Source organism: Micromys minutus (genome assembly GCF_963924665.1).
Source record: "Micromys minutus genome assembly, chromosome: 22".
In the NCBI taxonomy this organism is placed as follows: Eukaryota; Metazoa; Chordata; class Mammalia; order Rodentia; family Muridae; genus Micromys; species Micromys minutus.
Genome location: NC_137957.1, coordinates 43,567,725 through 43,639,813, shown reverse-complemented (window position 1 = coordinate 43,639,813; position 72,089 = coordinate 43,567,725).

Sequence of the window (72,089 nt, the reverse complement as noted above, 5' to 3'; positions counted from 1 at the left end):
ACAAAACTTCAAAAACTCATTGTTCTGGGTCAACCCCCTGGGTATCATGAAATGGGTGAAATTGAATCTTATTGCTAACTAAAACTTTTCCCTACCACATTGGCTCATCATTTTTTTATATCTACTTATTTTTTATGTGTTTGTATGTGTGCCTACACTTGCCACTGAACTTCTGTGGACGTCTTAGAATAATTTAGGAGATTTGGTTCATTCACTCTAATGTATGGGTCCAGGGGATCAAATATAGGTCTTCAGGCTTAGTGGCAGGAGCCATCTTTGCTGGTCCTCAAGTGTATAGCCTTGAAGGTTCAAATAAAGATAAGTATATAGCTTAGATTTATCATTCAAATAAAAATTTTGAACTATGATTTGTAGGCAAGGAAGTTTGAATTTATAAAACAATATGATTGGAAGCTAGGAGGAATCTGAATTGTTTTCTCATGTTAGATGATGGCCAACAATCCCAGAGACAGGCGAGTAATGTGAACATAAAAAAGCAGATTATGTGTAAACTCCTAGAGTTCTAGTTTCAGTTGTTTGCTAGTATGTTATAATGACAAAAAGAGAGCAATTTTAAATGTTAGCAAAACTGAAGACATATTATCTAAGGTCTCAGATGTTTTATATCCTCTAGAAATGTTTGAAGACCTGGGAAGAGAGTTTAACTGTAACATTTTTATTAATACTTAACTAACTGTCTATAAAGCAGAACATCAACCAGTCAATGTTGATTCAACTAGTTAGTGGCTGTTATATTTAATTTGAAATGGGAAATGTGGTTGAACTTAACATTGATGCACTCAGTAGATTTGATGTGCTTACTAAAAAAAAAAAAAAAAAAAAAAAGAAAGAAAGAAAAAGAGAAGGTGTCTGGTATCACACCCAAAATGGCAGTACCAAACCTCTCTGGTAGACATACTGAGTCATGGAGTTGCCACTTACAAGCACTGAACAATGTGCTCATTGTCTAGACAAAACAGTCATAGCCAAGAAAGCCAAGTAGTTGTCTAAATTCCCACAGCTACACAGAATCCTGCCACCCAGAATCCCAGTCTTGGTGATAATTGTCATCTCTTGGCTCCTGCCTAAGAGTTTGTACCCAGTGTGTGGAAAGGCTCTGAGCCATTTTAATCTGACTCATCAGGATATAGTTAAAGTGTAGGCTCACACTCTGTACCACAACTGTACCCAGGACTCTGCACTCTGCCCTGCTCACTGCTGCCTATTGTTTTACTTCTTTCCAGTGTCTTAGGTATTTATATATTCTACTCTAGTCCACTCAGCTAGTCGGTTTGTCTTTAGTCAACTTGCAGATTGGATTGAGTGAACCTGTTGGCACCACGTGGACATAATAAATGCAATAATGGGTTCTTTCAAACAGCAACAGCCGCAACAACAACAATGTCCCAAATAAAAACTGACAAGAGGTTATTTCCCAAACAATGCAATTGGCTCAAACATTCCAGAAATATCTTGGAAGAAGAGCCTGGGACCTGATGGTTGATGGCAGGAGTCATCTTGAAAGCCGGGGGAAATGAAGGTTAGGGATAGAAAAGCTGACTTGGTGAGAGCTCAGCATAACTGCTGTGGTCACCCAAGCTCCCATTATCTCTGATCCTTTGCCCTTTTTTTTTTTTTCTGTCTTTAATTCTCAGACAATGTATATATAGACTTATGGAATGTCCTAAATATGTCAATGCCCAGAACTCTCCTAGGTACTGAGGAGTCTACACTGAGCAGTTAGACTGAATCCTTGACTTATATGATTCTACAGTCTAACTAAGAAATAGAAAAACTAGGTGTTAATCTTATCTCCTTGAGCTACAAATTATATGACTTTGGACAACCCACTGTATGCCCCTAGTTTTTATTTATTTATTTAGTTTCTTAGAAGTTATTTAACTTCTACTTTAGCATAGTCTAGAAGTCACAGCCTTAAACAATTTGTGAGTTACCATCTACAGTAATAGATATGTCATTGGTACTGTTTCTATCTACCTACCAGTAAACTATTGTTTATTTGGTTCTGGGCCATGCCAAATCAATGAAAATTGGACCCACCCAAATTGGCCCCACATGGCCCCACTCAAGGACCCCTGGGGCCAATGACATCAATTGTTTTTGAAGTTTGCTTTCCAAATTAGTTTTCATATGCTCTGGCTATGTGAAATGGTCACATGAATGTGCTAGCTCCAACAAAACCCTTGGGGAGCTCTGTAGCCCACTGAAGCCTCCTTCAAGGGACAGAGAGGAATGGCAGCAGATTTCTCCCCCTCAGAGATATTTCAGCCCCATTTAAAAAAAAAGGAAAAAAAAATCATCCCAAGTCTAAAGTGTCATTTCTAAAATTGCTCTAGGTTGAAAGCTAGTGTAATGAAAGGCTGGAGGAAAGAGGGAGTGTTAACCGGGGAATAGATGGCCTGCTTTGCTAGATACCTTTCAGCAACGACACCTGTGAATATTAGGAGAAAGTTTCCTTTCTTTCCATCAAAAGTTTAGCCAAGTCTATCAAACTCTGCTGAGGCATCTCCCTCCAAACATTTAGGCTGAATTTGGTTTCCTCAATTATGAAATTAGCTCAGAAAGCATACTTTAGAGGATCTACACACATCGACTTGTTAAATACATATTTAGCCTCTAGAATAGTATTTGACATCATTACGAACCTCGGGATTGGAGGAATGGCTCAGCACTTATGAGCACTCCCTGGTTTTGCAGAGGGCCTGGTTGGCTCCCAACACCCACGTAGTGGGTCACAACTGTATGCAGCTCCAGTTCCAGAAGATCTGATGTCCCCTTCTGGCTTCCACAGGCTTCTGTATGCATGTGACACATGCACATAAACTCAGGCAGGCACAAATACAAACACATATACAAAAACCTTGAACCACAAAAAGTAATTTCATCATAGTAATTCTAATTACAGAAGGAGTGATAAAAACACACAGTGGTTACAGAGAGAGAGAGACAGAGAGACAGAGAGAGACAAAGACAGAGACAGAGACAGATATAATTATGTCAGGTAAGAGTAGAGGAAGAAAGGGATGGAGGGAAAAATTCCAAAAGGATGCTCTTCATAGCAACTGTAAACAGAGATGATTGAACAACTGAGATACTGTTTGCCAGTTACAGGAAAGGAGGGGAATGACCAAGGCAGATATCTGAGAAAAGACCATTCCCCATCAAGGAAGCAGCTGGACCGAGTGTCCACCGAGGCTGGCAGCTATGTTTCCCACACACATTATGAATACTCACTGAATTAGTGGACACAGGTGTTTCCCCTGACATCTGAGAAAATTGGATTTTCTCAGTGTTAAGCTATGGTTCCAGGACCACCCAACAAGCAAAGCAGTAGAGCTGAAAGATGAGACCCTCTCATGATTTTATTCTGATGGCATACTGTTCCAATTGTTATTCATTTCAGGAGGGATCAGGAGCTCCCGCAGTTGACTGATATCTGATCTCTGCTTCCTTGAATCTCAGAGTCATTCCTCTAGCCCTATACAAGTATGGGATCTCTGAGTTCTATAATTTAATGCAAATCCTACCAGACAGTTTGGTGTCAGTGGCCCAATTCTAGGGAAAAAAAAGGAGAACTCAAGTATTTCTATACCCGGAAGCATTTGCAAGGATTGAACTCTTTCTTAATGTATAGTGGTATGGGTTAGGACATCCTGCCTTAGACATCCAGCCGCTACTGAACTCATTTCTGTCTTTGTGGGGAGGACTAGAGTTTGGGTGAGGGGTGTCAGTGTGTCCTCTCTGAAAAAGAAAATGTGCAGAACGGAGAGGCAGCCATTCCCCAGAGCTGGCCACAACCTCCTTAGCAACAACAGCCTGTGTACACACTCACACGCAAACACTGCACCAAAACAAGCAGAGGTCACTGTCTGTGGGCACTTCCAAGAATGATCTCAATTTTTCATAAAACAATGTTTATAAATTAGATGGAGCCCCAGAGCTGTCCGGGAATAGAAATAACCATTTTACGAGGCTTCCTGCCATTACATTATTGCTTGTTTGCTTGGAATGAGCAAAATACAGTGTGCAGCCGATCTCTTCCAGAGCCAAGCAAAGATCTCCTTACAAAGCCCCCAGGCAAGTGAGCCTCAGTTGAGACGTGTCCTTGGTACCAACAGGGATATTCATTCTGGCTGCTTTGACTGGAATCATCCTAGCTCTAGGTTCTGTTTCCCCTTTCCCCTTCCTTCCCAGCCCCTCACACATTCCTGGTTTAGCACAAGTAAAAATGAAGTGATTTTACTTGTTGAGTTAAGTGAACCTACTAGAGGACTGAATCAGCATGAAGAATGAATAGTCTGACCTGAGGCAGATCTGTATATCCTTTTACGTTCCTTGCTACATGGGAGGCTTTACTATGCATTCAAGGACACTGAAGGCATGGCTGTATTTCTTTACCCTGCTCCCCCCTGCTCCCTACTTAAGGCTTTTCCTTATTTCCTCAGGGCCATTTATGCTTCTTGCTGTAGCCCATGGCAAAGGATGATTTCAGCCTTCATCCTATAACACTCTCTCTTTACAACCACAATTAGCCCCCACACCATCTCAGTTCCCCATTGTATATCACCGACATGGAGATAAACAAGCCGCACCTCATTGAGCTCTCTCAGAGCAGAGCCTGAGGCAGGGCTCCAACAGTGGGTGGCTAATTTGAAGAAAGAACAGGGGACTGGAAAACAGCAAATAAAAAGTCAGAAACCAAGCCATTCCCTGCTGTGGACCACCTGACTTTAGTTACACATAAAAACTCTGAACAAGCAAGGATGATGTCCTTTGGGAGTCGCCTCACCCAGAAGCACCAAAACCCCAGGTAATAGAGATCGTCATACACCACCCTGCCAATTGTTGGTTGATGGTGTTAGTCTCTGGCCTGTCTAGGCTTTCTTGCACATGTGCAGATAGCAGGTGGTCCATGGAGAAGCTCTCAGGCAGAAGAATGTATATGCTTGGGGTTGTGGGAATAACGAAGGCACATCTACAGAAGCTGTGGGGCTGATGGGATGTGCCTAGAGAACGGACTGCTACCCAAACTCTTATGGAGCTGGGCAAATGACTGCAATATCGACAGATTAGCACTGTGGTGGTGTGTGACCTTCTGGGTGTGTAAGCTTCTGGGTGTGTAAGCTTCTGGGGCAAAGTCTTAACCCAAACAAATGCTTCTTTAATCAGGACATAAGAAGAGTACAGATTTTTTGGGAGGAAAAGAGGCAACTGGGGCCCCTTAAAATAGGGCCAATATATGTGAACTTTTCTTGAGATTCTGAGTGAGGGAAGGGTCAGTTTCACAAGAGAGTGGTAATAGGATCTGGATTTTCTCTATGAGAGAAGTCTACCAGCAGCTGAGTAGCCTCCATCAAAACTGTCCTGTTGTGGGACGAGAATGCTCTTTAGGTACAAAAGATCCTTTATTTCTCTGTGGAGCACATCCCCTAATTAAATGCGTATGTTCTCTTAGCCTCTTCTTTGCTCACAAACTTTATGAAATAATGTAAGCTCTGTTAACACTAGAAGGAAACCTCACAGGCCTCTTTCTTCAAGCTTGTCACTGTTGTTCAGCAGAGTTGACCCTAAAGTCCAAGATGGAGAAGTCTGTGGCCCAATATCTCATAGAACTTGAGATGTATTGATTGCATTGGGCGGGTCAGCTAACTACCCATAATTATTCAAAAGTCTTTCAAGCAAAAGGGGGTATAAAGCCGAGAAACAAATTTTCCAAAACCATTGAAAAGGCTCAAGAGGAAACCAGAATGAAGACCACCAGTCTTTACATTGTATTTGCAAAGTCATAAAACTTTTGGGCTCTCCAGCATGTGAAATTCAGTTATCAGCATGGACCTGGTGAAGGTGAGTTTTAGGAGACTACTGCAGAACCTCATAGTTGCATGGCATCTCATTCTGTGCCTTTGAGAGTAAAAGGCGTTGCTCTCTTCCACCTTCCATCTACTGTGTGAGCGTACCTTACTGGCAGATTGCAGACTGAATTGCAATCTATGTTACATTTGGATATTGCTGGAGGCAAGAAATCGAGGACACTTGGTTGGCTGGATTGAAAATAGAACAGATAGCCACAAACTAAACACAACAATACTAACCAATATGATAATCCTCACTTCATGGGCACAGAGTATCTGGAAAAGAAGGGGATGTTACAGTTTGCATTTTATGGATGCAATTAAAGGTCATAGCCAAAAGCAACTAGGGGAGGAAAAGGTGTATTTAACCTTACATCTTATAGGACGTCCTGAAGGGCAGAAATTTAAGTCAGAAGCCAGAAGGGAGGAGATGAAGCAGAGGCCAGGGAGAAGTGCTTACTTACTGTGCCCTGCATGACTGAATCCCCAAAGAATATCTAGGAAGCGTGTACAAAGACCAGTACTCCCAGGATTAAAAAAAATCCTTCATCCTACCAGAAACATGGTTCTAGAGACTTAATTTACCTTATTCTCCACCATATTTGTCATTCTTAGTGTTCTTTCTGCCCTATGACCCTCAGCCTGCAATGCCCTACATATTATGTACTAGCAATGCTCAGATAAACACTGGGATCTTCATGGAACAAGTGGCTACAAATAGAAAAACTGGATGTTTTCCTTTTCATAAGAGACTCCTGCTGGTGCCTCATGCAAAAGTATATACTTGAATTTGTATGACTCATTAATATCCATAGCTTTAAGGTAAATCGATCTGGGTTATGCCTTTTATGTAAGGCTGATGCACAGTTTTGACAAGTTATTTTTGTTTCTCCAACTCTAGGGGGATTACTGGTAGGCTATGATATTTCTCTTCCCAGTTGTGACGTTCCAGTATTTTGATCCTAAACATGTTATCTTAATTAGAAATTGCAACACTGGCCTGAACCCTGAAACATGGCAATGTTTCCCTTGATCTTTCCAACACTGTAAGGAAGATTCGACTTAGTTCGTGCTTTCCTGATTTTTTTCTCTCTTAACTGGAGTTTTGAGGTTCTCAAGGTCATGATGGTGTTTGGTTAAAAATTATTATAAACCACATTGGCCAGCGCAATGGTATGTTTTCTATGATAAGCCATGTCCCAGACTATGTTTTATGTCAGACTTGAGAAATGACAGTGGCTCTGTTTCTTTCAGATATCCAATGGTCTGCCAATGATTCTCCCGAGTCAAAGTCTTCTAGTGCAAACACTCACGTTCCCAACTCTTCTTCACTAAACATTCACGCTCTTCTTCACTAATCATAACTTATCAAGTGTCCTTTGTTCCTAGGGTCCTCTTTATACCTATTGTATGACCAATTTTATTGCACAATCACACACCTAATTTAAAAACTGAGTTAATTTAAAATATGAGGCTTACTAGAAGTATTGCTATTGCCATTATGACTCATGTAACAATACCTAATTACTGATGACAATGGCAGTATTTTAGCCTTTGAATCTATGGTCTTTAAATTATTTCCTCTTTGATGTTTCTAAAAGACAGAAGCAAGCCTTAGAACAGCTAGAAGATTTGCTCAGGATTATGGAGCTGATCAGTGACAGAGCAAGAAACAAAACCTTTACAACCTGGCTTCTAGTCCATGCTGTACTCATTTCTTACTGTTGAGAAGAAAACCCCAGAGAAGTCTCACCGTGGAGGTGACTGCCAAGGATGCATGCACCAGGCAGAAGAGCAGTTTCCCTTGTGCCTCCCATTGGGAAATCAACTTAAAGTTCTTAAGAAGAAAACTCTTATCCAAGAAGACCGTGCAGCTGTTTGATAGAATGATCTGACCAGAGGATTTGGGAGCTTTACTAATAAACCTTTAACTCTAACTGTATCAGTCTGGTTTCCTGCCAGTTAAACACACACACACACACACACACACACACACCCACACACACACACACATCAAAGGTCCTCATCTTTGCAACAGTGGATACTTCAGAGCCTTTGGAGATGTTTTTCATAAGATGAACAGTACAGACTTATATACTAATAAGGTTGAAGAGGGGTTGCCAGATTGGGATTGATTTTTGGCAACATGGAGATAAAAGAGAGAGGAGCCAAACACCCACAGAAGCGGATTGGCTTTTAATTGGAACCCTGAAGGGCAGCAGCCCCTCTATGGGTGTGGACACCATGTTCCTGGGTGCAGGAGGCTTGAGGATTTATAGGGCAGAACAGGGAACTTTGAGGTGGAAGATTCCATACCCAGATCTGTCCCCTTGCAGTCTGGACCTTGTAAATATCAGGTTGTGTGTTGAGCCCCTGGATCTTAACATTATCCTGAAGATGTTCCCAGAGTGTCAATTTTCCTGTTCAGAGTTTCTCAACTCTCCCGAGGCTTTGGGGTTACTGGCTCTTTAGAGATAATAAGGTGGCAAAGAGACACATGTACACAATACATTTGGATCTCTCTGCATCTCCAACTTCTTATGTGTTTGTTCCAACTTCTCTTCCCCAAATTAATGTCCTCTTGAGGGGTGCAGTCCCATGTGGGTGTTGGAAACTTACCCTACACTCCTCAAGAAACTTGACTCTCCCTCTCCCAACAGATACCAACTGCTAATAGCTCTCTAGCACTGAAAGGCGGATTCAGTAACCACTCCTCTAATCAACACTGATGCTGACTGGCTAGATCTAGTGTAGGAGAATTGTCAGACGCAGAGGTGGAGAGGACTGCTTTAAAACAGGGTTTCTGTACTCATGAACTCACTCGGCTGTGGTTTTCTGCATAAAACCTACACAGGGAGTTTTTTTTTTTTTTTTTTTTTTTTTTTTTTTTTTTTTTTATGAAATGCAGACCAAATGTCTTGGGCAAAAGGTCTTTTCTCCCTAATACATTTACAGTCAGACATAAATATCATTGATACAACCTCGGGTGTGATAGATGAAAGACAAGCATGAAAACATGGAGTACTTTTGTTTACTTATTCATTTATTCTGAGCTGATCTGGGCACATACTGATCCCTTGGTGCATTCTACACCCATTTAGAAAACCATCTTCAGGTGATGGTCCTTGTTGGACAGTCGCCAAATACTAAGATGGTCAAGACCAAATGCTTCCTCTAAAATAACTTAATCTAATGTGAAAATCAGAAAACCAGACAATAGTCCTTCAACTGCATCCAGAGACAACACAGCCTTCCATGAAAGCAGATGTACAGGATGAGGGGTGGGTGGAGAAGTTCCTTTCTCATCTAGATGATGGCCCAAGGATGCTTCAAAACGGCCTGTGCAGCATTCAGGAGGCATTGGAGATGTGAACTCACATCTTGTGTACTTGACTTGTGTGAGCTCCTTGAAATGCCAGGAATTATTCTCATTAGGAAGAAAGAGTCACAGAGAGTCTTAGAAGCTTGTTCAGGGATGCACATATGATAAATAGGAACCTAGAATTTGATCCTAGAGAATAGAGTTGGGCTACTCCCTTTGACCCCTTGAAAGAGAGCATGGGTATCTTGGGAAACACTGCATGGTAGGTTCAGTCTGGCAGCTATCCAGGGCTGGCTGAGAGGATGCTGAAGGAATGGGGAGGTGTGAGCCAAGGCCTAGAGCCTCCTGTGGTCTGATTCAGGAATGGTTCTAAGAACATGAGCCTTTCTTGTCTCTTCTTTAGCCCAAGTCAGTGACTCCACCGTTCCCTTTGGCTGCTTCCTAGAATCCACTGCCCAAATTTCCCCAGAGTCATATACCTAAGAAACTATAGAGATCCCAGGAAATTACTCATCTCCCCCATTTCACAGTTGTGCTGATTCCAGACATTTTCCAGAATTTTCTTGGCCAGCTTTTAAACCTTATTTCCATGCAGTTGTTTGGTTGTTATGGGCCTCTTTCCTCTAAGTACCACATGATGACAAGGACGGCCCCCAAACTGAACTGCAGTCATCTGGGAGCTCTGGTGTTGACCCCTTCTAGCTCACTATGGGGTTTTGGTACCTATTATTTTAAGGAAAAGTACTTCAATAAAAAGCGGCACAAAGAGTCATTTGCACCCAATCAATGAACAGAAACTGTTGACCCCTGTGGTTGAATTAAGGGAAAGCTGGAAGAAACTGAGGAGGAGGGCAATCCTGTGGGAGGACCAGCAGTCTTAATGAACCTGGACCCCCGAGATCTCTCAGACCCTGGATCACCAACCAGGCAACATACACCATATAACACGAGGCTCCCAACACATACAGCAGAGGACTGCCAGGTCTGGGTTCAGTCAGAGAAGGTGTATCTAACCCTCAAGATCTGGAGGCTCCAGGGAGTTTAGAGGTGGGGTGGGAGGGGTGGGGACACCCTCATGGAGACAGGGGGTAGGGTGGAGATATGGGAAGTGGAACAGGAGGGGAGTAAAATCTGGAGTGTACAAAAAATAATAAAAGAAAATATCTTAAAATTATATTATGGGACCATAGTCAATATGTGTCCATTAGATTAAAATGTCCCCCCACCAAAAAAAATCATGGTACAAATTTTAAAAGATCAGTTATTCATCCTCTTGAGTCTGTTATTCTATTTGATCAGAGTCAAAATGTATGCTGGAGAAATTCTTTGAAAAAGATTATGATTTAGTTGGAAAAACAACTTATTCTGTGAATAAGTGTGAGTGTCCAGGGAGATTCAGGTGGGGACACATAGTTTTTACTCAAATTCTGCTACTAACTAACCGTGGGACAATAACCTTACTCTTTATGATTTGTGTCTGTAATGGATCAGACTCTGATCTCTCATGGCCCTGGCTCTCTGATTCCACACATCGACACCCTGCTGCTGACAGAGACAGATAGCACCATGAATCTCATTTTTTTTACTCAGGGCTGAGTTCTACAAAGAGGAGGAGTCAGTAAATGTCATAGATTGTGCTGGTCATTTTCTCTGTGACACAGCTACTCAACTTTGTCCTTGTAGAGTGAAAGGAGGCTTAGAAGATACATGAATAGATGTGACTGTATGCCAATAGCTATCACTCATAAACAAAGGCAATGAGAAAGGTTTGACCAGCAGTTTCTGACCTATGATTTACACCAGGGATATGAAACTGCTTTCATTTGCAACCCCTCTATATATGACAAGACATTTTTCTGTGACCTTGGCTACAAAGATACTTTTATATATACCTCAAACATTTAATGAAAACAAATCACAATTATTTTTAAATGAATGATTATGTTTTAACATGTATTAAGGATGAACTGTTCTGCATATTAATGGCATAGATGTTTTTATGCTTTCTCATTTTATATAAAGAACCAAGTCTTAGCTGAAGAGTTGATACTGCAGGATAAAGAGGATCTTCCACACTTTTCAGAATTAAGTGACATTTTGGTTTCATAATTCTGAATGCTGTAGCTTTGCATAAATGTCTAGTATAAGATGGAAGAGTCATGTTAGAGAGCCATTTATGAAACTGCAGGAAATTCTTAAGCTCATGGTCAAAATTATTGAATAATATGAAACTCAGGTCAGCAACTCAAACAGCATTTTAAAAAAATCAATTATGCTAATAACGCGATGCAGTCTAAAACCACACTAACTTGGTATGCACAGGCTGAGAGATGCTGTAGGAAGATATTAAAAGTCTTTGTTTTCTGTAATTACTCCATCACTGTATGCTTCTATAGCAATGCCTAACTCATGGTCAGCTCAGCTCTGATCCCAAGTCTTTCCTGCAGCTTTGTGTTGACAAACAGTTACAGCATGACATGTCCGTCTTCTGTGTTCAGGACCGTGTCACAACAGTTACATGTTTTAACTATTATACCCTGGCCACAAGCCTTCACAACCCCAAAGAAGGTATTTTCCATGGAGAAATATTTTTATAGACACTAGACAAACTTCTCCACCCACACAATTTTTTTTTTTTTTAAAAACAGACCAGACCAAAGCAGGAAGCGTCTTCCCGATAATCCAAGAATCCTTTCATCAGACATCTGAAAGGCTCCCAATGCTGGGTGGTTACAGATTAGCCCTAGAATTCTGTTGAATATGATTTCAAGGAAGAGACAGATGGAGAAATGGATGTGTCCCCTGTGACACACGATAACAGGACATGAGAATTTGTGAGATTCACTCATTTGACCACAGTGATTAGTACTGACAATGAACCAGGCTGGGGTCTAGGTTCTATTCTCAAGAAGAGAGAGTCAAGGGATCCGAAAACAAACATGCAAATGCAGTAATTGTAGTCATGGATGCTATGTAGAAATGAAAAGGCACTAGAAAATTACTGGTGGAGGAGATTTCAAGTTCAGACTGGGAGGTGACATTGGAGTGTGGACTTGTCACAAGTCATTCAGGTGAAGCTACAGTGGGAGTCAGGACAGCATTGGTGGGAGCTGGCATGCCACCAAATGAAGTACAAATGAATCGACCTGGAATTTGGGTTCTCTCAGTGTGCAAAGTACAGACAGAATCTAATTGGGGTTATTCTCAAAAGACAGGCCATATTCTCCAGTAGGAGGACACTTGGATACTGCAGTTTGCTGGGGGTGGAGGTGGTGGGAGATGGAACAGAAGCAGTTGCTGTTGCATTGGGAACGTGATATGTATCCTTTGGAGCACACATTAAACACCAAAGAAAAATTAGTGACATCAGTCTGACCAAAGAGCTTTCTGACATTAGAGAACATCAGGGAATTTTATCCTGTTTGTGAGGAAACAAGAGAGAACAATACACTTGGGAAAAAATGGAAGGTCAGACGCACCTTGACCAAGTGGCCTTCTGCCCAGTCCTCTTAGGTAACCCCAGTGAACCCTTTCTCCAGGCTCTGCAAACCAGGAGGTCATTCTTCACGATGCTCTGTTTGGTTGAGACAACTTGGAAACTGATGAGAGTTTAGCCTTGTGTCCCAAGGCACAGAGGACTTCACGACTATTATCCCTGAGCAATCTTGTAGAAATCGTCTGCAACTCATTCTACAGGCAAGAGCTCAGAGAGGGGGAAGCTCCTTGCCTAAGACCATACAATCCAGGTTTTTGTCTCTTTACTCCTCCATCCCCAATATCCCCTCAAACCATTTGTCATTCAAACTGTAGGTTAGCTGTGTAAAGTGGCTCTTAGCATTTTTCTCGCATGGTAGGCACAAGCTAGGTTTTTGACGGATATCTTGGACTGTTCCAAGATAAAGCACCATGAGGAAGAGAAGTCATTCCGTAGTATGTAGGCTAGTTGATATTCAATCTTCCTTTTCTGGACGCCAGAAAGCACATTGCTATGCAAATGGATATAGGATATCATAAATGAATTATCCTTGGATATTATTAATGTGTCTTGATTAATTTATAAATGTGTTGTTTTTAATTTCTCTCCTGCAGATGGACACATTGAGTTGTACAATGGAGCTATGGAATTGAGGAGCAAATGTGTGAAAGGCACATTTCAAAAACAAAATGTGTGTTTGCATGCTTCACGCTAACCCTACACCCAAGGGAATATCCTGAAAGACATTAGTGCGCATGCGTTTGCATGCTTCTCAATAACTCTTATACCTAAGGGAATGTCCTACTGAACATGAGTTGGGCTTATATGTTCGTGTCTCAAATTATTTCTTTCTTCCATTGCATAATCACTCAAATTCTTCTGTCTCTAACCTTTGGTCTTGATAAAATCTTACCTCCTACCACTAGAGGGCACTACACAGAGCCGCTTGACTTGGCTTTTTCCAAAATGTCCCTTTCTTTTCCACAGACATGGAGAAAATAGAATTTTCTTATTTCCTGAAGAAGAAATAAACCTCAAGTGGATCTTTATTATGCAAATTTCCCCTGGTTTTCCCTGGTGATACTTAAACCAAATGTTTATTCATCTGAGATAGGACACCAGTCATAGACCAAAAGAAATGATTTTACCTATGTCTAGCTTGGTGAACCCAAGAGTTTACTGAAGCAATTTTCAGGAGCTTGTGTGGCTTGGAGAAATTTTCAGGAGCTTGTGTGGCTTGGAGCACTTGCATCACTGAAAATATCAGTGTAGGTAATCGTGAATGATTATCCTCACAACTGCCTGACTAGCAGATCCATGTATGAAAACCTGGGTCACAGCTATTGTAACTCTTGTAACTTTCTGAGCTCTAAAAGTGCTTTAGCTCTGTGAATCTTAGTAGTGCTGCTTAATTACTTAGTGGGGAATTTTATAATTCAAAAGAAACAGAGACACAAGTAACCTAATGGCCTCAAAAACCTGAGCTAAGAGCTCCCATTTGATCCAATAATCTGTGTCTATCAAAAGAGAAATGAGATAGCTATATCAAAGACACACACACACACACACACACACACACACACACACACACACACACACACCTCAGTCTATAGAAATAATTACCGTATGAAGAGATGAAATTTCTTTTGACTTTGATTTGGCCAGGTTACTTCTAAGCTTTTATTGAATTAGCATTCTGTTTCCTATAAGTGTGAACAAATTTATCATCAGCAGAAGTGACAGTGCAGACCTAGCCTGTGTGAATCTCTCTTGCTTTCCAGGGGTTTCCTTTTCTTAAAATGAAGATGTAATGACATTGTTTTTCCCACATTTTCCTTCAACACTCTCCTAAATACTGCTCCAAACCTCTCCCAAATCCATGGCCTCCTCTTATTTAAGCAGTAGTGTGAATTATACACACAAATGAAGAACTACATTTACACAGCCTGCTGAGTCTTCTCAGTGTTATCCACAGGCATATTTCTAGGACTGACCAGTTGATAACCTCAGGGGCTCATCCCTAGGGAAGACTAATTCTCTCTCTCAGTACTGGTTAGTTGGTTAGTTGCTTGTTAGGTTTTTTTTATTTGTTTGTTTGTTTTTGTTTTTTTTAATCCTGGAGTAGAGCCCTGTAAGATTTCCCACAACTGCTTTGGGATGGCAACTGATATTGGAAATTCTCAGGTCTTTTTAAGGCAACCGTGTTGTTGGGCCTTCATGGCTGTGGATTCCCCATCATTGTTAGAATTCAGTCTCACAGCAGAATTCTGGATCCACTAGATCTTAAATCATTCTTCCTCTTTTTACATAAACTTATGTATGTTGTATGTAATTTTCGGTAAGTATTAAAATGATTTCTTATGACCCTTTCAAACATCCTTTAGGTTATTTGTTGCTCTTGCCTCTTCTCTTCCCAGTTAAAGCGTCCTCCCAAATTTCCCCATCTTTGCCTTTCTTGAGCTCCACCCTCTCCCATCCCACCTAGGGGGTTTCATTATTATACATGACTCCCAGCCTCAGTATGAATTGCCTTCTTATCCTCCATGGTGTCTTTTGGGAAACTCCTGTTCCAATGAACTAGTAATCAGAATTACAGGGGAAGGAAAACTGGCACAACATTGTTTGGAATACAGAAAAAGGCCTTATGATATCTTACCATTCCCCTCCCATCTGTTGATTACTCTACACACGCTATGATTACATTACAGCATGCTTTCCTGTTTTGTTTTTGCATTTGGTATCCACCAATTATGCACATCTAGGATACTTAGTCCTGGTGGATATCCCATGTGTTACTGGCTACCCACCCTTCACTCAAAAATTTCAATGTGCAAAGTAAATGCAAATTTATTCTTTCTCCTATAATTAATTCTGATAATGGGGGATACAATAGCTTTAGTGTTCACTAATTTAAAACTGTAGTCAGATTTGATCACTCTACGACCTTTTAGACAGCCCTTGGGATCTCAGAGGTTTGGGTCTACTGATCGATCACTTTCTTGATTTTTCTGTACAACAGCATCAAGATGTCCAGGAGATAAGATGGCTCATGTGACTTTTGAAAGCAGAGAAGAATGATATCACTTGGGGAAATGGTTTCTTCTGGCCTTACTGCTCTGGAGGGTCTCCTTTCTCATTGTCTGTCAGTAGGGCAAGTGGCTGGTCTCTTATGCTAAGCACTCTTCTACCTAGGCAGTGTTCCTCGGGAGGACTGTTTATTCTCTTTAAGGCACGGGCCTCTGCTTGTAATCTTGGTGAGAACATCATTGTCTGCTGCAAGATCAAAAAACCCACCAAAGTGGATCATGCCATCCATTTGACTGAGCTACAAATCCCAGAATGTGGGGGAAAATGTTTCTGTGTATCTGCCAGATGGTAGAAGAGACATGTGTTTGAAGGAGCAATGGTGCAAGGTTCTCTTTCCTTTTCGTCTCTCTCAGTTCATTAGGAACTGTTCAAGTGCAAGGGAAGAGCATACTTGAGTTGTCAGTCTTCTGTTTCTGGGACTCACGTGGTTCTCAGGACTTCTGGCTGGGACTAAATCACATCAAGAGCATTCCTGGGTTCTGCAGCTTGCAGACAGAAAGGTACAGGACTTTAGGGGCAGTTATAATTATGAGATTCAATTTTTGCAATATCTCTTAAGATATTTATCTCCTGTTGATGCTCTCACTCTGGAGAACCTTACTTTTACATGTACCATCTTTAAAAGGACACTACATGCCCGGTGGCTTTTACATTTAAATTTTCTATGGTACTAGAAGGAAATGCACCTCGATTCAGCCTTAACACACTACTTGGCTAAGCCTGGGTCTCAGAATGGTACAGGAAAGACTGACCTGGTAACTTCTTGGAGCATCAAAGAAGAGGACAGGCGATTTTAACCCCAAGGTTAATTTGTTTTTCTAATAGACTCTCTATTACAAAGATGAAGACCCCCCCCCAAAAAAAACAAAGTAAATAGCTGTGGTCTGCTTGATTTCTTTTTTATTTTCCTATTCTCTTGAGTTTGAGTCCAGTTGTATGGGAAGAGGAATACAACTTTTATTTTCTATTCTGTTACATTGTATCCTATTACCATGCATGGAGACACTATGTTACACAAAGGAAGATGCATTCCAAAACCCATAGATGCTACAGGTTTCCTAGGAAGTGCCAAACTGAAATGGATATAACAGGATCAAAAATCCTTGTTCTGAATAAAAGTTCCAGTTTTAGTCCTTATTTCTTCCACTGAAAAGCTATTTTATATGAATAGTGCCCTAATGTTTAACTGTAGGGTGCTTCATTGTAGCCCTCTTCCCTCACCAAGTAGGTGCCAAGTTCAAGAAGACAGAAGGTCACACATGTAGGAAGCAGAAGAATTAAAATAAAGAACATGACTTTTGTTGGACATAGGATCTCACCAGGGAGCCAGCCTGTCCCGGAACGTCCTATGTGACAGTACACCAGCTATCCTGCCACAGCCTTCTAAGGACTAAAATTATAGGTTTGACCCATCCTGTTAGTTAAGTGCATAAAAAAGTAACCATATATCTCTCATTATAATAAAGATAATCTTGAATCTGCCTACAAGATTTTACTGCTTAGCAGTTATCAAATGCCTTTTGACTAGTTTAAATGCTTTTAAATAGTTTCTATTGCTGTGTGATGTGGCTGTATCACACTGGGGGGACACAACACAGTTGGTAGTGTAGCTTCATGGGCTGCTAAGGTTTCTCAAGTCATGATGCAAACTTCTTAATAATAAATATTTTTATTGGGGTATGGGAGATGTCTGTGTCAGTAAAATACTTACCATGCAAACATGAATACCTGAGTTTGACACCCCAGAACCTGCGTATAAAGCTGAGCATGGTGGTATATATACACTCCTAATTCCAGCCATTGGGAGATGGATCCATGGAATTTACTGGCCGGTCAGCCTAGCCTAATTGTCATGCCACTAGTCTCAGAGAGAGCCTCTGTCTCAAAAACGAGATGGGTAACTCCTGAGGTTAACCTGTGGCCTACATGCAAACCTAACATGAATATGCATTCACTCACACATTCACTCACACGGAACATGTCTATGACCTTCCTAAAGCAGAGAGGGGGCTGGCGAGTACTTGAGTCTCCCATACCTTAGACAGAATCCAAGGATAGCACTTTTATGTCAACAGCAACTGATGACTAAAGAGTCGGATAAATGAACTTAAAGGCTGGCTAATGCTGAGTACTGTAAGAGTTTCTTCCCTCCCACTAAATTATTCACATCTTGTATTCCTCTTAACCCTTGGAAATTTGTTTTAATGATAACATTTTATTTTAATCAAAGTGTCTAGTTGAGACTTTTTTATTTTTGTTATAGTTTATCAAGAGTGTTCTAATACAGATGTAAGCCATCTTCTCATTTCAAGAATGGAAGAAAACCTCCTGAGATCTTCTTATGAAAGGTAGAACAGTTTCTCTCATTCAAATTGACCTTATAGTAAACGTGCTTAACCATATAGTAAACGTGCTTTAAAGCTGATTCAGATCCAGAGTTCACTCCAGGAACTGTTGGGTGGAAACTGCATTGTTGGGTCTGAATTTTATAATCTAGGTGTTTGCTGAGAGCTCCTTCGGGATAGCCTTTTAATATTGGTACTTTCAGAGTTGCCAATGCCTCTGATAGTCTTTGCAGTTTCTGTGTCTTCCTGGTCATCCCACAATGAATTGAGAAAGAGGGTCAGTTTTGGTGCTCTTGACTATGGATTTGATTTCATACAACTCCACAAAGACAGACTTCATTGTCTGGATTTTTCAAGTCACACTTCCTACCTTCTTCCTCAGATAGAATTCCTACCCTGTCTTTGGGCAGTCTGTTGGGCAGACGTAGATAAAAATCTATTAGCTGTCTGGAACTGCACTGGATTCTCCTCTCTTGTAAGCTTTCTTGGTTACTGAGAAGGAGCAGAACTGGGCATGGCCAGACCTATGAGGACTTGTGTTGGGCCAATAGACTTCCTGTATTCTAAAAATACCTGAGATCTTGGCTGTCTGTAGAAAATGGACATTTTTCTTTCAAGACCATTGAATATAGGATCGATGGCTTCTTTATGTCCAGCTACCTGCTTTAGCAACTGCAAGAGTGTATTTTATTCACCAGATAGATGCAATGTCCTGCTCTGGTAATGGGCAGAGACTGATGTATAATCCAACAAGAAGTGTGCTTTTATTATCTATTTCCCTTTATAAATATTGGGATACTTGAATAAACAGTTTTTGAATGTTAGCTCTGTGCTACCATGGGCCAGAATCTTGTTACACTTTCAGACGTTACTAAGAACTGAGAGGCGTTTTCTACTTTTATGTAATTTTTAATTAGTGTTTATTGTGAAAACAAAAATTTACAAACTTAGAAATTATAAATCTGTTAAATTTAAACTAAAACACACACAACACGTGTTCATGTAAATATACCAATGTTATCAAATACCTTTATTTTTTAAAAAAGAATAAGTAGAGTGATATTTGATGGTTTGTGAATTTCTTTGTTATCTGCTTTCATCTGATATATGGTTCTCAAGCGTTGCCTTCAGTCGGCCATGATTCAAATGTGGGTTGACTCCTCTAAAGGAAAATCTGCCCTCTTGTGGTTACAGCCTTGGAAAGGGGGAAGCCTTTCTATTATCTTTTCAGTAACTGTGCTTAATGCCCCCATCGTTAAAAATATCCGTTGAAAAGTAAGTTCTTTAAAGACACATTTTTGAAGAGGAATTTGAAACCATAGCCGTCAAAATTTCATGTGCTGTTATATGAAAACCCATTCATCTACTCCAAAACATGAAATGAACCTTTCAACCAAGCATAATTATGTATACTTGCTCTCAATTCCCTGGGAAGACATTGATTGAGTGAGTTACTCACAAGAGCTAGATATTGACACATTATATTATTTTATAAGTACCAGATCCAAAGAAACCATACATTTGTTGATAATACTATTAATATCAGAGAAATCTCTAAGCTATGATGGAAGCTACAGGGTTTTCAAAATTTTGTTCTTCATTGAAAACTTTGCATTTTATTATGAGTACCTACACAGTCAGTGTTTTGTCTGAGATCATCAATGTTTTGTTGTTGTTGTTGTTGTTTACTTTTTCTTGATTCTCTGTGAGTTTCACTTTATGCACCTCAGTTCTGCTCATCTCCCTGTCTTCTCATATCTACCCTTCACCCTTGCAACATCTCTCAAAATAAAATGTGCAAAACAACAACAGCAACAGCAACAACAACAACAATGAAGCATAGAAAACATCTCCTCATGGAAGCTGTAGTACCTCACAGTGTGTCCCATAGCGTATCCCTCTGTCTACACTTCTTCACTTACAAATGTTCTTTGCCATGAGTCATTGGTCTGTTTGGAGATCTCTGGCTTCTACTGCACCATCAATATTAGATCCTCACTGGGACTCTTCCTGGATATTCCAACTACCCTCTCCACCTCAGTGCCTTGGCATTCCCCTACACTGGGAAAACGCACCTTCACTGGACCAAAGGCCCCTTCTCCCATTGATACCAGACAATGCCATCCTCTGCTGCATATGCACCTGGAGCCTTGTGTCTCTCCATGCAAGCATATTGGTTGGTATTTTAGTCCATGGGAGTTGTGGAGTGTTTGGTTGGTTGGTAATGTTGTTCTTCCCATGAGGTTGCAACCCCTTTCAGCTCCTTCAGTTCTTTCTCTAGCTCCTTCAGTGGGGTCCCTGTGTTCTGTCTGATGGTAAGCTGAAAGCATCCTCAACTGTATCTGTATGACTCTGGCAGAGCTTCTGATGAGGCATCCATATCAGGTTCCTGCCAGTAAGCACTGCTTGGCATCAGCAATAGTGCTTAGGTTTGGTGGCTGCATATGGGGTGGATTGCTGGGTAAGGAAATCTCTGAATAATCTTTTCTTCAATCCCTGCTCTCCTATTTGTTCCTGTATTTCCTCCCATGAGTGTTTTGTTCTCCCTTCTAAGAAGGACTGAGGCATCCATTTTTTGGCTTTCTTTCTTCCTTCCTTTCTTCCTTCCTTCCTTCCTTTCTTTCTTTCTTTTTTTCTTTTTCTTTTTTTTTGAGCTTCATAAGACTTGTTAATTGTTTCTTGTGTATTCAGAGCTTTTTGGGGCAAGTGTTCACTTATCAGTGAGTGCATACTGTGTGGGCTCTTTTGTGACTGGGTTACCTCACAGTAGTCACAAATGATATGAAATACTTTGGTGTGATCCTAACTAAGCAAGTGAAAGATCTGTATGAATGAAACTTCAAGTCTCTGAAGAAGAAAATTGAAAAAGATCTCAGAAGATGAAAAGATCTCCCATGCTCATGGATTGGAAGGATCAACATAGTAAAAATGGCCATCTTGCCAAAAAGAAATCTACAGATTTAATGCAATCACAATCAAAATTCCAACTCAATTCTTTACAGAGTTAGAAAGAGCAATTTGCAAATTCATTTGGAATAACAAAAAAACCCAGGATAGTGAAAACTATTCTCAACAATAAAAGAACTTCTGGGTGAATCACCATTCCTGAACTCTAGCAGTATTACAGATAAATCATGATAAAACTGCCTGGTATTGGTACAGAGACAGGCAGGTAGACCCAGAAATGAACCCACATATCCATGGTCAGTTGATCTTTGACAAAAGAGCTAAAAATACTTAATGGAAAAAGAACAGCATCTTCAACAAATGGTGCTGGTTCAACTGTCAGTCAGCATGCAGAAGAATGAAAACAGAACCTTTCTTATCTCTTTGTACCAAGCTCAAGTACAAGTGGATCAAAGACCTCCACATAAAACCAGGTACACTGAAACTATTAGATGAGAAAGTAGGGAAGAGCTTAGAACACATAGGCACAGGGGAAATTTTCCTGAACAGAATGCCAATGGCTTCTGCTCTAAGATTAAGAATCAACAAATGGGACCTCATAAAATAGCAAAATTTCTGTAAGGCTAAGGACACTGTCAAGAAGACCAAACTGCAGCCAACAGATTGGGACAGGATCTTTACCAATCCTACATCGGATATAGGGCTAGTACCCAATGTATACAAAGAACTCAAGAAGTTAGACTCCAGAGAGTTAATTAATCATATTAAAAAATAGAATACAGAGCTAAATAAAGAATTCTCAACTGAGGAATACTGAATGTCTGAGAAGCACCTAAAGAAATGCTCAACATACCTAGTCATCAGGGAAATGCAAATCAAAACAACCCTGAGATTCCACCTCACAACCAGTCAGAATGGCTAAGATCAAAAACTCAGGTGACAGCAGATGCTGGTGAAGATGTGGAGAAAGATGAACACTTCTCCATAGTTGGTGAGATTGCAAGCTTGTGCAACCACTCTGGAAATCAGTATTGTGGTTCCTCAGAAAATTGGACATAGTACTACCTGAAGACCCAGCTATTCCATTTCTGGGCATTTACCCAAAAGTTGCTTCAGCATATAACAAGGACACATGCTCTACCATGTTCATAGCAGCCTTATTTATAATAGCCAGAAGCTGGAAAGAACCCAGACATCCTTCAGCAGAGGAATGGATACAGAACATGTGGTACATTTATTTACACAATGGAGTACTACTCAGCTATTAGAAACAATGACTTTATGAAATTCCATCTCTCTTCTTAATGCTCAAATTTTTTCATTTCTTTCTATCTCATATCACCATCTCATACTAGAATATGTGGTGGCTCCCCCAGCAGGCTGGCCACATAGCTGGTGGGCCCTGGGTCACTTCTTCCATCATGCTGAGTGGTGTGGAGGTAAGCATATGTCTACTCTGCCTGTACCATGTGTTGGAGGGCAGGTCTGTGGGTGGCATGGTAGTCTACAAGTATCTCTCTTCCTCCTTCTGTGCTGTGCTGCCTGGATTTAATTTGATTTCGATTTTATGAGTCTGAAGCATAAGACATCTTTGGTCACCAAGCCTGGTGTCAAGTTAGAATGAACAAAGCTCTGACCCTATTTGATATAAGTAAGCCACTACATGACAAGGTGTTTCTTTGCCCATTATCAGGGGGTTGACATCAGTTTTTGAGACAATTCTGGACCTTCGTATATCTTAAGAAGCCATCATTAATTATTCAGTGTTCTGCCATACAATGGTGGCATCTAATGGAAGATTCCTGAGTTTCAGCTGGGAAGTCAAGCAACCAAACTACAAGTTTTCTTCAAGATAACCATACTCTTCTGTATGTGGTGGTGGTACCATCATGAATGACTCCTGATTCATCATAGAAAATCATGAAAGGTCGTATACTCAGAGATCACAGATGATGATGTTCACTGCAATGTCAGGGACATTCTTAATGAAAGTACTTTGCTTTCCTCTTCTTTAGGAACACAAAGATGAATGACTATATGTAGATTTGTGCCCACTCCACACTACCATTCACAGTCTAGCACCACCAGATATCTCTGCCAGAGATATAAATTCTTGTCCTGTCTGAGCAGAGAAAGGACTGCCTGACTTCATCATCAATGTACAGCCTCTGGCAAGTATAAGTTTTGGCATTTCTTAATAGTACAACTCCTGTCAAGTTACTCAGAATCATAATGTTGTGTAACCAGCCTATGAGGCAGAGCTTTGAATACACATCTACTGGGTGGTGGGAGGTATCTGGGAGACTATAGAGACCAACCCCTGAAGAGGTCAAAGGTGAGCTGTGATTATGTCCTAACAAGCGAGTCAACTGATCTGAGAGACTTTAGTAACATCCAGAATCTTAACAAGGTGATGGAATTTGTACTAACAATTCTGTAGATGTGAGCCACTTGAGGAAGGGGATCAGAGAAAGGCATTTTCCTTTGGCAGAGTGACGTTTCAAGGACCAACTGTGACCCACTAGCAGCTTACAGATGAAAAGAGGAAGTCTTGGTCTTATGGTAAGCATCACACATCCACTGTACATAGTCTTTCTTGCTTCTTGTTTAATGGTCCATGAACTTGATTTTAAAAAGTCAGAATGGCTAAAAAATGAGAATGGTTGAACAATGATATGCAGTGCAGGGCGTTGCTCCCAGTTATACATACAAAAATGCACGGCTATAAGGAATTTACATGACTATAGTGTTTTGGCCACTCGTTCTTTCTGATATTACAAATCTGTGATTTATGTGTACATTTGTACACAGATTATGCATGTACATTGATAAAGTTTTATTATAGCAATTGATCCTTAGAGATGCTGGGCTTTGTAAGCTAGCATTATTTAATGAGTCATCAGTGAGATATTCTGGCATAATTTCTTATGGTGCAAACATCTTACTTAGTTTTTTTATAGATGACCTCATGGCTAACCTTCTCTATATATACCTGAAACATACTATCACAGCTTCCTCTCTAAAGACTGCTTTTTATGAACCCCTGAGTCATGTTCTTTTACTTGCAGTTAAGCAATTACTCAGTTTTCACAAGTGGTCACTCTTGTGTTTAACTCATACTGTCTTGTAGATGAATAGCTAAGTTAGAAATTTATTAGAGGTTGAATAAAGTATTCTTCATCACACTTTTAATGGTAGTTGTTAAGCCATCTTATAGAACCTCTTCAAACTTCTAGTTACCTAATAAACATTGTAATCTTTAAGAAAAGCATGTAGCCTAAAGTTATATGTTCCCCAGAAAGCATGCTATTCTCCCATAATGATCAAAATGCTGCACAACTCACTTTGAGACCATTAAGTGACACTCGATTGTGGAGCTTCTACATGTCTTAAAGGTCACATTACATCAAATTCACCCATTTATGTCTCTAGTCTTATGTTATAGATGTAAAAACAAAGTCACATCCAAGTTTAGCACAGTGAAGTAATCCTGTTTCCAGGAAAGGAATTCTGGGGAGAGAGATCTTATATCCTAGATTAATCACCATCCCAGCCTTCAGGCCCATACCATCAAACTTGTCATCACCCCACATTCTAGGCAAATCCCACTCTCCTGTGGCTTCTAGGCCATATGGAAGAACAAAAAAGTCAATATCAATTTATTTTCTTGGCTTCTCTCAACCCACTAGGCAGAAGTTTAAATTCCATTTCAAGATGTGAATTGTAAAAACAAATTTTATTCCAACCCGACTCTAATCAATTCTCGTGTCTTGAGAAAAGGCTTTGCTGTTGGCAATGGAAAACCTAGGCAAGAAGGCTGAAACTCAGTGAGGAAAAGGCCTGGAATGAGAAGCTTTGGATTGAAGGATGGATAAGGGGTGACAGAGTTCAAGGCAAAGCAGCTCATACATGAGAGAAAGGGAGGTACCACCTTGACTTCAGTTCTCATCAGTGACATCTATGTTGACAGCCCTTCCTTTTCTCATTAGAGTATGGAACTTTATTGCCATGGATGAACAGCTTGTGTTAAACTTGGCAACAGTAAGTGTGCATTGCATGCTCAGGGTTTGCTTACATGTAAGGAGATAGACTTACAGATGTTTAATTTTTTTTTTTTGGTTTACATCCTATTAAATTAGTCATGGAAGGTTGTTCTATTCTAAAGACGACATGGCAGAGAGCGTGCTCGATGAGAGGTGGGCAGCTGCAGTCTTGCTTTTGCCACATCATCTCCTCTACGCCCTGGTCTCCTCTTCCTCCCAAGTATAGGCTGAGACAGATAGGCGCCTTGGCTTCTGAGTGCTAGCCTCAAAGGTTTCTTTGGTACCACACTGTTCTTATATTTTAAAACATCAGCTCTTCCATCACTGACATGGCAAATAGCTCCACTAACTGACAAATTAGATTACAAGATGTTTAAAAGATTCTGCACAGTAAAGAGGAAAAATGTCATTAGAGTGAGAAGCCCCAAAAAATAGGAAGGAAATCTCCCTCAGCTGTACTTCAGATAAGGAGGTAACATATAGAACACGTAAAGAATTCAAAAGAAAAGCAACAATCTCCCATAATCTTCCAGTTAATAAATGGTCTACCAAACTGAATAGTTCTTAAAAGAATAAATACAAATGCCAATACATACAGTTTAAAAATTGAAAATTTTTTTATGTAATAACTCCTGATTATGGTCTCCCTCCCTGTTTGCTTGTTTATTTGTTTTGGCTTCTTTCCCATCCAGATCTACCACCATTTTTTTCCCTCTTGTTAGAAAGCAAACAGACTTCTAATTGATAATAATAAAACATAATAAGGTAAAATAAAAGAAGCAAATTGGAATAGAACAAAGAAAATGGACAAGAAAAGAGTCCAAGAAAGGGCACAGGAAACAAATACAGAGAGACACAGAGACCCACTTGTTTGAACACACAGAAATTCCATAAAAACAAAACACCAGAAACTCATATATGCAAAACCTATAGGGTAAAAAACAGATTTAAATAAAACAGAGAAGTAATCTCAGCATTGTGTGGTAATGCATGGAAAGCTTACGAGGACAGAAATTGAAGGGAGAGTAAATATGTTCCAAGTAGAGTGCATAGAACCCTCAAAGAATCTGTAAAACATTTTAAAGACTCCTCTTTCCTGTGGAATCCCCAAAGACCTTGTGTAACCAAAGAAATCTTGATTGAAATTTCTCAAGCTGTTGCCATTGCAAAAAATTAAAAGAAAACAAATAGTAGCAAATCCTGGTCAGAATACAGAGAAAGAGAAGCTCATTGACAACTGGTCGGGGTGCAAACTGGCTGCTGTGGACATTAGTCAAAGGGCTTCTCAAAGACTGAGAATAGAACTGCCGTCTGATCCAGTTATACCACTCCAGGGCTTATACACAAAGGACTCTCAATCCTAACACAGGTGCTTGGGCATCTTTGTTGCTGAACTGTTCACGATAGCTAAGAAATGGGGGCAGGTTCCACCTTCATCAATGGAGGAAGAGATAAAGCGGATGCGGTGCATAACGAAAGTCTGTCCATCTGGGAATAAAAGTGAAGTCTTAACATTTGCAGGAAAATAGATGGAACTAGAAATTATTCTGTCAGTAATAAGCCAGACTCCAGAAATACCACATCTTCTCTTACATGAAGATCCTGGGTGTTCATGCTTGTGTATGTATGCAGCAGAAAGAGGCACTAAGACAAAGAAGAGGAACGAGGGAGAAATAACAGTAACAAAACAGGTGTGAAAATGCCACACAGTGATGAGACCTTAGGTTCAGATCTCAGCATCCACATAGGAGAAGGCTACATCAGTGTGTACCCGTAGCATCCATGCTGGGGGTGGAGAGGGGGCAGGGATAGGAGAATCTTTGCAGCCTGTTGGCCATCCAGTCCAGCTGAAGTGGTAAGCTTCAGTGAGAGACTGAAGTAAGATGAGCCACTGAAGAAAACGCCTGAGGTCAACCTCTGGCTTCAGCATGCATATGTGTGCAAGTGTTTCTCTCCGTGTGTGTGTGTGTGTGTGTGTGTGTGTGTGTGTGTGTGTGTGTGTGGTGTGTATACACATGCATGCACACACACATACACGCAGAGAGAGGTGCCATAGTGAATCCCATTTATTTAAATGTTAACTTTAGATGCTAGTAACAATATAATACTAAAGTCCCCTCTAATATCTTAGAGCATCAAAGCCGATGTCTTCAGCTGTCATTAATGGTGTTGAGCTCCTGCTCCAGGGTCCACATTCCTTCCATCATCACTTTAATGCCAATTCCGCTTTCCTGCCTCCTGTTCCAATCCACGTCACTCTTTTTGTCATTAATTAACTAATTTACATCTCAATTGGAGTTTCCCACTTTTTCTCTCTTCTCAATCCCTCCCAACCCCTCCCCTACCTTTATGCCCTCTCCCCTTCCTCCCATGTACATGAACCTGTCTTGGCATACCAAGTTGTAGTAGGACTGGCCACATCTCTTATTGAGGCTGGACAGAGATGTTCAGTTAGGAGAAAGGGATCCAAAGGCAGGCAATGGAATCAGAGACAGTCCCTGCTCCAGCTGATGGAGGTCCCATGTGAGGACGAAGTTGCACATCTGTTACAAATGTATAGAATTACGTCCATCCCATGCATGGTCTCTGGTTCGTGATTCAGTCTCTGTGAGCCCCTATGTCCCTAGGTTGGTCAATTCTGTAGGTTTTGTGTGTGTGTGTGTGTGTGTGTGTGTGTGTGTGTGTGTATGTGTGGCAACCTTAACCTCTCTGGCACCTTCAATCCATCCTCCCCCCACTTCCACAAGATTCCATGAGTTCCACCTAACGTTTGGCTGTGGGTCTCTGCATCTATTTTCAGCAGTTGCTGGGTGGGGCCTCTCAGATGACAGTTACGTTAGGCTGTCTGCACGCACAGCAGAGCGTTATTAATAGTGTCAGGGGTGGGTTTTCTCTTGTGGCATGGGACTCAAGCTGGACCAGTCATTGGTTGGCCCTTCCCTCACTTTCTGCTTCTCTTTATTCCTCCAACTCTTCTAGGCAGGAAAATTAGAGATCACTCTCTTAAAGTTAGGCCAAAGTATCTTCTGCCTTCAAAATCCTCCCTGGCTACCATTCACAGGAAGTTCTCTGCCTCTGTCATGCTGGTGGCCATTGCTCTGTTCTCATCTGATATTCACTTACTATATGGTACTTTTTAGGTTTTATTCACCACCTATGTGGATTTTCACAAATGCACTAACCTATTGGTATACGTTATCAGGACTGGTTCATCCTGCACTTTCCCCCCTCTTTCTCATGGATTTATAGCAGGACTTCTACTAGCGAGATTGACTTCTAAGCTAGATAATTTTTCCTTATTTATTTATTTATTTATTTATTTATTTATTTATTTATTTATTTATAATCTAGCCACTGCTCTCTCCCTTGGTTTCCCCTTCACAGTTTCTCATTCCATTCCTCCTCCCCCTAGTAGATGCTCTCTCACTACTAGGCCTCCCCATCCATGGGGCCTTAAGTCTCTTGAGAATTAGGTGCATCTTCTTCCACTGAGGCCACACCAGGCAGCTTTCTGCTGTATATGTGTTGGGGGCCTTGAACCAGCTTGTGTATGACGCCTGGGTGGTGGCTCAGTGTCTGGGAGCTCCCAGGGATCAAAATTAGTTGAGACTTCTTATAGGGTCACCCTCCTCTCTGCTTCTTCTATTCTTCCCCCAATTCAACCATAAAAGTCCCCAAATTCAGTCTCTTTTAATAAATTAATTTGACTGAAAATATTCCTTCCACATGATATGTTCTGATCACGGTATATTCTTTTCTCTTCCCAGAACATCCACCACCTCCCAACCCATCCAACTTCTCTCTTTTTGTTAAATCTTAAAATGCAGGAATAAAGGGAAAATAGAGAAAACCCATTAATCAATCAATACCTTTTGATTGAATGAGCATTTAATGATTTCCATCTGTTTCCATCTACAGTGATGAGATCGCTCTAGCACTCCAACTTGGACCAATGCCTCAACTGTGGATTTATTTATTTGATGGATCTTTTAGAATCATAGCTTGTGACTGTATAAGAGCAGCAGGTTACCCCTCTTTGATGGGTTCCATGGATGCTCTAGATGCCCTCTCTACCACTGTGCCAATTGTTACCATGTCCTTGCTGCCCTAAATGTTCTGAACACTGTGCCCAGTTGTATCAGTGCTCCATATACCAACTTGTTCAGACTGTGACATTGGGTTAAAGATGCATTATGCTACTACTCCTTGTCACATGGTCTGAGTATGAACTAGGACTTTGTGGGTCTAGGCCCCATGTTCTCGTTTGGATTGACCAGGAGTACCACATAAAAACAAAATTTTGTAGAATATATTTCTAGGAGTCTGGTGGGGCTGCTTACCTCGGTTTGTTCTGAACCGGGAGCACATTCAGAGGTAGAGAACTGTGGCTCCCTACCTTAAGAAGGTGGCACAGATCCCAGAGGAAATGCTGGTCACCTCGCACTGTGGAAGCCAATCGCAGCGGGCTAGAGATGGGAGATGAGAATTTAACCTTGATTTTACAGATGCATAGGGAGACTTCCACCTCCATGAAGTACTGTGTGGTTGTTCTGTGTCAGTAGGTCAGACCAAAAGAAAAAGCAGAGAGGTTCCATGTGACCCTTGACAAGCTAGTTGCCCTCTCTACACCTTCTGATTTCTTCTTCTGTGCAGTATGTAAAGAACATGCCCAAAAATGTTGAAGGGACAAATATGATATTTCTTGTTTACTGAACACATTGCCTGGATGTTTCTTACGGCTCAAATACATTCTGCATCTGTGGGTCAAACAGAGGAAAAGTTCTGCTTCTGTAAAAAAAATATTATAAATTAGAAATTTATTATAAAGAAATACACAAGACTTTGATAAATGGTAGGGAGAAAAATATGAAGCAAGAAAATAAGAGAGAAAGTACTGGCTGGTTATAAAGGGTCAGAGAAGGCCCAGGTAAGGTTAAAATGCAGTAACCAATGGGCTATAAATGGGAAGTTATGGAAGGTAAAGCTGAGGTGTCTGAGGCAGTAGACACGGAGGGCAGCATGGATAAAGGGGAGCAATGAAGATAAAAGAATCCGTAGAAGATGCATTTAGAATCATTACGATCTTGTGCATTATATGAGAACTTCATCTCTCAGTTCCAGGTAAGTGATGTGTGCAGACCTTGGAAGATGCAGCACTGGTGTCATCTGACAGGTTTGAACTTGGGCTGATAAGTTGAGGACAGACTAAGAGAGCAAGAAAGTAAGAAGGATCTCATTGGGGTATGATGCAGTAATTTCAGCTAAAGGGAACAGATGCTCAGACCATGCATGATCAAGACTGGCACCAGTAACAGAATAGGCCAGTATTACACTGTGAGATTACAGTTTCATATTGGAGATGCAACAGAATGTATTTGATAGCACACACATGTGAACTCGAGAGAAAATGGGGTTCTTGAGCTTCTCAAACCAAAGGGTCGAATTCTCATCAACTGGAATGGAGAAAATAGCTTTGTGAGTGTGTGTATGGCTGAAGGGAGGGTGTGTTATGACTCATGCAAAGCCTTAGAAACCCACTGTGTATCCAAGCAGGAGAGATCGCACAGGCAAATGGATGTACCAGGAGAAATGTGGGCCGACGGATGAATTGAAAGTCACCTGGAGTTTGATGTTATTTAATACCATGGCCTCGGGGAAGATCATCAAGGGACGAAAGGTCAAGAAAGGAGCAAATAGTTTCTAGGCTTCATCATACAGGATTTCAGAAGACTGAGAAGGAACCATTGTGAAGCTAAAGGGAAGAGTGTAGAGTCTTGGAGACCCATGATACTTTTAGATGCATTGGTAATAGTGGAGTCATGAGCTGCTTGTGATAAAGCTGCCTATGATGAAGGCTGGACCATCAACATAAATCATGAGCATCCTAACAGCTTGGTGGAAGTCAGTAACACAGTTCTGGCCGGTTGCAGGATGAAGAAGAAAATTGATGGAGGACATAGCCAGTCTTTTCAAGGAATGTTACTACAGCTTGGAGCAGAAAACTTCAGTGGTGAGTTGTTGAGAAAATAAATGAAGACTAATGATGTCCACCTATCTTACCTTTCCTTGTTCCCCTCCCATAGCCTTTCCTTTCTTATCATATGATGTAAAAGATAAATTTTGAAGAGGAAGAGAAGCAATCAATCTAGAATATGAAAAGAAAAAAAATCTGGATCAAGTGGATATAAAACTCAAGAGACAATTCACTTAAAAAATGAGATTATTATTGAAATACATTTTCCCATACCTTTACTCCCTTCAACTCCTCCACATAACCCTTTCCTATATCCTTCAAATTCATGGCCTCTTTTTTTTTTTTTTACTAATTATTATTGAATATGGACATGTATCGGCATATATATGCATATATATATATATATATATATATATATATATATATATATATATTCCTAAATGCAAGCTATTGACTTAGTATAATACTACCTGTGTGCACATTTTCAGGGTTGAGCATTTGGCACTGGATAACCAGCTGGTGAACTTTTCCCTGGGGAAGCACACCTTTTCCACTCTTAGCTTTCTTCAGTTGTCTCTAACTATCTATGTAGGCTTAATCCCCCATGGGATTTTTCCACATCCAGTTTGGCATGTTCATTGATATATCCTTGTTCAGCTCACATTTGGATAGCCATGTTGGGAGTCAAAGTATTTCTTTCAGTGGCACAAAAAATGGTCCCATGTATGTATAAAGATTAAGCCTCTAAGATGATTGTCATGGAAGTACAGTGGATGTTATTTTTCAATTATGTCCATGTCTTTCAATGAACTAGAGAGCAATATATATCCACCAAAAGTGAGGATAACAGAGGACATATTAAATATTTAAGGATGAGTGTACATGGGTTGGAAAATGTCTGCTGTTTTCCAGGTGGCTTTAAGAGCAGACTTGAGATGAAAGGTCCCGAGTTTGAAGTGATTATGTATAGATTTCTTTTGTTAATTCAATCCAACATTGCAAACAGACACTGAACCCTGGTAAATACCACAGCAAATGTTCTTTTCATCATGGTCTGGAGCTGGCAGATACCTGCTGGGGAAGCCAGATAGCTCCTCTTCAAGCCTTTCTGCCACCTGTGACTCATTCCCCTCTGATAACTGTGCGTGAGTCATCCCAGAGCATAGACTAAAAGTATTAAATATATCGGATGAGTTCCTTTTTAGAACATGAACAGTGAATAGGGAACAAGTGGAATACAGCTGCTTGTATGCAAAGAAAATCACGTGGCCAATAAGATCTGCACACTCCAGTGCCAATGCCAGGTCACATGCAAGGGGCACTGCTGCCAAATTGTGAAGCAAGGCAGGACGAAAAATTTCAGTGACCCTCTTTTCCACCATCCGAGTTTGTAAGCAGCATGTAGGTGATTAATCTCTCTTGCTTTATTCAGATATTGAGAGGTAAATTTAAAGTTTGTGCTCTAAGCCCCCTACTGTGCCTGGCCCATTACTGACTAAAATATGATTTAATCAGCCACCACCTTCATACCCATGTGGTTGTTAAACATGAATTGATGGATTTTCTGAGTGTGTACTATATGCTAATAATTGTTCTAAGTATTGTTAATCTTTGACTCATTTTTGAAGGAAACAGGTTTGAGAAACATGGGGAGTCACTGCGTAGGCTCGCCTAGTAGATTACCTTCATGCTGCTGATCATGTCAAACACAGATCCCTAAGCTGTCAAGGCTCACATTCAGGTCAGAAGTTTGCTTAAAACTAACATTCTCCAAAACACATCTTAAAGAAGACCTTAGCTGCTTAAGCTGAGCACTGCAGACCATGGCTCTGAACCAAGAAACCATTTATTCCAAGAGATAACATGCTACAGAGTCCACAGTAGATGTGGAATAAGGATCATATGCCCTGGGGATATGTTTCCCAGGTTTTCAACGCTGGTTTTAAGTTCTCCCCTCAAAGAGCCTCTTGTTTTGAAATATTTTAATCACCAAACCACATGTATTAGGTAATAATTAATTTGTTTCAAATGTTTCCCATTTCTGTTCCATTTCACCACAATCATGACGAAGACCACAATGATAAAAACAACAGCTAACGTGTATTACTCAATAGTCCTCATGAAGGAGGCAGGAATTTTGGTGCTGGTGACCATCTGTCATTTGCTTTTCACAAAAAGCCCTTTATTTGGGTATAATTCTTATCCCCACTTTCTAAAGAGGAAACTGAGGCACAAAAATATTGTGATAGCACACTAAGTGTCACACAACAAATTTATGTGCTTAGATAAAAAAAGTTTTTAAAAATAAAGCTTAAAAAAAAAGTTGGGAGGGCTGGAGAGATGGCTCATCCACTAAAGGCTAGGCTCACAACCAAAAAAAAATTGTTGTGATTGTTCAAAAAATTCTCATCTATGCCTTTAGGTACCCAGAGAAAGAAACAGACTTAAAGAAGTTCATAGATTATTGCTAAAGAAACACAGCCAGTTAACACTCAGGCAAATCTTGATTTATATATAACCTTTTCTTTCTTTCTTTCTTTTTTGCAAGTTCACCTCACTGCCTATGATGAAATCTTTCTTTCAAAGTAAATCTGTTAATTCCATTTCCACTTGAACTGGTCTCCCTAATAGGGACTAGAGGGAGCAGAGGACTCCAGTCAACAAGAATTGTACTCATAGTAGCTAAAATTCTGATTGAGTATTAGAAAAAAACATAAATTCCAGATACCTTTATAAATTAAAATTATGGAATATATGAGAAAAAGAGAGTAAGGGAGGGAGGGGTTGCGGTTGGGGGAGGAATGAACGACAAATGGAATTCAGCAGAAGGGGAGGGACAAAAGCCAGAGTTAGTAGACTAAACAGCAAATGTGTGTCAAGAATTCAAAATAGTGAATTCAGACATCTCTTTAATGAGCTATCTCTGAGAAGTTCAAATATAAGAATTATCTGGGTGGATGTAGAAGCCTGGGGACATTGTGACAGATGAGAAATCTAGAGGAAAACTCGGTGTGTTTAGAAACCTGTGCTGATTCCCCAGACCCATGCCAGTGACTGAACACAATGTCAATCAGAGCCATCAGTTGACACTGATGTCACCTTTAATTGGCTCTCTAGTAAGACTTTCTCAATAAAAGCAGCCGTGCTCACTTCCACACGAGCAATGCCCTCATTCTTTCATGGACCACTTTGTGCTATAGCAATGATGTAGACCAGGTTTGTACACTTATGAAAGTGAGGTTGCAGAGTAGGAAAAGTGAAGCAGAAACAATGCCCCTTAGGTGGTGAAACTCATATTTTAATTGGAGAATAGGAGACAAAACAGAAATACAACTTCCACTGTTAACAGGCACATCCTATGGTGGTTTATGTCTGGTAAATAAAGGGGCTTGAACTTGTTATTAAAGTTAAGACATTAGCTAATGATGCAGTAGGCTGGGTGGGTGGAAGGTATAGAAATCCAAAGAAAGAGGAAAAAGAATATATACCTTTATAACCACCTGGGGTGGTTGTGAAATGAACCTGCCAGGAAAAGTAGAAGAAAAAAAATGTTTCGGGACCATTCAAGTAGGATTTTAAATTTCAATCAAATTGATCAACATATCCATTTTCTTTGTAAGAGAGTTAAGGTAACATAGAAATGGGAATGGAGAATATGGGAGGTCAAGGTCAAGTGGGGTCATGGTCTCTCCATGCAAGCTGAGTATGGAGGATGCTACTGAGAATGGCAGTGCGTGCAGCAGACTGGAGAAATGACGTATACTAAGAGTGCGGTAGGATACAAGTGGCTGAAAATAGTTTAAAGCAGGATTACCAAGAGCAAAGAATTGAAAGAGCCGAGAAATCAGAATTCTGGATGAGTCAGTCTAGAACAGAGATGTTGAAGTTGTCAAGAATGGTGACAGAAATAGAGGTACAGAAGACAATGGGAGGAAAATCATGGGAGTCATAATGAATGAGACAAGTTACCAACAAATTAGCCATGTCTAGACTTAGAAGGTCATATGACCCTTAAAGGATTTGGAATTTTAAGTGAGAATGCAGAAATAGCTGAGAACTAGTTGTTTTTAAACCCAGATGATGCTCACCCTATCCTTAGGTCCCCAGGTACTTGAAGATGATGTAATCTCTCAAGTTCTTCTGAATGCACACCAGCATCAAAGAATCAGGATACACTGAATAGGAATGGGTAAATGTTTCTCTCACTGTCTGTTTGGGACAAGCTATGGAATCTCCAAGGACAAATCTCACAGGTCTTGAGAATATCACAAAGGCAAAATGGTCTTTTCAGAGGCAATTGTCTAAAACAGGGACATCTTTGACTCATGGAGTGGAACAGCACCCCACAAATGAATGAAGTCTCAGCCTTTCTTTCTGACCAGCCTATCAGACAGGCTTGTGATTTTGCTAGCAATCAAGAAAGTCACATTTCAGATAAAGTCCAATTTCACATTCTCTAGACTCCATGGTAGTCATAAGAATCCTGGGGAATTTTGGCATAACCTCTTTTGGGAGCATCGTAACAGGACCACAAAAGAGATCAATGTCTATATAGAATTTCTAATAAATTTCCCCTGGTTCGTTAGACTTGGCTCTACCACATTTAGAAGCAGGTGGGAAAAAAATTTTTAAATCAGACTATTATTAAAAATGGTTTAGATTACCTTAAACAGGCTCTGGTAAAGGACTGGCTTCCGCCCACACAGTCAGGCCATCTGGCCTGACCAAGTTGTTCCATGCTTTTAGCTGCCCATACCTTGAATGAGGTCTTTGACACAGCAACTATGTAGTTGGCTTTGCCAACTCTGAGAGAAAGCCAGGCACTTGCTGAAGCACTTCATTTAAAGATTTTGTGAGCAGTGCAGCCTGCCCCAGGTTATCCCAGACCTAGCAACCCACAACCTTGCAATAACAGAGGCTCCCCAAGGGCATTGCAACAGCTCCACAGCCAAGCAGAACCTGGAAACACAATCTTCCTCTGGAAAAGTTTGCTTGCTACTTACCCTCTATGCACTGAAGGCAGAGTCAAGGCTCCAGGAACCAGCACCCACTGAAAAACAGATTCTCAACTCCTTCCCAAGAGAGAAAGTTCCCTGAAGTCAATATGGAGTAGCTCCTAGCTTGTTTTTACTTAGAAAGCCAATAGTTTTTTCCATGTATCTGAAATGGTCGACATGTTGACTGGGCTATTCTATCATTTATTTGGACAAGATGAAAAATGCAGCCCAATTTCTAGGACGGCAGTCTTTACAGGCAGGGTCACTGCAATGCCTGTAAGTCTGTGTGTGTGTGTGTGTGTGTGTGTGTGTGTGTGTGTGTGTGTTTGTGTGTGTTATATGTTAAAGAGATGCTATTACTGCAATGTTCACCAACAGAACCGAGTTAGGGATAATAGGCATCAGGGAGATTAATCTAGACGGCATTTATATTGTGCCACAATCAAAAGACATTGGGAAGTTTATTTGTAGTTCTGGTCTCTTGATCAGCCTTTCCACTTTTAGAAATACAGGCACCCGGCCTACCACACAGCTCACACAGGTTTTATGTTGCTGCTGTCTCACAGGGTCAAAGGGCCTCAACTTCACTTTCGTAAGTGTTGCTTCTGTGTATGATATATGACTATGGGTTTTATTTTTCTAACTTGAAGCCCTCAGCAAATGACTTGCTGGTTGTTTTTTCTTTTTAGGATTACTGTTACATATCAGTTTGGCAAATATAAACACTTAATTGAACAAACTCAATTTCAGGAGAAATGCCCATAAGTCCAAGCCCGTTTTTCATCCTAGGCTTACCATTATGCACTGGGAATGAACTGGGCTTTGTGTTAGGTCTCAAACTCATGGCAAATGGATAACGGAGGTGCCTATAAACATGTCGGAATGGATGCTGCCTGCCAACCTCTTTCAGCATTGGCCTGCTCAGCTCCCTACCTTAAACTATCCTGGCTTTCTCCTTGCCCCAGCTTCTCCTCCCTATATAACACAACCGTTTTGTCTACGGCCTCTTTGCCTCTTGGCTGCTACTCCTGGTTTTAATTCTCCTGGCCTCTTCACTCTCCCCTCACCCCTCTGCTGACATGGCCAAGCTCACCCTGCTGCTCACGTTCACTCTGGACTCTTCCAGATGCCTCCGCCTCTACCTGTGATCTCCCTTGTACCTATAAGGAAACCTCAACCCCTTAAGAAAAAGTATGTTCTCCTTTTGCTCTCATTCTTTCCATTTGCTCTCATTCACTTTGGTGTTAGACAGACCTCAGTTTGGATCTTTTCTTCTCCTCTACTAATCAGGTCACTTGGTTCATTTTAATAGTGCTTCCCTTTCCCCCAATGCTTGAGAACAGTAACGGCTGCCACTGAATGGCAGAACTTACCTGAATATATCAAATGCTTGACACAAGCAAAGGTTAACTAGGTATCAGTTTAACCTTATTATAGCTTTATAGGTGATCCTTAAGTGTCCTCTAATAATCCTTAAGCCTTTAAATGTGCCCATGTTGCAGAGCAGAACAAAGTAGTTAGGGTATTGTGGAAGCTATAGTAAGTGATGAAAAATCTCTAGGGAATTAATAATGAAGAAACAGATCTGATTATGCTAATCTAGGCCAATAGCAACCTAAACACAGATTTCTGGAGTCACACATCTGTCGGTTATGGACATGAAGAAACAGAATATATTTATGAGATGTATAGATGGCTAGAGGCTAGGGATCAAATGAAAAGGTTACAGAATCAATAAATGTCTTCTCAGATTAGTTGACAGGGTCAGATGAAATTCGGTGAGAACCGCAAATGGCTCCAAACAAATAAACTAAATGGACAAGGGAAATACAGCGTTGGATGGGCAACAATGGCTTAAGGACAAGCAGGATCCATGGGGCACTTAGAAATCCAATTCACTAAGAAAGCTAAAGAAAATACAGATAAAAAAAAATCAGATCCCACACGTATAATGAAAGAATAGAATTTGAGGTTGTTCTCAGAACCAACTAGGGATCTAGACTGATAGTACTAAATTAACTTTCTGTATTGATATATGATGTAAAGTACTGAAAATGTTTGTTCCCCCAGAAAGAGAAAGCAAATTGAAGACTGGAAATTGCTTTCAAGTACTGCGTATAGAGAAGGGACAGATGTGATATTTCCTAAACAGGCAATGCTTTACCATGCAGATGCACTAATAGTGACGATACTAAAACACATTATGCAAATAATAGGCAACTATAGGCCACATAATGGTGCTTCGGTAAATAAAAGGGAAAGTACAGTTCAGCAGCCCCGCAACATTAAGGTCGTTCAAACATCTCTATTACTTAGTGCATTGCACTCCTTCCGTGTTATACCACAGCCATTGTCCACAATGGCACAAGTGAACTTACCACTTAGTATTCTGCCTAAGCAGAAAAGCCTGGCTATTCTATAGATCACAAAGTATCCGATCGTTGATACAATATTATTACTGCTGCTTCCGGATACTAAATATGCCTAGCTATACAAATAGTTACCATCCTTTTACAACTGCTTATAGTGTGTAATGGTACAGAATTGTATTACGGATGATTGCAGGCTGAGAGCAATAGGCATGTAACAGCTACATTGTCTAAGTTCAGGTGAACACAAGTTGTGTGACATTTGCACAATAATAAATTACTAATGGTACAACCTCAGCATGTAGTCCCGTCAGTGAGAGGCGCATCATTTATATTTAGCTAATAAGATGCAATTCATGTTTATTAGAAGAAAACTGAAACACGACGACCTCTGGTTTGGCAGATAACCTTGCTCAGCCCGAAATTAAAATAAAAGGCATCAAGTAGGATACATTTATTTCATAAGTGTGTGGCACAACATGTACCTCATATCTCAAATATAATATGAGAGCAGTGCTGGTGCCTATAGCAGATTGGATATCCAAACAGTCCCTGCTACAGCTTCGGTGTGAAACGTCACCCCCCCCCCCCGGCCTCAACTGGCAATGGTGTTTTGAAAGGTTGTGGAAACTTCAGAAGTAGCTCCTGGCTAGAAGAAGTGTGTTTCCAGAGCACTGACCCCAAAGTTCACAGCTCGGCCACCATGCTTCCCATGAAACCATGAGTTAGAGAACATCCTCGCTCCCCCTAAGATGCTGCTCACCAGGTGTTGGGCCCCAGCAAAGAGGAACATAGCTACCATTGCTTCCTACAGAGGAAATCAAAATGAGGTTTTAAAAAGGTCTCAGCTCAGCCTGTGGTTAATTTCTCCAGCACACAATTCAAAAGGGTAAAACAGGCCACTACATGAATTAGGAACAAGTTCACGAACTAAGGTTGGAGCACAAGCAAGAAGGCCCATGTGGGTCGGGGAACGGGGTACCAAGCAGAGCTGGGTTTATCAAATGAATAGATTAAGAGACAGCCAGGCCCTCTCAGGGTCCTATATGTCTGAGTTCCGTGTTAAAATTAACGGGAAGCAGCAACTTTCAGTCCTTTAGCTTTAAGAGACCCAGTTGTTTCAGTTTGTTTTCTTTTGAAGACCTCAGTGTCAGAGATGCCCGGGCTCCTGTGCGACTGGGCTTGGCTTGGTAATGACTGCCTTTAAGGCATTACTTTTAGTTAAGAGCCACCATCCCTGTCTCCAGCTGAGACCCATCAAGCTGAGCTCATCACCCTATTCATTTCCGTCTTATTTCATGTGGGAAAGAAGACTGTGTTCCCCAATGATAGAAACGGGATGTAGAGATAGAATAAAACTTGCTCATAAAAGAGAAGAAAAATTATGTCCCCGGGCCACTGGTTCCTTTACTATCTGTGCTAATAAATTTGAAGCCCTGGGAAAGTTAAATCAGATGCCTGAACTTCATGTCTTCTCACATTGAACATGGGGACAAGGGCACTAATCGTCATAGCTCCTAGCAGGACAATGATTACAACATACACTATTATCACCGTGTAACAGGATCAGAGCCCATTTGTTCCTATGCATTTTCACGACGCCATTCTTTTATTTTTATTGACTATTTCATTTATTTGCATTTCAAATGTTATTTCCCTTTCTGGTTTCCCCTCCACAAACCCCACCCTATTCCCCATCCCCCACCACCCCTGTGTTTCTATGAGGGTGCTCCCCCACCCAGCCACCCACCCACTCCAGCCTCAACACTCTAGCATTTCCCCACACTAAAGCATCCAGCCTCCACAGGACCAAGGGCATCACCTCTCACTGATGCCAGATAAGGCCATCCCATGCTACATATGCAGCTGGAGTCATGTGTTTCCTACCCCATGTGTACTCTTTGGTTGGTGGTCCCTGGGACCTCTGTGGGTCTCGTTGATTGATATTGTTATTCTTCCTATGGAGTTACAAGCCCCTTCAGCTCCTTTAGTCCTTCCCCTATCTCCTCCATTGGGGTTCCCATGCTCAGTCTGAATGCTGACTTTGAGCATCCACATCTGTATTGGTTAGGCTCTGGCAGAACCTTTCAGGGGACAGCCACACCAGGCTTCTGTCAGTAAGCACTTCTTGGCCTCAGCAATAGTGTCTGGGTTTGGTGTCTGCAGATGGGATAGATCCCTAGATGGGGGTCTCCTGATGACCTTACCTTCACAGACTCCGCTCCACTCTTTGTTCCTGGGACAGGATGCCATTCTTTATACTGAGATTATTGTTTATGTTGCTGATGGAATCTTAGTAGTGATGCCTCTGATGGATTCTTCCACCAGTTAATTCATTCAGCATCCAATTATTTCTTAAGTGGACTGTGAGACCAAGTTCAGCAGCAGCTGAGCACAGTTATCTTTCCTATTCAGGAGAACTGAGAATTCAGGGCTTTATATGGATACTACTGTATTCTTTAGGTACATAGTCACTGATGTCACCCAGTACACCCCCACGGTATAATCCCATCTCAACCTTCTCTAAGTTTCTGGAAAACACCAAGTTCCAGGAAGGCAGACACCATGCCTGTATTATTTCTAACTGCATTCTCGTTCTCTAGCAATGAGTCTTCCATATATAGAGGACGCCATAAGTCAAGTGTTAGTTAGAATCCACAAAGCAGGCAAACTTGCTCAAAGCATAGCTTGAATCACACCATCTCACAACTAGCGAAGTACAATATGCTGGGCATTGTGGGTAATCCTTCGCTGGGTAATAAAATAAGAATTCACCAAGTAAACTGCTTGAAGGTGGAAACATATGTTTCTATTCAGTAGTTGAGCAACAGATAGGAGAGTAAAATAAGATCTGTACATGTTACCATGAACCAGACTGTGCAGACATTTCTTGTGATCATGGAGAAATTGTGACTGGGTGTGATCTCCATGGCAACATGCTTATCACTTCTTCTGTCCTCAGCTGCAGAGGTCTTCCTTAGAATTTAGCCAACTCTGTGTCCCTTTGGCACCCACATCTAACTAGAAACTGCTAACTAGTCCCACCAGGCTGTGGTCTTTGCCCTTTCAGTGGCTGTGTTCTTTAGAACTGACTTGTGCACAGGCAGGAGGTTTCTGCATCTGTTTTGTTTTTGATGAACAGACAAAAGGGCATTTTTAAATAATAGTCAGAAAGGAAATATTCCAATGTTTTTGAGCCAATTTGAAGAGGTGAACCCGTGGAATAAATGTGGGATACAGTTGAACTGTGGTAGAGAAGGAGAGAGTAGAGTGTAAGGTACAAATGGAACCGTAAGAAGGCTGGCCACCCTGCTGGAGACTGCACATGGCTTTCTGGCAGTTTTCAGGATCCTCCAGTCCTCAGCACTACTGATAAGAAGTATGGTTTTGGTCATCATCCAGGCCTTTCGTTCTCAGTTCTCTCGCAGCTATAAAACATGATCTCTACTGAGCCAAGTGGAACCATCAGTGACTGTGTCAAGACGTGTAACATATAGGGTCCTTGGGTACGTGCTTCCCGGTAATTGCCCAGGGAATTACATGGAATCTTTGGAGGTCAGGAGAGTTCAGTGGTCAAAAGTGTTCAGGTAATAAATTCTACACGGCTCTCTTTTCTTACATACCCCTATGGAACCTTTAGTGACTCTGTTAGTGTGGTGGGGTCAGGAGGTGGCTAGCATCATATTATAGAGTGCCCTTCCAGCACATTCTTCTGTGTGGATAAAATGTTGCAGGGTCCACTTCACAGACTGCTCTATTCTGTCAGAAATGTCATCTTAGGTCTTTCTAGTTCAGAGGGTCCGTTACTACTTCAAGGCTCTTCTGAAGATGTTTTGCTCTTGTCTTCCTCATCTCTTCTTCCTTTATCATAAATGTTTCTTGAGGCCCACGTCTTCTTGTTTTGCACACTAGAGGGTAGTGTTGAGCCTTTTTAGAAATCCCTGCACTTGGGATAGAGGGGAAAAAATCTGATGGAATTACCCTTTCTTTTTTGTAAATCAAAGAGGGCTAAGGGCCCAACAGCTGCTTCTCTTATGTAAAAACCACCCTGATGGGGCAGGATTTTGCACATAATCCCTGAATTCAGAAGTTCTTGAAAGCCATAGTTCATCTTCTCTTCCGAAATGTCTTCTTCTACACTTCCATACCAACCCTGAAGTTGGGTCTCCACAGGTTCATAACTGAATGCAATATAGAGGAGGAGGAGACAGAGACAGAGAGACACAGAGGTGCAGAGAAAGACAGATATTGACAGAGACAGAGAGACATGCTTTTGCTTTCCTCTACATGAGGTAGAGCAATGGGTGGAATAGAATGGAAACAGATGAACTTCATTGTACACACGCTCCTGCATAGATGCAAGTGGCAGTTTTTGTTTTGTTTGTTTGTTTTTAGCTATACCCAACTCTAGTCTTCATGCCTCCACCTCAGGTTCAAGAATGTGTGCAAACTCCCTTTGGATAACCTTCCATATTGGCTTACCAACAACAGTCCTGACTTATGTCTTGCCCTGCAGCATTCATTAACAGTCTTTTCATACACTTCCACAAGAGTCCCAGCTTGATCTATCAACTACATGACAACCAAGCTCTGGGGTCACACACTTTGTGTCTGGCCTTCAGCTTTACTGTGGACCAAGCTGTGTGACCTTGGGTAAGTCATTCACTCCCTGTGGGTTTCAGTTTTATTGGTATGATTCTAAGACTAAAATCGATCCAGTACAGTACTTGATGGCTGGCACATACTTAACCCCTTAAAAAGAAAAGCAGTTGAATTGGACTCCTGCCTACATATTCAACCCCAGAAGATTCAAAGAGAGTGGTGTGAGCAACATTGGCGTGAGAAACCGTGAGAGCCGAGCATCAGCTCTTTAGAGAAGTGGTCATTCCTAGAGTGTCTATAGCGGAAAACCTTGACCCTCACTATCATGGTTACCAGCAGTGTGTAAGAAATGCCCAGTCCCAGGTGCTGAGGGTCAGAATCTTGAGTACATTACTCAGTACATTCTCAGTTGCTCAGGACTTCTGCGCAACTTCATGCACACTGCAAACATTGATGTGAAACCACTGGATGAAATGCTTGCCAGCAAACAGTTCACACTGACTGGAGACAAGGTATTGTCAAAGCTTTTGTCTTCAAGAAGAGAAAGACCCATGGAGAAACCCTCACTGGCAACAGGAGAACCTAATTAACCATGCAAGTTCAGGGCCACCATATTCTAGAATCCCTGAGGTAAGCGAGATCTTAGTGAAGGCTTACCTGGATTTGGTCCCAGATTTTCCTGTACCCTGTCCCTGAATCTCACCCCCAAGCATCTTAAGTGGCCACAGGACAGCATCAGATGGAGGGCTTGAGATATCCCTGGGACATGTGGCTGTGTGTGGGTAGATGACTTCCCATCCCCAACCCATCCTTGAGTGTTGGCTCAAGAGGCTGGATATGCACCACATATGAATTTGCTTGCTGTTAAAAAGGACATCAAACAAAATGACTGCATATGTATATTCTGATTTCCTGGCTTTCCTTAAACATTCAGAAAGACTTGTCATCTCTGGGTGGCATTGCCATCAAGCCACAGGTGACTGAACATGAGAAAAGCTGCTTGCCAAGAAGAAAAAGGCCAGAGAGTTTCAATGGTTGGTTCTAGGCATATACCCCCAGTCCTCAGCATTCTCTTGTATGTGGAGAGAGGGCAGCTCCTGAATCTTACGAGCCAGGACTCAGAGGACAAAACCTTTTGCAGGGTCTTTAGGCTGGCTTTTCTGGAATTCATAAGCTTTTCTAGTGTCCGAAAGCATCTATGACATGGCTTAAAAGCCATCTTTGTCAAGTTGTCCCCTTTGCTTATTCACAGTCTGACCTGTGGCTTGGGTACTGGCTTTGTGAATCCAACATGTGTAAATGCATTTCTTTCTTCCTCCCTTTTCCCACTGCTCCTTGGTGCTCAAGCAGGCGGCCTCGTTAAAGCCAATGGTCATTCATCTTGGGTGAGATATGGAAAGCGACCGTTCAGGAGGCATACAGCCTCAAGGCCTAGAAGTGGTTCCACTGACTCATCCCTTTAGAGTCTCTACTGTGTTCCAGGGACAAGGCAGGTGACTGAAATGTGACCCTAAGCGAGAGATGTGTGGTTTATGTATTAATTGGAGTTGCATAAAGCAGTTATTTAAAGACTAACACAATGCATACGGTGTTTAGGGTGATGAAGAGAAAAATGAATACAAGGTGGAAACTTCCACTGTGGTTCATACAGGAGCGTATGGGATACAAGTCAGGAATTTCCACATCATTGGGAGTAGAGAGCAGGGGGCAGAGGATGATGTAAAGAGTTGTGGATTTAGGAAAAGAATAGAGGTGAGATTTCTTGATGAGAATAAGCAATACATTATTACAGATGATGTGGAAAACCAAAATGCCAGTCCCATGTTCTTGGTCCCAGGGTAGGTATCAATATAATTAGGCTTTATAGTTAGGTTTCAAAGACACAAAGGTCATTCCTTTTGTATAAACACCATGTATCCAAAGGAAAGGGAAAGCCCTGGCCTGGGGTCCATTTATCCTTATCCCGAACCCTTTCCCATTTTTTTTTTATTTCTTTTTCTTCTTTCTCTTTACTTTGTTGTCCCTATGTTTTTTTTTCTCTTCTTGCTCTAGCCCAAGCCCATCTCAAAATGTCTCTCACAAACTATACAAATTGCCACAGATCAAAAAACATCCAGGAGAAAAACCTCCATGGCTGTGCAGAGAGAATTCAGGGGATAAAACCAAATGCCTGGAAAAAGGTTTCTGAAGTAATAAGTCTTTGTCAGATTCCAATCAGCCTGGGTCTCCCCATGGAGAGCTACAGGCACACCTACCCCATTCCAAAACGCATGAGCAAATTCCCTCAGAGCTCCTCTGTTCCTGCTGTACTTTTTCTTTTGACCGTTGCTGTCAAATCAGTTTTATCATGTCATTTTAGCACCAGGCCTGGTGCATTTCTCCGTATAGTAAAAGCTAATGAAGCGTATGGCTTTTGGCAGGACCCAGCAATATACATGCTTCATTTGGAGCAGAGCAGGCCCTTGGAGTTCGTGGCTGTGTGAGCAAACTCAGGCTGTCTCCTGTGTTTCGTGGGTCTGTAAATACCATAGCTGTGGTCACTGTGAAGAATTATTAATATTCCAGAAGCCTGCTTTGACCCTACCCCCTACAGAGCAGGCTTTGCTAACACATAGCTTTGCATTGAATCCCATCCAGCTGGGACTTATGAGTGGAAGCGGCTGATGTCCCATGTCACGGCATACCTCTAGCTGGTTCTGCAGCTCAGACCCCAAGGACATCACAGTTTTTGATGGACTCAGGATGCATTTGTTGGGTACCTAACATGTGCTAAGCCTAGGTTTAGATGGCAGAGTTAACAAAGTCCCACTCCCTGGCCAAGAGAAAGTGCTATTTATTAAGAAGAGAGAGAAAATATAAACCAGGTTTTGTGTACTAGAAAATTTTGGGTTTAGTCCTGGGTAGACTTTAGAGAAGAATATCCATTCTTTTAGTGTGTCCCATGAACACTTGGTACTTACAGTGTGGCCCTAAGGACTGTACCTAGTTTAGCAATAAACCATGCCTGCAGCCCAATCAAAATCAGGGCTTCCAGAATGTAGGCAAACTTAAAAAAAATCACCGGATATTCCCATTTATAGTTTTAATTATCAGGAGAAGTTTCTTAAACTATCTATTGTGGCACTCCATCCTTATCAACTCTTGCATGTTAGGTCTGACATCAGTCTGGAGATTGCTTCCTAAGTCTGCCCCTTACAATCACCCAGCTCTCTGCGCCTCTGGTGAAGCTCTTTTGTGGTTTGTCATTTGTGAACCAGTTTCTTCCTTGGTTCCCCAAATTGGTTGAATCCATAATCACTGGAGAGATTTTCCGAACTGTCTATATCCAGTGTAGATTCCTGAGCCATGAAACCAGAATCCCAGGGGTGGAATCTTTATATGCAACTTTAAAGCTTTCGCAGGTGCCTAACATGGGAAATGCCTAACTTTATCTTCAGCTTAAGTATACCTTCTGGGAAAAATGTAGATAGTTTCTTTGTTTTGTTTTTTGTTTCTTTTTTTAAATTAAACAACTTTATTTTAAAAAACAGGTAAATGTACAGATTTTAAAAGCATTTGTGCATAAAAGTATATGAATACATTTTTGTTAGTACTTGATTTTTTAAAGGTTTGATAGTATGCCTTAAAATATTACCAGTTACAATGAGCATAAAGTACATGTTAAACAAGATGTGATCTGCAAATAGTCAAAGTTTTCTTGGTGTGTAAAGATTAAGCATAATTTTTTTCTTGGCCTTTGTTTTTCTTGAACTTCATATAGTCTGTGAGTTGTTTCTGGGGTGTTCAGAGCTTCCTGGGGTTAGTATCCAATTATCAGTGACTGCATATTGTGTCTGACTGAGTTACCTCATGCAGGATGATATTCTCTAGATGCATCCATATTTCTTAAGAATTTCATAAAGTCATTGTTTCTGATAGTTGAGTAGTACCCCATTAAGTAAATACAACACAATTTTTATATCCAACATCTACTGAAGGACATCTGGGTTCTTTCCAGCTTCTGACTATTATAAATAGGGTTGCTATAAATATGGTGGTGCATGTGTCTTTGTTGTATGTTGGAGTGTCTCTGGGTATATGCCCAGAAGTGGAATAACTGGGTCTTAAGGTAGTAATATATCCAATTTTCTGGGAAACCGCCAGACTGATTTACAGAGTAGTTGTACCAGTTTACAACCCCACCAACAGTGGAGAAGTGTTCCTATTTCTCCACATCCTTGCCAGCATCTGCTGTCATCTGGACTTTTGATCTTAGCCATTCTGACTGGTGTGAGGTGGAATCTCAGGGTTGTTTTGATTTGCATTTCCCTGATGACTAAGGATGTTGAGCACTTTCTTAGATGCTTCTCAGGCATTCAATATTCCTCAATTGAGAAGTTGTTTATCTCTGTACCCCATTTTTAATAGGGTTGTTTGATTCTCTGGTGTCTCACTTCTTGAGTTCTTTGTATACCTTGGATATTAGACCTCTATCAGATGTGGGGTTCGTAAAGATCTTTTACCAATCTGTTGGCTGCCGTTTTGTTATCTTGATAGTATCCTTAGCCTTACAGAAACTTTGCAATCTCATTAAGTCCCATTTGTTGATATTTGACCTTAGAGCATGAGTCATTGGTATTTTGTTCAGGAAATTTTCTCCTGTGCCTATATGTTCTAAAGTTTTCCCTACTTTCTCATCTAATAGTTTCAGTGTATTTGGTTTAATGTAGAGATCTTTGATCTACTTGCACTTGAACTTTGTACAAGAAGATAAGAAAGGGTTTATTTTCATTCTTCTGCATGCTGAGTGACAGTTGGATGAACACTATTTGTTAAAGAGGCTGTCCTTTTCCCATTGGATGTTTACAGCTACTTTGTCAAAAATCAAGTGACCATATATGCGAGGGATCATTTCTGGATCTTCTATTCTATTCCTTTGATCCACAAGCCTATCTCTGTACCAGTACCATGCAGTTTTTAACACAAATGCCTTGTAAAATTGCTTGAGATCAGGGATGATGATTCCTGCAGATGTTTTCTTGTTGCTGAGGATGGATTCTAGGTCTTTTGTTATTCCAGATGAAATTGTATATTGCTCTTTCCAACTCTATGAAGAATTGGGTTGGAATTTAGATAGGAATTACAATGAATCTATAGATTGCTTTTGATAAGATGGCCATTTTTACAATGTTGATCCTTTCAATCCATGAGCATGGAATTTCCATTTTCTGAGATCTTCCTCGATTTCCTTCTTTAGAGATTTGAAGTTCTTTTCATAGAGGTCCTTCACTTGCTTAGTTAGAGTCACACCAAGGTATTTCATATTGTTTGTGACTATTGTGAAGGGTATCTTTTCCCTAATTTCTTTCTTTGCATGTTTGTCCTTTGAGTAGAGGAAGGCTACTAACTTGTTTGAGTTAATTTTATATCTAGCCACTTTGCCGCACTTGTTTATCAGCTGTAAATGTTCTCTGGTGGAATATTTGGGGTCACTTAAGTACACTATCATGTCATCTGCAAACAGTGATGGTTTTCCTTCTTCCTTTCCAATTTGTATTCCGTTGATTTTCTTTTGCTGTCTAATTGCTCCGGCCAGGACTTCTAGTGCTATGTTGAATAGGTAGGGCGAGAGCAGGCACCTTTGTCTAGTTCCTAATTTTAGTGGAATTGCTTCAAGTTTCTCACCATTAAGTTTAATGTTGACTATTGGTTTGCTGTATATTGCTTTTATTATATTCAGGTATGGACCTTGGAGTCCTGGTTTTTTTTAAGCCTTTAACATGAAGGGGTGTTGAATTTTTTTCAAATGTTTTCTCAACATCTAGTGAGATGACCATTTTTTTTTTTTTGGAGTCTGTTTATATGGTGGATTACATTGATGGATTTCTGTATATTAAATCATCCTTGCATCCCAGGGATGAAGCCTACTTGATCATGGTGAATGATTGTTTTGATGTGTCCTTGGATTCAGTTTGCAACGATTTTGTTGAGTATTTTTGCATCAATATTCATAAGTGATATTGGTCTGAAGTTCTCTTTCCTTGTAGGGTCTTTGTGTGCTTTAGGAATGAGGGTTATTGTAGCCTCAAAAAGTAAGTTAGGTAGAGTTCCATCTGATTCTATTTTGTGGAGTAATTTGGAGAGTATTGGTGTTAGGTCATCAATAAATGTTGATAAAATTCTGCACTGAACCCATCTGGACCTGGGCTATTTTTGGTTGGGAGGCTTTTGATGACTGCTTCTATTTCTTTAGGTGTTATAGGATTATTTAGACGGTTTACCTGGCCCTGGTTTAACTTTAGTTTCTGGTATCTGTCTAGGAATTCATCCATTTCCTCCAGATTTTCCAGCTTTGTTGAGTATAGGCTTTTGTAGTAGGATCTGATAATTTCTTGAATTTCCTCAGTTTCAGTTGTTATGTCTCCACTTTCCTTTCTGATTTTGTTAATTGGGATACTCTCTTTTTGCCCTCTAGTTAGTCTGGCTAAGGGTTTATTATCTTGTTAATTTTCTCAAAGAACCAGGTCTTGGCTTTGTTGTATCTTTGAATGGTTCTTTTTGTTTCTATTTGGTCAATTTCTGTTCTGAGTTTTATTTTTTTCTTGCAGTCTACTCCTCTTGGGTGTATCTTCTTCCTTTTGTTCTAGAGCTTTTAACAGTGCTGTCAAGTAGCTAGTGTATGCTTTTTCCAGTTTCTCTTTGGAAGCATTCAGAGCTATGAGTTTTTCTCTCAGTGCTGCTTTCATTTCATCCCATAGGTTTGGGTATGTTATGTTTTCATTTTCATTAAATTCTAGAAAATAATTAATTTCTTTCTTTATTTTTTTCTTTGACCATGCTATCATTTAATAGAGCATTCTTTAGTTTCCATGTGTTCATGGGTTTTTTGTTGTCTTTGTTGTTATTAAAAACCAGCCTTAGACCATGGTTATCTGATAGGATAAATGAGAGTACTTCAAACTTCTTATATCTATTGAGGCTTTTTCTGTGACCAATTACACGGTCAATTTTAGAGAAAGTGCTGTGAGGTGCTGAGAAGAAGGTGTATTCTTTTGTTTTAGGATGATATGTTCTGTAGATGTCTATTGATTCCAATTGGTTCATAACCTCTGCTAGTTTCACTGTGTCCTTGTTCAGTTTCTGTTTCCATGATCTGTCCATTGATGAGAGTGGGGTGTTGAGTTCTCCCACTATTATGATGTGGGGTGCAATGTATTTTTTGAGCTTTAGTAGGGTTTCTTTTATGAATATGGGTGCTCTTCTGTTTGGAGCATATATGTTAAGGATTGAGAGTTCCTCCTGACAAATTTTCCCTGTAATGAGTAAAAAGTGTCCTTTCTTATCTTTTTTGATAACTTTTCATTGAAAATCCACTTTATTCAATATTAGAATGGCCACTCCAGCTTGCTTCTTGGGGATGTTTGCTTGGACGATTTTTTCCCCAACTTTTTATTCTGAGATAGTGTCTATCTTTGTCTCTGAGGTGAGTTTCCTGTATGGAGCAAAATGCTAGACTCTGTTTAAGTATCCATTCTGATAGCCTATGTCTTTTATTGGGGAATTTAGTCTATTTATGTTAACAGATATTAAGGAATAGTGGTTGCTGTTTCCTCCTATTTTTGCTTTTAGAGGTAGAATTGTGCCTGTGTGTCTTTCTTCCTTTGGTTTTCTTCCTTAGGTATTTTCTTGTTTTTACTAGGATGTAGTTTCCCTTTTTGTATTGGGTTTTCCACCTATAATTCGTTGTAATGCTGGGTTTGTGGTCAGATATTGTGTAAATTTAGTTTTGTCGTGGAATATCTTGGTCTCTCCCTCTATGGTGATTGAGAGTTTTGCTGGGTATAGCAGCTTGAGCTGACACTTGTGTTCTCTTAGAGTCTGCATGATGTCTGTCCAGGATCTTCTAGCTTTCATAGTCTCTGTTGAGAAGTCAGTGTGATTCTGATTGCTCTGCCTTTATATGTTACATGACCTTTTTTCCTTACTGCTTCTAGTATTCTTTCTTTGCTTTGGGCACTTGGCATTTTGACTATTATGTGTCAGGAGGAATTTCTTTTCTGCTCCACTCTATTTTATGCTCATGGTCATCTCATTCTTAAGGGTAGAGAAGTTTTCTTCTATGATTTTATTGAAGATATTTACTGTGCCTCTTAGTTGATATCCTTTGCCCTCTTCTATTCTTATTATCCTTAGGTTTGGTCTTCTCATTGTGTCCTGGATCTCCTGGACCTTTTGGTTTAGGAGCTTTTTGGCTTTTGCATTTTCTCTGACTGTTTTGTCTATGTTTTCAATGTTGTCTTGGGCCCCTAAGATTCTCTCTTCCATCTCTTGTAGTCTGTTGGAGACGCTTGCATTTGTGACTCCTGATTTCTTTTTTAGGTTTTCTATCTCCAGGCTTGTCTCTTTTAGTGTTTCTTTATTGTTTCCATTTCCATTTTAAATTCCTTCTTCAATTCCTTCATCTCCTTGGTTCTGTTTTCCTCTAGTTCTTTGATTTCTTTGAGTGTTTTTCGTGTTTAAAACCTTTATTTCTTTATGATTTCCCTCCCGTTCTTGTTTAAGTGAGTTATTCACGCTCTTCTCAAAGATCTCTGTCATCATCTTGATGTATGACTTCAGGTCTGACTCTTCTTATTTTGGAGTGTTTGGCATTCTGCTGTTCGCTGTGATGGGAGAAGTGGATTCTGATATTGCCAGGTTGTCTTGGTTTCTATTTTGGTAAGTTCTTTCACTTTCCTCTTGCCATCTTGTTGTCAGTGATTGGTTCCTGTCTCTCCTGTGTACCTGGCCTGTGTTCCTGGATCTCTGCTGTTTTAGGTGGCAAATGGCTTGAGTGTTTGGTCCGCATGCAAGGGTCTTCCCGGTGGACCTGAGTCTCTATGGCAGAGTTCCTGTTCCCCTGGACCAACCAGAGGGCTGCACCTACCGCAAGCTAGGCCTAGCCCTTTCTGAGCGCTGGCTACTTGCAGTGCAATCTTGCCAGGCCTGTATCCTTGGATCTCTGCTGTTCCCAGTGGCAAATGGCTTGAGCATTTGGTCCGCACGCATGGGCCTTCCGGGTAGAAACTGAATCTCTATGGCAGAGTTCCTGCTCCCCTGAACCAATGGAGGGGAGGAGTGCTTTCCGCGTGCTAGGCCCAGTCCTCTCTGCGCCCCAGCTACTCACAGCACAGTCTCACCAGGCCTGAGTCCCTGGATCTCCCCTGTTCCTGGTGGCAAATGGCCTGAGTGTTTGGTTCCTGTAGATACTTTCAGAAGTGGGGCATAGCTAGAGAAGTGGGTCACTGGGAGTGAGGACATTATCCTTGGGTGTGTACTTTCTTCCTCTCTGCTTTCTGGTTACTTACACAATAAACAGCTGTTCTCTACTACTCTGCCCTCTGCCATGATGTTCTTTCAAAGCCATGGGACCAAACAACAATGCTCTGAACACTCTGAAACAATCTGCCAAAATGTAAGTCCTTTTCTAGGTTGGTTCTGACAGGCATTCTGGTCACAGCAGTACAAAATGAACAAAAACCAAACTGCTGGTCACACTCCCAAGCCCGAACTGTGGACTCCGATTCTGTGGGGCCAAGACCTCAATTTGAAGAGCAGCACTAAAAACATTTTTTACAAGCTCAGCAGAACCCTAGTAATTCCAGTAGAACACCAGTGATTTGGAAATGAGACAGCTCTAGGGCTGAACCCTTCCATTCCTGGCCCTACCAAGATATTTGTCTTTGTCAAGCAGTTGAGCAGAGCTGCCTTGGGACCCTTGTGCATACTCAGAGTAGACAGATTGAAAATGTACAGTCTCGTAGGTAAATAGTCTCCATTTTTCTGGTCCTAGCTTGGACTTGTGTCCTTGGGCTGGGATCATTTTCTGCTTGTTTTTCAAGGTAGATGGTCCTCCCCACACAAACTTTCTGAGAATTCTGCTTCTTCCGAGACAGCAGTATTTTCTCACCATCTGGGGCTCAAGCCATAATGGATTTCTTTCATTTTCTCCAGTGAGTCATCTTTCTTTTGCCTCTGTCATTTGCACAAGCTGTTCCTTTTTGCTTAGAATGTTATTTTTCCCTCCTCCTCCCTCTGTAACTTTTCTCCAAGACAGACCTCCCCACGTCCCAGATGAGATCTGACTCCCTGTGATATGTTCGTAATTAATATACCTCGGACCCTTCCTTCCTTTTCTCAAAGTAGCTACAGTTTGAAATTATGAATTATGTTAATATTTGGACAATTACGCCATCCAATTCTGATCTAGATAGACTACATCTTTTACTCAGAAGCAGATTCCAGTCATTCATTTCATTCCCGAAGTCACTTGGGACTCAGAGAACTTGTGAGTAAACTTTTCTCAGGCCTGGTAATTATCTTGCATCTTCTTTCTATCTTGCCCAAGATGATTACCCACTTGCCCCAACAGGTTCCATCCACAACCATTCAGTCAACATTGATCAGCTCTTGCTGAGTCACCTCTGCAAGGGCCACTTCGTTCCTGACTGAATTATCATGACCCACTCGCAGGCTTTCGGCAATACCAGCTCATCTGAGCCCCTGCTTCATATCCAGGAACGGTTCATATCCATGAACCACTCTCTCCTGACCCATTGTCCAAACCCTTAAAGATCCTTCTTCCTGATACTGTCCTAGAACTGACCTGAGAATCCCCAAACTCTTCAGTCTCTAAACTCTAATAAGCTGCAAACATCATTTTCAATACATTTTAATTCAATACTGCCAGGTATAAAATGCAAATAAAAATACAAATTTCAAAACATTGGTGGAGCAGGAAATGAAATAATTTTCATCCAGAGTATATAACTGGCCTACATTTAGACATGCAAAACAAATTAATACTACTGCTTTTGAGTACTGAGTTAGAAGTAAGTATAATCGATAATAATTTTAAATGTGTACTCTCGGTTCTTCAGCCCGATAGTACATTTAGGTTTGGAGAATAGTGCTGATTTCCATCTCTAAAATTACATTAAATGACTGAAGAGTTAAGATCATTTGCCCTAATTCCATACCCTGATACATCCTCTGTCTTCAGATTGAGAAACGGTACCTGTGGCTCTGTACGGAAAGCATATACTACTTTGGGACCTCTATAGGAATCTTAAGCATCCCCCCTCTTTTATTTTTCCCTTAAACGATCTACGTAAAGCAAGCTAGAATGCAGATCTTCACTGTGGAAGCTCTGCTGTCCAGACATAGAAATACCAGGACATTCAGCCCATTTATTTTGTGGCAAAGAATTTGAAATATGTCAAGGCTGTGTTCTCAGAATTATAGAGTAGGAGCAAGGAATAGGGAAAGAGAATGTCAGCGTGTATTCGATCTCACCAGGGATACTGGCAAGAAGGGCAGCCCACGCATCTACTCTACAAATCACTGAGCGACTTGTGTGCCAAGGACTGCATTTGGCACTACTTGCAAAAAATGTGACCAGAGCCAAGTCAACTTATTTCCATAAACCTCAAATGATCACCTTTAAAATGGATATGATTCTATTGAGCTCTTTTTAGTGAGGGTGGAATGGGTATAGCACTGGGCACATGTGGTCAGTGTGGAGTCAGTGCTCATGTTGCTGGTCTTGTGCATGTTGAATATGAGGAATGCAATAGTCTCATCAGGGAACATTGAATCTGATGGGACACCAAGACAAGAACCCAGGAGATTACAACAGCCGTGAAACAGGATTGGTATTGTAGGAGTTGTTTCCATGAAGGGAAGGGCATCTATAGTTTAAACTGAGACCATAAATGTAAGTAGGAGATGCTAAACTGAAGAACAGCTCTCTCATAGGGAAGGCCTAAGGTCAACAGAACCCCATTAATTCCACTTCTAGTTCATTTCTCACAATGGATCACCTCTGGATGTTTTCATTCTCCACTGGCTGTGTCCCAGTGTGAATTAAATGGAATGAAAAGTGGAGGCATCAAGATCCTTAAAAGTAACCAGACTGTGTATCACTGAACCTGTCCATAAATCAGAGGATATAGTTTCCCCTAGCATATCAAACTTTCAACAGTCTGCCTAGTATCCTTGCTGAACCAATGGTACTCAAGTTGTTCTATCTATGAGAGGGTCATTGAGAATCACATTGCAATGAGAGTGAATATTGATCAGACATTAAATTAGATATGTACCAGATTAAATGTTAAAATGCAGAATCTGGCTCGGTCATGTTGAAAGTAGGACATGAAATGGCAGAACACACACACATACACATGTGAATGGAATGAATCTAGGGCCCTGCCTAGAATGGGCAAGTGCTCTATTGCCAAGCAAGATACCCGGTCCCTAGATGCATATTTATAACAAGTTCCCAGGTGTTCCTGATGCTGTAGGGCCTCAAGCTAGAATATATTTTAATTACTACGTTTTCCTCTTCTTCCTTTCTCCATTCTCTCCCATATCCTCTTTGTTCTCTTTCAAGTTTATGCTTTTTTTTTTGCATTTTTTGGTAAAATGCATATATGTCTATGCATAAACACATATATTCCTATATAACCTGCTCAGGATGTGTAATGCTATTTGTTTTTTTCCTTTTCAGGGCTGACCACTGGACAATAGAAGGCTACTTGGTGTGATCTTCCCTTGGGAAGATTATTTCTCCCAATCTCAACATTTCTTAGCTGCCTGTGATTCTTTGTGTAGGGTCGAGGCCTCATGGTCTTTCCCCAGTCCGTGCTGGGAAGACTATTGTCCTTGTTCAGTTTATGTTTGGATAGTCAGGTTGGGGAGACCATATGTCCATAGCTTCTGACATGACTAGGAGACACAGTGTCACAGAACACTGTTTGATCGTCTGGTTCTTACAGTCTTTCCACTCCATCTTCTACAATGTTCTCTGAGTCTTAGGCATGGGAGGTGTTTTGTAGATGTATCAGTGGGGACAGGGCTCCATAACTTTACATTGGGACTTCTTGTGGTTATCTGCAATATTTTTTGATTGTGTGAGAAGAAACTGATATAGAAAATTTTCAAATGAACATTTGAAATATAAAGACAGTAAAAGGCGCGTTCATTTAAATCCCTCTCCTACACGTATGTATTTTAGCATGCTTTTATGCTGTTTCTGTATGGTTTTTCCAAAGTGCTTCAGTGTCTGTTATTTGCTACACCCCCACAATTTCCTCGTTGATTTTGCTCCCTCCCCTGAATCCTGCCTATTTAATCCTCTTACTTTAGTGTCCCCTTTATCACTTTATAACACTATACTCTATTTCCTCTTTTCTTAAAAAGAGAAATATTCTTTTTCCTATTTTCTTCCTCCACCTTGGTCCTTTACTAGCAACATAACCTCCGTGGTTATTTGGATCTTTAAAAGCCAACTTCCACATATAAAAGACAACATGCAATATTTGTCTCTCAGGTTTTGTCTGGGTTACATAACTTGTAATGATTGTTCCCAGCTCCCTCTACTTATGGGAAAATGTCATAATTTCATTTGGTCTTAACAGCTGAATAATATTCCACTGTGTAAATGGACCACGCTTTTCTTAATCCATTCATCAGTTGGTGGACCAGTTCCTGGCAATTATAAATAGAGCAACAGTAATTATGGATGAGGAAGAATCTCTATAGTAAGATGCAAGATTCTTTGAGTATATTTGCAGTGTTGTATGGCTGGTTATTGTGGTGGATAGATTTTTCAGATTTTTGAGTAACCTCTTTACTGATTTCTATAATAGATTTACCAATTTGTAGTCTTACTAGCAATGATCAAATATCCTCTTTTTCTAGTACCCTTGCCACCATGAGCTATCATTTGTTTTTGACTTACTGTCTTATAGCCATTCTGATTAGTGGAAGAGAAATCTTCAAAGTTTTAATGTGTATTTCCCTGTGTGGTAAGGGTGTTGAACAGTTTTTAAGTTTATAAGTGTTGTAAGTGTTAAGCCACCTGTGTTTCATGTTTTAAAATTTTTCTGTTTGTATTATGCCCCATTTGAAAACTGGAGTGTTTGTTTTCTTGATGTTCATTCAGTTTATATATATATATATTAGAAACTAACTTTTTATTAGATATATAGTTGGTGTCTTACTCAGTGTTCTATTGCTGTGAAGAGATACCATAACCACAGCAACTCTTTGTTTTAAAACAATTCTTGTCATTTAAAAAAAATTATTTACTTTATATTGAGCATATTGTAGCTGACTTCAGACACACCAAAAGAGGGCATCAGATCCCATAAAAGGACGGTTGTGAGACAACATGTGGTTGCTGAGACTTGAACTCAGGATCTCTGGAAGAGCAATTGGTGCTCTTAACTGCTCCAACTCCCACAGCAACTCTTGTAAAAGAAAGAATTTCACTGGGGCTGACTCACAGTTTCAGAGGTTTAGTCCACCCTCATCATAGCAGAAAACATGGCAGCCTGCAGACAGACATGGTGCTGGAGAAGGAGCTGAGATTCTGTATCTGGGTTCACAGACAGCAAGGAGAACCACACTCAGTCTGGTTTGAGCATTTGAAACCCCAAAGCTCACCACCACTGACACACTTCCTTCAAAAAGACCACACCTACTTCAGCTAGGACACTTGTCCTAATCCCTGTCAAGTAAAGCCACTCCCAAATGACACAACATTCAAATACATAAGCCTATGAGGGCCATTTCTATTCAAACCACCACAAATGGTCAAGGTTTTTCCTACTCTTTAGGCTGCTGCTTTGTTTGAAGGATGGTATCTTTTGCTTCAATTCAATACCATATCACTAAGTAAAACCTCCACTAACTGAAGTGGGCTTCATCTTGTTGAGTTGTTGGCCAAAGGGGACCCATAGACCCTTCACTTCAAATGCCACCGACTATTTGCAAGGCTGGTGGATACTTAATGTAACCTGATGATAAGGTCCTATTGGTGAAGGCAGAATTCACTTTTGTCATTGAACATGAAGAAACTGAGCATCAGTCATATGAACAAGCATTCCTAGAGCTAGAAGGTACTTTTCACATGACTGGTGGATCATCATCACTCAGGTGCACACCCTGCAATTTGCATCTGACCTGTCTGCAAGACATACTGGTGCAATTGTGGTACAAATCTTTGTGGAGTAACCAAGCACTTTACAAAACTTGTATTTGAGTTTCACACCCTAAGATGAAACTTATATCTGACATTGTTAAAGTAGCCAGGAGCCTGAGATTATATAGGTCATCTATCCTAGGTGAAGACCCACTATTATTATGTGGCCAAATAAATACAGCAATAAAATGTCTCCTACAGTGCTATAGCCATAGATCATTTTATCATTCAACCTTCATCAGAGAAACATCTCGTGCTAAATGGTAATGCTGATACACAACTGGACAGTGTTCATAGAATAAGAGTCTATGAAGCACTCAGCATTAAATGGAATGTCTTGATAATACCCCTTCCTTCGAGGCTCAGGGATCAAAGAGGAGGCAGAAAGATCCTAAGAGCCCCGAGGTGATGGATAACTTCAAAGAAACAGAGTCATCCAGACACAACAGGACTGATGCACATATGAACTCATAGACTGCGTTCGCATACACAAGACCTACACAAATTCAGACAGACAGAATCCCAGAGCTGAGAGAGAGAAGTGGATACAGAATCCCACCCCTAACAAAGACACTATTTGCAATCGATGGCTGCTGAGAAAAGGGAAATGAGCACCAGAGTGACACAAGGCATCCTCACCATAGTCCAGGGCGAGCCCCATGCTAGGTGCAATTGGCCAACACAAAACAGACCTCATGGTTTTGTGTGCTTTTTGTTTTTGTTGTTGTATTGGGTGTTTTGTTTTGTGTCTTTTTAGAGAGAGAGAAAGAAGAAAAGCATGAAGTTGGGTGGGCAGTAAGATAGGCAGAATTTGGTAGTAGTTAGTGGAGGGAAAAAATATGATCAGAAAATATTGTATAAAAGTTTTAAATAAAAATAATTAATTTTTAAAAAGTACAGTCTGGCTGTTCTTCTTTACATGGTATACTTTATTTTTTTTAACGTGGGCCAGTTTTCACGGGGAGGCTTGTCAGATGCACATTTGTAACAACCAAGGTTGGGCCTATTAATTCTCTAAAGAACAAATAATTATCTTCAGGTAATAACTCTATAACATGTCCTGCAGACCACTGAGGAAGAAAAGATTGCAAGATGTTGTCATATTTGACGTAATAAAACTACTATGAAATCTTGTGCTTTCATTCTGAACCCTGTAGTTTGAAACCCATTCCTCTTGGTTTCTGCAGAGCCTCCTGGGACAGGGTAATAAGCTACTTGTGCTTTGTTTTCTTTCTTTATGAAAGAAGGAGAACAGCTTGTAGTCTTGAGTTCCTGGGAAAATAAATTGGAATCAAATTGTGCAGGAGCTGAGAAGGGCATGTCTCTGGCACATAATGTGTGAGAAGTCAGCTTAGTTGGGGCTTCCTAGCTGCCTTATTTAAGGCTTCTCTTACTGTGAAGAGACACCATGACCATGGCAACTTTTATAATTGAGGCTGGCTTAGAGGTTTGAAGGTTTAGTCCATTGTCATCATTGTAGGATGCATAGAAGCACACAGGCAGAAATGGTGCTGGAGAGGTAGCTGAGAGTTCTACATCTGGATCCACAGGCAGTAGGAAGGAAACTGTATTGGACCTGGCTTGAGTATTTAAAAAAAAGTGTAGTCTGGCTGCCCTTCTTTACATGGAATGCTTTATTATTTTTTTTTCACAGAGGCCAGTATTCATGGGGTTGATTGTCAGACACACATCTGTAACAACCTAGGTTGGGCCATTGGTCATCTAAAGAACCAATCATTATTTTCAGGGAATAACTTTTTATAGCATGTCCAGCAAACCACCGAGAAAGAAAAGATTGCAAGATGTAGCTACACTGGGTATAATATAATATAATTATTTGAAATTCCCAAAGCCCACTCCCAGTGACATATTTCCTCTAACAAGCCCACACCACCCAATAGTGTCACTCTCTTTGAGTCCATGGGACTTTTTGATTCAAACAACCACACTAACCAAGCCCGAAATATGTTTGCATTTAAAAAATATTTAAAAATGTTATATTAATTATGTATACATGGTGTGCCTGTGTAGGGTTGCTTGCATACAAGTGCAGGTGACCTAGGAGTCCAGAAGGAAGTATGGAATTTCCCTGAGCTTGAGATATAGGTGGTTATAAGCTGACAAACAGGGTGGTAGGAATCAAACTTTGGTCCTCTTAAAGATCAGTAAATGCTCTTAACTGCTGAGCCATCCCCCAGCCCCCTGTCCTTACTGTTTAGTTACACGGTGATCCTGTGACTTCATGAGTCATTGCTGGTTTGTCAGGTTTTTGACACAGCACGCTACCCAGGTTCCTCAGTCACGCTGCTGCTCTAGGTATAGGTTCCTGAAGTCCTTGAACATAGATCTTTGTTTTGCTTCAGTATGTAGTCATAGCCTTCCAATTTCTCAAGAAATCCAAACTCGGGGCTAGTGAAACCCTTGAAAACCAAACAATAACCAATGCTAATTGTTTGTGCTTAGCTGCCAGAGACAAGTTGGAGGATTCCATACAACTTCATGTTCTTATTTAAATGTTGCCTTGGTTTTTCAATTCTGGAGCCACAACAATGCCAATTGTTACAAAAACAAGTAGCCTACTTAGAGGCTTTAGTTTACTGACTGTGGCCCCACTTGACACTTGTGCACTTAAGCATTCTAAAACAAAACAACAACAACAAAAGGATTTCACAGTTTATAGGATAACAAAGTTTATAAAAAGGAAAGGTTTATTTGTGCTTATAGTTTTAAGGGGTATAGTCCATGGTAACTTATCTAATTATTGTTCTGGGTCCTGAAGGGAGTCAGTCAAGACAGGAACAGATGGATACAGGAGAGACCTGGAAGAAAAAAAGAGGAAGGCCCACGGGCTCTATTAACCCTTCCAAGGCCACCCCTCTCTCCAATGAACTAAGACCTCCCATTAGACTCAACTTCTTAAGAGACAAGGCTGAAGACTAAGTCTTCAAGGGAAAACATTCCAGTTCCAAGCAATAGCAGTCTAATTTAAAGTAGAAAAACAAAAATCCTATGGCTCTCAATCTGGGCTTGCCATTTTTATTAATTTATAAATGTTTTTTTTACATACAATATATATAGAAAGAAGTTCTACCATTATGTTAATAAATAAATAAATAAATAAATAAATAAATAAATAAATAAATTTTGTGTATGTGTGTGTATGAATGTGTGAATACATGTGTGAAATTCAGAGGACAATGAATTAGTTTTTTCCTCCCTCAATGTGGATTCAGAGGATAGAATTGAGGTTGGCTTGGGTGGCAAATGCCTTTACCCACAGAGACATCTTGCCAGGCCCCTGTCTTTATTTTTAATGTTACTTTCTGTAATACTTAGGACTATTTCCTATAATGACTAAAAACACTGTACAAGGAAAACCCTAAATATCATTTAAAACTTCATTATTTTTGGAAACTTACACAAAGAAGCCACAGAGAGTTTATTTACCCCAACAGACCTCGGAGCCAGTGATTGAAAATGTGAATTCTTGCTGGACCACCCAGGGTCAAGTTTTGGCTTCATTATTACTAGCTTGTGACCTTGAGTGAGTTTTTAATCATTCAGTGCCTAAGTATTTCATATGTAAATGGAAATGTTTATTAGCATTATGTTTTATGAATATGGTGATGACTAAATTATATGACTAGTATAACATGATAATCAGGATACTTAGTAACATGTATGTAACAATGTAGCAAATGGAGTAACTGCTTTCATTTTTTAAGATTTGTTTATTTATTTTATGTGTGCAAATGTACTGTCACTCTCATCAGACACTCCAGAAGAGGCATCAGATCCCTTTATAGATGGTGTGAGCCACCATGTGGTTGCTGGGAATTGAACTCGGCATCCGCCCTCTTAACCAATGAACCATCTCTCCAGCTCGGAGTGATTGCTCTTTTTTTTTTTTTCTTTCCCTCACAGAAGGCCAACTTACCTGGTACTTACTCCCATTGTTCACAATGACATATGTTCTGAACACCAAGAGGCCTAGCTCAACAGGGCAGATGTAAGGTCAATGTACCTACTTCAGAAGGACAAGATGGCCTCCAGCCAAAGAAAGAAGAAAGAAAGTTTGGAATAATTCTGTCACGATATTACGAATGCTTCTCAAACTTGAGCTACATTTCTTGGGGTAGATTTCATCTCTCCTGGGATTTTTCGAAGGCAGTTAAATGAAACCTTAGAAGGTTTATGAGCATGTTAGCACAGTTTCATTTAGATTCCCAGTCACCATGCTTAAAGGAAAAACGTGTTTGGAGGCTCTTCTTGCAGGGTTGTTTACTTTCTTTACCATTTCCTTTTTGATTTCCTTTTGTTATTTTACTCTGTCATCCTTTCCAAGGTGCATTTGTGACTAGAGTCAAGGTCTGTCAGATTTGGTCACTTGGAGACCTCTTACTGAAGACCAAGGAGTCTTCAGTGTGTTTTTTTATGGCAATCAGCATGCTTTGTAGACATAGCCACAGAGGTCCTCAAATAAAGGCTTTTGTCAAACAAGGCTATCAAGGCACACTTCTGCTTTGCTACATAAATGATTCCTAAATTCACTGGTATGCTTGAAAACCATGAAGCAGGATGCAATTATGTGTATAATATATACAGTGCACCAATCAGGTTCTAGAAAACCATCGTTCAGCTATGAGCAGAAGGAAAAGAATATCTGCTTGTGCTCCCAAACACAGTAGCCACAAGCCCCATGTAGGCACTGGCCACTCAAACTGTGTCTCAATGAGGGAGGAACTAAAGACTTAACTTATTTTAATTTAATTTTAATACATCATGTCTAGTTATTGCTTATAGTGAAATGATACAGCACATTGTAGATAGAATTCCTGTGCCTATGTGTTTATACATATGTGAGTATGTATATGTATAGACATCAGTGTGGATGTCTGAAGACAATTTGGTTATTCCTCAGGCTTTATCTTTTTGGGGGAGCAGAGTCTGTCGCTGGCATTGAGTTTGTTAAAAAGGCTAGGCTTGTTTGTCATTGAGTTTCAGATTTCCACAGGTCTCCACAACTCCAGTACTACTGTTACAAGTATGTTACCACCATGCCTAGCTTTTGTTATGCAGGTTCCAGGGATTGAATTCAGGTCCACGTGCACTTGTGAAAAATCACTTTATCAATTGGTTTCTTTTTTCCATAGCAAAGGATATAAATCTCCAAGACAAGACACAAATCTTGTAACCTTGTCAAAGCAAATCATGCATGTGTATCTTCTGATCTTATAAATGAGAGAAGAATCTCAGAGATGCTCTGTGTCTCAGAGCTAGTATAAAGCATGTGGCTGGGCAGTGATTTATCCCGCTCTTTCTGTGATGCTCCCTACATCCAATAGCTTTCCGTTCATAGTAAATAGGATGGTACTATGCTGCCACGTGAGACTACTCGTCTGATACACAGCAGAGCCACAACTAACTCCCCGATTTGCAAGTAAAATCTTTGTAACTCCTTCTCCCCAGCAAACAAGTGTCTGGCTTTTTATTTTTCTTGTCTGTGGAAATGGCCTCCTATTTCTTTCCCCCTAAAGACACTGTAGACACGTTTTTATTTTTCTATTCTTTTCACTGAGACATTGGGCCATGACCTCAAAAGAACTGTCCCATATCACAGCAAGTTGGTAGTTTAGGGCAGCCTCCCATTTCTTCCGGCCAACTTATACCGAAGCGATTTCCCAACACATGTTTATAGATGTGCTCTCCTGAGCTCCACACACAGAGAACCGTTTTCCTTTTGAACAGCTTGTATGGTTACATCTTGTAGTAATTTATCTGTGTGCTGCCTGCCAACTGCTTCGGAGGGAAAACATGTTTGATGCATAACAATAGATCATTTGGGGATAAATCAAATCCTTAATGAAGTCTTGCTTTTCTGCAGCCAGGCTTCTCTCTTGGAGGAGCCTCTCTGGGGCTGTAGTGACTTAGGAAAGGGAATGTGAGTGCCCCATTCCGTGAAACAAGTACATTCAGAGACGGTTGGTTTTCTCTAAGACAAGACTAACAACAGAGCATCCCTGGGGTCCTTTCTCATGGAGGCCGACTGAAACCACTGAAGTTGGACTGGAGTCTCGAGCCTGGAGACTGTTCAGATTAGACCTATGTTTGGAAGAAATGAGAGATCTCTTCTGCCCAAAGCCTCACACTTTCCTTGGAGGAATGCCATGGCCGCCCACACACCCTTGTCTTTCCCAGTTCCTGTAGAGAAAAAGGAAAGTTACAAGGAGATAGAAAGTAAGAAGAGGGGAAGGGAAGGAGAAGACTAGAACCCTAGTCTAAAAGAAAACAGGGGAGAGACATGAGAGAAGAGAGGGAAGACCTTAAGCAAGAAGGTTCGGAGTGAGAAGCAACAGAAGCTAGAGGCCAGCTAAAGACGTGCACAATAAACATTGCTGCTCCAGTTGAACACTTGCCATATGATACACTCCAAGTGCCAGACACCAAGTGCCAAACTCCTAGGAACCACTTGATACCCAGAGACCTTAAGAAAGCAGTAGCTAGGTTCCTGCAAAGCCCTTGTTCTGAGACTGTGCACACAGGTGCTACAAAGAAGGGACTCATCTACACTTCACTCTGGAAATCTAGAAGCCCTGGAATGGAAGCCTGAACAGGGAGGGAAAGGCACCATGGGAGAATCAGAAAAACTGATATAGAATGTTTAATCATATCGCCCTGCCCCATTTGAGGACATGCATCACCCATAGACATGCTGAAATGCCAAGTAAAACAGAGATTATGCTTTTGAGCCCGCACTCATGAACTCCCCATGGGAGCCTTGCAGGGGCGAGTATATGTTGTTTTTGCTGAATTGGGGGTACATTTGAAGCTAAGTTCTGCGATTGTTTTCTAAGGAGAAGAATGAGCTGTGCTAGTGATTTTTCTTGAGTGACTGAGGAACTCTTTCATCAAGTCCTCCCTTTCCCCGAGTCTTCTCTGGCTCCTTCTGCCTCCAGGACCCAGTCCAAACCCTCTGTCCTGAAATCCAAGGCCTTCCACAGGCTGGCTCCAGACAGCCTTATCAACAGTGTTTTTCCATGGCTCCATTGCGAGTCATCAATCCCATGGAGCTCTTAGGCTTGAACGCCCCCTCACCCCAGACTCAGGTACGCTGCTTTTGGAAGGGGGTCCTGAATCCATCAATTTCTTTTTTAACCTGAGAGGTTTTTGTCATTCTCCCACCATCTGTTAAATCTTAGATTAAAGCATAAAAAGGAAGGGGGGTTGGGAGGAAGCATCAAAGACCCATTGGAAGTAAGCTTCTTGGAGATGATTCCAAATTCATGTTGACAACTTCCATTTCTACTTTCATCCTTCCCAGTGTTGGGAGGAGGCATCTCCCACTCTAGGTAAAGGCAATAAGCTATCTACTAGGGTGGAGGGGACTATTGTCACGTCCCACTGGTCATCAAGTTCCCTTCTCTCCTGTTTTCCTGTTTCTTCTCTTCATGCAAATCAGCCATATCCATTTGTCCACGACTCCATGTAAAAATTTTCCCTCTTATTGTTCCTTCTCATTCAGCAAGAACCTGGTTTATTAAGCTGCCCCCTCTCCAGGAAAAGATGTTCCATTTTTTTTCCTCTTTCTCCTAAGGATTCTAAGGACTGGCATATGTGGTCAATCTGATGTTCTTCTTTTGCTACGGTGATATACATAGATTTCTAGACAGGATGTTTACACCATTAGAAGATTCTCAAGCTTTTGCCTAGCATTTTTGCTTATATCCAGGGCACAGTGGAGCAATATAACAACTGGTCACATACATCTGGTAAGTATGCGTAGCTCCTTGGGTATGACAGTTGAGACATCTTTGGTTTCCTCTTGGTCTCTACCATCTAGAAGGCATACCGACAAGACTTCATAAGTTTTTTATTCTCACATGGCATTTTCTTTCATGTGCAAGGTTTGCTTAAAACCTGAAGCAGTATTTCTTTAGGAAGGACAGACAAAAGGCTTAGTTCTCCTTATGTAACAAATGTCTGAGGATTGGACAATGGGTTTTATGGGAGAATGAAACCCAGCCTTAAAGGGCAAGCCCAGAAAATGTTAATGTAAAAGGAAGGGCTGCCTGATGTGTCAGCCTTTAAAGAGAACCCCTAAGAATGGATCTGAATGGAAAGGTTTGAGTTTTAAATCAAACTTACCTGTGGGCTATTGTATGCCCTCTGCTAGCATGTTTAGGCTCTGCTTTGAAACAGGAAGCATAAAGGTTGATCTTTTAAAAGAAGTAACATAATTATGTGGATAATGCTTCTGACTTCATTCTACTATAGTCGTTTCAGTTGGTTGGTTTATTTCCATAAGGCACCCACCTAGGAGGTATTCACTTGGAGTGTTTGGGGATTATCATTTTCATCTGCCTTACTTCAGAACTTCTTTAACTTCTCATCCAAGCTCACAGGCTTCCCTCCCTACTCAGCTGTAAGAAGACAAGGCTGAGTCTCTGTGTGGGGGTGGCAGATTTTAGCTCGAGGCTTCAGAAAAGGTTACTTTGGGGAGATGATTCCTTGGTAACAACCTTCTCAGGTTTTTTAAAGACCACCCGAAGCCTTTGGCTTGAAGATGGAGCCAAGAGCAAGTGAGACCATGGTAATCAAGAGAAACCAAACCTCATTCCTTGGAAACCATAGCACAAGAATTTTACAAGGTTGGTCACAAAAGGTAGAACAAATAGGCATGTATATGTTCACAGGGAGGTGGTGGAGAGATGGACGGTGGAACTATTTCATCACCAGCATGCTAGTCTATCATAGGACTGAGAATGCCTTACTCATTCTATCTAAATCGCTAGGTCAGATTTCCAGAGATAGTGAGTCTTGGCTATTCCTCCCAGTCAAGTATGACATTACTTGACAGGGTTGAGTGCTATTTAAGTGTCTTTCCAATGGGAAGATTGATAAAGCTCAAGAATTTTCTTCTACAGACTGCATAGTTTAGGAAGAAGCAATGTCACAGCCCTTGGCCAAATGCTAATGTTATACCATATGGTTGGGAAAGAGTGAATCCTGGGTGCCATTCATAGTCATATGGTAGAGGTGAAAAACAGTGTCAGTGTGGTTTATGTGTGTGTGTGTGTGTGTGTGTGTGTGTGTGTGTGTTTGTGCCTGTGTCTCTGAGAGAGACAGACAAACAGACACAGAGAGACAGAGACAGACAGACATAGAGTGACAGAGACTGATAGACACAGAAAGACAGACAAAGACAGACACAAAGAGGCACATGATAGAGGAGGGCAAATACACACTTATGCATATGTTTTAAAAGAATTTGATAAAGAAGACCTGAGTTGCTATCACTCCCTCATCAATCACCCTATACCAAAAATTTCAGAAGACACAAATTCTAGGAACCTTGTATGTTAAAGATTGACATACTTGGCCCTCAGCTCATAAACTTTGGATCAGCTCCATCATCCCTACCTGAATATTGGTCAAAAATGCAGAACCTTGGGCCAGAAGCAAACTTCTTGAACAGTCCACCATTTCTTAAGACCGTTGGGTCATCCATGTCTACATTAGAACTTGAGAGCACTGCTATATTATGTGTGATAGGGTAGCTGGTCCAAATGGTCCAGAGAATTCTAGAGCGTAGCCAGCAAGGAAAGGTTGTGAACTTTGGAAATTGTCTATCCTGTTAGTCCCAGGGAAGTATCTGACACAGAAGTTTCTTGATCTCCACAGCATCTGAACTCATCTGCAGCATGGAGTTAAAAGACCCCTGACATATGAAGATTTACCCTGAAGGTTGGTGATACACTGAAGTACAGAACTTACCCACTCATCAATGAACATTTCACTGTTCCCAGCGCAGAATGTAGGTTGAAATTTGATGACCACAGACTTTGGAGGACATTGTCCAAGAGACATGATTTTTAAACTTAAGGAACATAAAGTCTAGAAGGAGGCAAAGTAAGCACACAAAAAGTTGAAAGAAATGAAGGATGACTATTACAAAGGATTCTCCCATGAGCTGCCAGTTCTATAAGAATTATGATTCTAAGAATGGAGATAGTAAACATATTACAAAATAGAGTTAATAACCTATCCAAGTTTTTAGTTTATGCCAGATATTTATTGAACATTATCTCATTCCATGACTTCAATTATATATGATATGGATGTTATAAAAATGGCCTCTATTTCATAAGTGAAGTATTTCTTTGCAAAGTTTTATTATAAAGAATGAAGAGCTGGATAAGGGTTCATCATATTTCTAAGTAGACATGCATTACCTTTATTCTCTGCAAAAGGCTATGACCAATGTTAACATTACACGTTTCTCAGAGTCAGAGGATTAAATCCCTTTTTAGAGTCCACACAATGTAAGGCAGGAAAGTCAAAATATTGTGTCCCATTTCTCAGAGATACTCACTCTATAGCTCTGATGTCTCAGAGAAAGAAATCTCTACATATAATCATTTCTGGTCTTCTTTTTCCATTTCTCCAGCAGGGACTGACCTGGAGATGTGTGTGATGTACAAACACAATAATGAACATGACAGACAAGGTTCCTGCCTTTGCAAAGTTCACATTCTTAGCAGAGGTAAGATCTCAAAGAAAAGTGACTTCTTAGTACCCAGCAATGATTCTTGACTCTAATAATTGGATGGCTTTTCACTGTCTCATTGTCTAGCTATCAAATACCCACATAGTGTGGCTAAGGAACTGACCTTGGATTTCATAACACATTATGAGAAATGTGAAATAACTATTTATATATTCAATAATATTTTGGGAACATATTCTCCAGATCTCATAGTATAACATGTGGGAAGCTTACAGGCTAGGCTGTATATTGTAAAAGCCTTTTATGTGGGAAGTGCAGTAAATAAACAGTGGTTTGTGTGAGGGATGTGGAGAGAAATCTCTCATCTAGGAGAATGAACTGTTTTTGGTACCCCTGCTCTCCCACCTCTGGGCCTGGAAGACTTGGACTCAATATATGAGGTCTGAACTCCAGTGTCTTTATGGTTAAGGCCTTAATGATCAAATTTCATGCATCAGTGGCAGGGACATCAACTAAGATTCAGAAGACTCATCCTGGCACAAAGGGACGGTCCATTTCTGGCTCAATGACTGATTGAAACTTGGCACTGCCTGACAGAATTATCCAGCTGTTTCCAATATATGTGAGATGCCAGTGTGTGTGTGTGTGTGTGTGTGTGTGTGTGTGTGTGTGTGTGAAAGCTTGAGTGTGCCATTATGTGTTACAGAAAATGTACTTTGTAAACAGAGGAGCTTAATTTAAGCTTTAGTTTGGTAAATAGCAATGTTCTTAGGGAGGGAGAAAAAAAAATTAGTGTCAGAGAAAATGACAGCCACGTGCCACCCACGGAAACAAGGTAAGTGGCTTTTTGCATGAAAGAGTTGAGAAGATTCTCAGAGTACCTGAGGAGAAGACATTTGGTCAGACTTCCTGCCAACTGTCCCATAGATAACAGTCAGGCAGAAGAGCCCTGATTGACAAGGAAGCAGACAGCCATAGCCTCCTTCACCTGACACACCCTTCATGGCAGTGGAATCTAAGTAAACAACTGGCCTAACTAATCCAAGAGTCCTCTTTTTGGTGTCAACTGAGTGAGGACTCCCACTCGGCATTCTCATCCTCTGTGTGACTTCCCCGTGGAATACAATATTAGCTACAGAGTTGAGAGGACAAAAGACTCCAGTAAATGTAATTTTTTATCCAGGATTCTCTGCAACCTTTTCCCAATTACACATATTTGGTTTTGGCTTTGGCAGACCTGAGTTTATGAGGCTTTTGGTCATTAATGTGCTGAAACAATGGGGCCCATGCATTTCTTCAGGGGGTAAGTTACTGGCTCCAGTGATTGGCTTAAGGCATATGTTCTGCTGAGCACAGTTTATTACATGGGAAAGAAAGTACCCAAGCTCACTGGCTGGTTTCCTGCCCTCTGTGTATAACGAGCTTCATATAGAATTGTTTCATTGGGGAACACAAAAGCTAGTCCAGTAGCAGAGGTGGAAGTTCGGGCTGAACCAGAGTTTGGTTGCTTTTTGCCTGATGGCAAGGAAGGATTATATTATAAATTGTGAGACAAAGAAAAGGGATGGCAGGCAGAGTTTCAATTTTATGATCCAAGGGATAGTGTTTCTTTGTCTCTGACCTTGTACCAGTTACTCATCTGTCTGCACTTCAGGATTCTGATCCATAGATGATGGGTTTTATCCCAAATCCATGATGGACCAGAGGCTCATTTCTTTATTCTACCCACTGTGTGCACTATCTGGACACAGGGTTTATATTCCGTTCTTCCCATATCATCTCTTAGAGACCTCAGCTCTTCTTGTAGCTATAGTCAGACATCTATTTTTGTGTATCTATCACTAACCCTGACTTTTCTCCCAAGTTTTAATCTTGTGTGAAATTGGGAGACTAAACTCCCAAGATATATGGTCTCACCAAGATACTTATCAGACAGTTGCTAGCTGAGTATTTTGCTTTATGCAATTTATTATTCTCTTATCAAAACTCACCTAGGCTGTGCTTCGGTCTTTTAAAACAGATGATACATGGTATGAAGTAGGACAAGGAATTTAAGCTAAGTGTGTGATATGAATGAATCATATACAACCATCAAACCCAAAATAGTAATGATTATGTTCCTGTAAAAATTGGAGACAACATATGGAAAACCTTGGCAGAGCACCTGGTATGTGATAGACATCTGTAAATAATAGCATTCTTTTAATGTTGAATAATTATCAAGGTTTCTGTAGTTCCTTTATTCTCATGCTTTTAAAGTACAGAACAGGGGCTGGAGAGATGGCTCAGTGCTTAAGAGCACTGGCTGCTCTTCCAGAAGTCCTAAGTTCAATTCCCAGCAACCACATGGTGGCTCAAAACCATGTATAATGGATCAAATGCCCTCTTCTAGTGTGTCTGAGGACAGCTACAGTGTACCCATAAATATAAATATAACATAAACAACTCTTTAAAATACACAACAAAAATGTACTTGACAAGCTGTCAGAAAGGGCTAAACCAAGGGTTAGAGGACTCTCCTGGCATACATTGCAAAGGCCCACACTTGATCCCACAGAAGAGAAACAGGGCGAGCACAAATATTCTGGATGCAAAGCTGCTGAGTTCACAGATAAGCTCTTGGGGGAGATCAGAATAATTTTAAATTATCTTAAACCTTTGGCAGAGACTTCTCCAGTTCTAAATAGCATGTAGCATGATTAAAGCAGCAAGACTTGCATCCAAATATTCATGATTCACAGACAAATGTATAGAAATTGAAAATGCCATGTCCAATTCCAGAAAGGAGAGAGTAGACAAGGGTTTTCTTTCTGCCAGATCTGGGTGAAGTGATTCTAGGTGTCCTGATGATGTTGGTTTTAATGTTCAACAAGATAGAACTTAAATACATCTCTTTTTGACAGCTTCCTCATAACTTAGGAAGTGATGTCATGACTTTTCTTTTCAGACCACATCCATATACTTTTAGACATAAAACATGATACCATTGTGGAAGGATTCATGGGGAAGGAGTTTAAGAAACTAAAAAGTACAGAACCAAGAGAAGCCTGGCTCAGTTGGGATGGATAGACACAGTTTCTGTTTTCTCCCATTCTTTCCTAAATCTGTATCAGGGACAAAGACTGATTTTAGCTTTCCATATGCTGTTCTTGTCCTGGCTTCGCAAACAGGACTCTTTCCGTTTGCAAAACTTTGTATCTACCTTAAAAATAGGGAAGCAGTTATTTGGAAATAGCTTTCTATTGTGTGTACAATAGGGTGTGTGTGTGTGTGTATGTGTGTGTGTGTGTGTACTAAAAAGGAATGGCCCTATAAATTTTGAAACAGAGCTGGAGAAAACATTGGGGTAGAGCACTTGGCTAGGATTTGAACCTCATCATCAAAAACTACAAACAAATAAAACTTCCTAACCTTGAACTATCACTAAGGTGGGTAAAAATAAAATTATATTACTTATTTCTATAGCTAAGAAAACTATGCAAGGTTAGGTACATATTTTGGTCACAATAAAAATATAGTTCAATAAAAATATGCAAGGGAATTTGGACTAGAAACCTCCTCTGTCTTTGACATGACTATCATTA